Source organism: Propithecus coquereli, unplaced genomic scaffold (genome assembly GCF_000956105.1).
Source record: "Propithecus coquereli isolate 6110/MARCELLA unplaced genomic scaffold, Pcoq_1.0 Scaffold178, whole genome shotgun sequence".
NCBI lineage: Eukaryota > Metazoa > Chordata > Mammalia > Primates > Indriidae > Propithecus > Propithecus coquereli.
The window spans coordinates 3,819,805-3,887,196 of NW_012142523.1; the positions used below are offsets into that span (position 1 = coordinate 3,819,805).

The 67,392-nt window shown below is 49.1% G+C and overlaps 1 protein-coding gene across 2 annotated transcripts; it reads right to left on the reverse strand.

The window, feature by feature from the left end:
• Positions 1 to 657: 657 nt before the first annotated feature.
• Positions 658 to 58,976, reverse strand: DLGAP3 (discs, large (Drosophila) homolog-associated protein 3). Of its 2 annotated transcripts, XM_012642252.1 has the most exons (13): positions 55,236 to 55,383; positions 54,892 to 55,000; positions 37,914 to 37,995; positions 35,273 to 36,427; positions 31,008 to 31,213; positions 30,604 to 30,676; positions 18,556 to 18,769; positions 17,994 to 18,307; positions 17,509 to 17,594; positions 3,391 to 3,875; positions 2,614 to 2,705; positions 2,197 to 2,340; positions 658 to 1,506 (listed from the first exon to the last, which is right to left on the reverse strand). In XM_012642252.1, exons 4-13 carry the CDS (start codon positions 36,374 to 36,376, stop codon positions 1,288 to 1,290), a joined length of 2,937 nt encoding a protein of 978 aa, XP_012497706.1. In that variant the 5' UTR covers positions 36,377 to 36,427; positions 37,914 to 37,995; positions 54,892 to 55,000; positions 55,236 to 55,383; the 3' UTR covers positions 658 to 1,287. The 2 variants fall into 2 exon arrangements, with proteins under 2 accessions (XP_012497706.1, XP_012497705.1); XM_012642251.1 differs by lacking the exons at positions 54,892 to 55,000; positions 55,236 to 55,383 and adding an exon at positions 58,842 to 58,976.
• Positions 58,977 to 67,392: the final 8,416 nt, after the last annotated feature.

The window sequence follows — 67,392 nt, forward strand, 5'->3', positions numbered from 1 at the left end:
ACATTCGTGTAAAGCACTCACCCCTTGCCTGGCCCACATGAAGCATTCAGTAAATACCAGCCACCAATACTAGGTTTGGGTTGCCATTTAGCTTTCCTGGAGAGTTCTGTTCTTCATACCGCCTCTTCCCCCACCCCAGCCCCCACCAAGGTGCCCACCCACAGGAGGCATCAGAAAATGTGACAGCACTAAACTGAACAGACTTTTTCTGCTGCTGATGAGGAATGACTGGAGTGAAGGAACGCTGTGCCCTTAGGGGAAAGGAAACCAGTATTTGTCAATACCTAATAATAACCACACTCCCTGTTTATTGAGCACATGCTGTGTGCCAGGCGAGCTCCGTGCTTCCCTCTTGGGGAACCCTGGGAGGACTGGGAGCAGAATGGGAAGCAGGGAACTAGGCATAGTGGAGAGGTTCACACCCTCCCCTCTTCACCTCACCTGGACCCTTTCAGGAGGGTCCAGGTCTTTATTGCAGCCACCAGGGGTTCGAACCCCCTGTCCCCCAGCTGGCCCATTCCTGGGAGGAGCTCAGGCAATCCCTGCTGTCCCCAAACCAAGAGTGTGGGCTTCCCGGCCCCCTTCTCCCTCCACCCCCATCAACCCCACACACGGGGCAGAGGTGGCTTCTTCCGGAGAGAGCAGCTGGCTCGAGTGCAGTTCTGCGTTTTATTTTTCCTGGGATACTCACGGGGATGTGGGAACAGCCACAGGTGTGGTGAGGGGAAGCCCCCATCTCCCCTCCCCAGCCACTGGGAAAGGGGAGAGGCCCAGGCACCCTGGTCCTGGGTTGGTCCAGCCACTGTGGTCCCTGGGCCCGGTGGGCTGAGGGCGGAGCCCCGGGGAGGGTGGGACGGGCTCCTAGGCGGGGTTCGGGATTCTTCATAAAAAGCCACGAAGCTTGATCCCCACGAAGCCCAGCCCCGCGGGGTGGGGGGACGCAGAGCCCAGATGGGGGACCTGGCCCGGCCTGGCCCGTGGGGGGATATAATGGCAGAGATGGTGCCCAAGGGAGGAGGTGGGGACAAAGCGTCGGACCAGGTGGTAAGGGGTCCCGGTGGGGGTCGCAGGGCGGAGAGGCACGGCCCCCTGCCCAGCCCGGGCGCCTCCGCGTGGGGTCAGGAAGGTAAAAAACCCACGAGAGTGTGACGGGCAGCAGGAGCCGGGGCGTGCGGTGCCGGCGGGGCGGGCGCACGGGGCGGCCCGTGTTCACAGTGACCTCGACGCTGGGTGTACAGTACGGGTAGAAAACCGCGGGCCCGGGCCGGGCTGGGCGGGCCGGGCCGGTCACAGCCTGGTCTGGGCCTCGGGGATGTAGATCTCGATGCTGTCGGCGCTCTCGGTGGCCGAGCTGTGGCGGAAGGAGGCGGCGCGCTTGGCCGCCAGGAGCCGCTTGCGCGCTTCCTGCCGCTGCCGGTCCACGGAGTCCAGGGAGCGCTCCTTCACCGGCACGCCCCGTCCCCGCAAGGGCTTCTTTGGTATCGGCGGAGGGACCTTCTTCTCCTCCTGCCGGGAGAAAGCGGCGGCTGAGCTGGGGCGGAGAACCACCCCCGACACAGCGATTCACCCCGCTACGTCCCCCGCCCCAGGGGACAACGAGAATCGTGTGGCTCCGAACGTGGAAGCGCTCAGAATCGGCCCCGACCCCGTGACTTGCAGCCCCAGGTGCGCCTGTTTCGCCAAGGTCAAAACCCCGCGTTTTTCATCAAAGCAAGAAGAAATCGAGCGCCCCCTGGTGGAGCCGTTCTCCACAGCGCGCATCGGAACGCTGAGCTTTTCAGACCCGGCGAGGCAATGGGGGTCCACACACCAGGCCCCTGCGCCCCATCGCAGACATGGCCTAGTGAGCCGGGGGTTGACAAGATCCTCAAGGCTCTGCTCTCTATGCCTAGGCCCGAGGTGAAGACAGTCTGCCCCTGCTGAAAGGTCTGGTTCTGCTCCCTTAATCTGCACCTGGCCAGGGTCACCCCAAGGCAGCCACTGGGTTCTGGCAACTCAAGCACTGGGGCCAAGCAGACGGAAGTGACCAGGAGTGTGGTCATTCTGGAAGGGGATGGTCACCCATCACCTGCCCAAAGCTGCCCTTGCTGCCCGTGGGTCTCTTCTCCTGGCACTCCCCTCGACACCTCTTTGAGTAAGGGGACTTTTTTTTTTCCAGAGGCTAGGCTCTTGGCTTGAAGGGACACCCCCGCCAACCTTAGGCTCCAGGAGTTTCCAGCTGTTGGCCTTGAGTTGCTGTAGCTCCAGGAACTTGAGGGTCACATCCTCGATGGAGAGCTGCAGGAGGTCCCAGAAACCCGCCAGGTCCTGGAAGGTGGGCACGGGGAACGCAGTGGGGTCCTGTAGCGGAGGGAGACAGGGAAAACACAGTCAGGAAAGTCTGAGCCCCAGTCAGGGCCAGAGAAAGCCCTTTCCACCCTCACCATCAGGAAGTTCAACCTGGGAGAGTGGGGCAGGGGACAAGAAGGATCCCAGGCCTCTCCCTCTTGGGCACAAATCCCTGGCCCCAGCTCCAGGCATAATACTCAACAGCTACCCCTGCAGGCACACACACACACTGAGTCACCTGCCAGATACACACACCTGGCAGGCTCTACTCCTGTGGGTACTCACCATGCTTTGCTGACACAGCCGGAAGAACTGCTGAACCTTCTGGGACAGGAGCAGTTGTGTACTGCCCACGGCACTGCGGATCTTCTCCAGGACTGGAAAGCAGAAGGAAGTTCAGGAGGGGAATGATGCAGCTCCCTCCCCAGCCTCCAGGGTGTCTGCCCTCAGTTGTTTGGCACTGTCTATCCATCAGTCTCCTCCAGCCCCAGCCCCAGCCCATCCTCAAGTTCCCAACAAGCAGTTCCTGTTGCACTTCACCCAGGAGACTGCATCCCCGGACACTGATGCTCCTTCCTGCACACAACCTCCATTTGTCGAGTGCTCAGCCTCCTGCGTTCTTTCTCCCTGCCGTGTCTCCCTCCGAGATGCAGATCAGCCCCAGCCTCGCCCGGCAGCCTTAGCCAGGGCACTAGCTCTGACCGCCCAGTGGCTGAACTTTGTCACTCATCAGTGCGTGACTCCTTGGCTCATTAAGAATTACTTAGTAATTTCACGTCCACGACACTTGTCTTCCTAGTCACGATCCCATCAGCTTGGGGACTGTGGGGTAATACTGTGTCTCCCCTCAGACTGGACTCAAAGGGAAGGGCCATGACCTCCCTGGGGCCAGGACCATGTCTACTTAGCTGAATCTCCTTCATCTGCCTCAGATGTGATCTGACACTGTGAACTGCCTCCCCTCTGCCTTGAAGTCCTGGTCCCACCTCCTGGATCAGATGTAGATCCCCACACCAGTCCAGATTTGAACAGAGGCCCCTCGCGCCCACCGCGGGGACTCACTCTCCTCGGGCAGCTCATAGTCCTCCGCCTCACGCTCCATCTGCTGGCACCAGTGCTCCAGCTTCTCCACCTCTGCCCGCAGCATCTTGATGAACCACTCGCCGTCCCGCGGGCAGGGGGACGTGCGGCCTGAGTCGGGGAGGCTACGTGAACCGCGCTCCATCCAGGAGTCACGGCGGCCGGCCCCGGGGCCAGGGGTGGGGGCAGGGGCAGGGCCGGGCGACCCATCGGTGGCAGGTGGCTCGTACGGCAGTGGGTAGCCCTCGCGGTAGGCCCACTGGCCCTGCGTGTGGACGGTGCGGAAGACTGAGTAGGTGGGGGCCCGGGGTCCAGGCTGGGGCTCGGAGGCGTGCCTCTGGAAGGAGCGTCCAAACTGCAGGGCCTTGTCTTCTGTGGCCACCGTGGCCAGGCCTGCCAGGCCCTCCAGCTCCAAGTCTGCCTGAACGCCGGCCGTCACACTGTTGGAGCGCTTGAACCTCGCCCGCCTGGGGAGAGAGGTGGCTGTCATCTCTGCCCCTGCCCAGGCTCATCCCAGCCCTCACCCCCACCCCAGGCAAAGGGAAGGGAACAAAGAAGGGAATCTACGAAGCGATGGACATTACGCACTTTAAATATATTAGTTCTTCCAACAGATAGGTACATAATGTACCTACCTATTGCACTGCCTCTAGACAGCGGTGATATGCAAACCACTTAACAACCAGCACTCCATGGACAGAACAGATGCTGGAATATACCAGTCACAGCAGGCACAGACCAAAGTGCTGGAGCAGCACCCTGTAGAAGCTGGATTGTGGGGCAGACCAGAGGGGCCAGGGAGGTGGCTCTTTACCAAGAATGCAGCAGTAGTTCAGTATTTCAACAAATGTTATGTCCATGCTAGTTTACACCAGCTGTACTAGTTGTATCCTCAGCCCTACCTAGAGATGAGTAACCTAAGCCCAGAGAGGCCCACAGTCACCCAGCTTCAAAGGAGCAGAGCCACGGTTTGGACCCAGGGCTGCTGGGCTGCACAGTCTGACCACATTGCACTGTACCAGCTGCTGGAACATCACAGGAAGAAATGCCTTGGAGCAGCTGGGGCTGCAGCTGGGGGGACTTCTCCTCTAGGGACCCCAGCAGCTCAGCCTCAGAGCCTGGCCAGACACAGCAAGCCAGTGCCAGTGGAGCTGAATTAAGTTGTTGGCAGGAATGACATAGGGCCTGGAAATTTCTTGCCTTCGAGTTAATAATATGCAAATCCTATGCAAAAGAGAAAGTCTATTGACCTTGTTCATTTCCCTCCCCCACCTTGAGTTCAGAGTTCTTTTCTATAACGAAGTCAGTGGCCCCCCTGGGACGTGTGAGGTGGGGCCACACAATACTTTAAGAAGTGGGAGTCAGGAAATGCAGGAGGTGGGGGATGAACAGAAGTTCAAGGTCTGGAAATTCAAGGACCACAAAAGAAAGGCCCATGTATCCTGAGCTACCTCCACCCCTCCATGGTCAGGAGGGAGACGGGTTTGTGGAGCCAGCTCTAGGGGTCCCTCCAGCTTCCCAAGAGATTCTTCCAACCCCCGCAACTTCAGCCTTTCTCCTGCTGCCCAAGCCTGCTCTCCCTGCCTGCCTGCCTGCTTGCCTCCAGCTGGCAGGCTGCCTGCTGGGAGCCTGTTGCCATAGAAACCAGGCCCAGAAGGATGCTGCAGGACCCAGGAAAGAGAGATGCACTCGTGTGCAGTCTCCAACAAGCCCTATGTCCCAGCCCCCACCTGGAGAAAGAGGAGAGAGAACATATCCTCTTTGCCTCCCACATAGCCTCCCCCTTGGGGTCTGCCCTGTCCTGCCCTGGTCAAGACTTGCATCACCATCTGCCCTGATGATCCGTTTGGCCTCCTTTCAGATACCTCTGCCTTCACTCACACTGCAGAGGCAGAGCACCGGACAAGGAGTCAGAGCTGAGTCTTAACACTGGCTTTCTCGCTGTGTGCCTTTGGGAAGTCACTGACCCTCCATCCAGGCCACCCAATGTGTGTGTGTGTTTAAAATATATTACATATTATATATAAATATATACATATCTCTCTTAAAAAAAAAAACCACAAACATACACACATATATATATAATTATAGAGATAGATCAGTAATTGCCAACCAAGGTATCTCCTCTCCCTAAAATTATACCTTGCATATTTTAAGATCCAAGGCCCAACAATCCCTCCCCAGTCCACCCAAGACTGCAGTAGTCTTCCTGAAGCTGAGCTCTGCCAGGTCATTCTCCTGCTCAAAACCCTTCCATAGCTCCCCATTGCCAAAATGATAAAGTCCAAACTTCCAATGCTGCCATTTAGCGGAGGCCCTCATACCCTGGATGGTATATACATCCTCCTCTTCGACCTCATCTCCCCCACATTGTCCTCATTCCCCAGATTACACGTGATCCTGACTCTAAGCCTTTGCAGATGCTAGGCCCCTGCCTGAGATGGCCTTCCTCCTCCTCACGCCCTGTCCATTCCCTGCTCAAGTCCCGCTTCCTCTGTGAACCTCCTGACTGCCCCCAAGACCATTCCTCAGTGCCATACCCCCCACAGCAGTCCTGCCTTCAGAGGCAGTCTTGTCATGTGGTTAAGTTTTTCTGTCTTTCTGGTAAGAGTCTTGTGTGTCTAACTGAACTGATAGGATGCACCTTGGCTTGCTCTGAATATTTTTATGCCTTTGAGCTCCAGTTAGCCTGTGGCTCCTTCACAGCTTTAGCAGTTGCAGACCACAGAGGTAAAGGAGAGGTTTGCCCCAATAAATACGTTCCTGAATATGTGCCATGCCTGCTTGCTTTCCCGTTATCCCCGCTAAACAGGGGTCTGTCCTTCGGCACCACTGCATTCTCTGCCTTTCCCTGTGCTCTGAGAAATCCTGAGAAGCACACTCCATCTTGATGGAAACAGCCACACAGTCTGGGATAGAAGCACAAAGTGCCCCAGGCTCCGGGCTTCTCAAGTCACTGTCCCAGCAAGCTCTCCCATGGGTCTGCCTCAAGGAAGACCAAAGATGCTGAGGAGCTTATGGGACGAATGGAAGCAGAGTCCCCACCAACACTCCCAGCCAGGGGCCAGAGGTGTGTACAGCACAAGCAGGACTACGTCACCCTTGTGCAAGTGGCATTCAACACCAGCAGTGTGGGACAAGATCACCCCAGAAAAGAACAGTGCATCAAAGGTCAAAAGATCCAAGGCCCTGGGGAACATGGACATTTCAGGGACAGGAAGAGACACTGTGGCCCACAGAGGAGTCTAAGCCAGAGCAGAAGATGAAGAAAAGCATAAGAAAGTCACCTAAAGGCAGATAAGGGAGAAAAAGGTCTCGGGAAGGAATGAGCAGCGAGCATGGGAAACGCAGCTGGGAAGAATATAAGGTGCCCACTGACTTGGCAATGTGGCAGCTACTGGTGATCAGAGCAAGAGTGGGTTTGGTGGAACGTGGGGGCAGACACAGATACAGCAGGTTGTCAGGAGGGGGAGAAAACTTGTCAAGACAACTCTTTCAAAGAGCTTGGCTGAGAAGGGAGGAAGCACGAAGGGAATGTACTGTTAAAGGAGGGGTGTTGTGTTTGGGGTGGCTCTTGCGTGCCATGTCCTGCGGGGAAGGGACCTGTGGGGAAGGCAGAATAATGGCCACCCAAAAGAGGTCCACATCCTGATCCCCGGGACCTGTGTCTATGTTACCTTCATGGCAAAAGGGACTTTGCAGGTGTGACTGAGTTAAGGATCCTGAGATGGGGAGACTGCCTTGGAGTCCCCAGGTGTAGCCACACAGGTCCCTGTAAGTGACGGAGGGAGGCGGGAGAGTCAGAGGAGGAGCCAGCACGACAGAATCAAGGTTGGAGTGATGCAATGTGAGGACCCAGCCCGCTGTCGCTGGCTTCAAAGGTAGAAGCGGGCCACGGGCCAAGGCACGCAGACGGCCTTCATAAACTGTGAAAGGTGACAAAATGGATTCTTCCCAGAGCCTCCAGAAGGGACGCGGTCCTGCCAACACCTTGAGTTTAGCCCACTTTGAAACCCAGCTGGGCTTCTGACCTCCAGAAATGTTAAGACACTAAATCTGTATTGTTTTAGTTCACTAACCCCGTGCTAGTTTGTGTCGGCAGGAATAGGAAACTGAAACAACCTGCAAAGAGAAATTGATTGAAGACAGAGGCAGCAGCCTGAGGAACCAGATATAAGGGGGATTAAAAAAAAATAACCTTCTCTGAGCACTTAGTATGTGCCAGGCTCAGCGCTTTACATGAGTAAATATGCTCAATGCCCACAAATAGTCCCACAATAAGGGTGTCAGCATCATCCCTACTTACAGATGAGAAAACTGAGGCTTAGAGAGGTTAAATGACTTCCTAGGATGGAGACAGATGTCTCAACCTCTGAAGCAGGGCTGCTGGAGGAGGCAAGGGAAGAGATGCCAGCGAGTGGGAGGTGGGTCTGGATGGGGACAGAGGTGCCACCAGTTGACCTCAATCATCGCAATGACGGAGATTTGGGAGCGGGCTGGGGGAAGGAATGAGAATGAGCAGCCCATGTACTCTGGAGCCTTGCCCAGGTCCAAAACCCAGCTCTAGGGACGGTGCCTTGTTTCCCCATCTGTAAATGAGAATGATAATAGTACCCGCTCACAGGGTTGTTGTGAGATAATATATGGAAAGCACTTAGAACAGCACCTTGCCTTCCCATTGTGTCAGCTATTACAGACCAGCAGGACGGTCTGTGGTGCTCACTGAAAAGAGAGGGAGCGAGACAAACACAGCAATCCGAACGCAGCGCCGAGAGCCCAGCGAGGGCATTGTGGTTATTAATTACGATGATTGCGCTTGGTCATTTCCATCTGTTCTCCCACAGCACTCGGAACAAAACCTCTTTTATACTCCATATCACATCGTATTGTGGTTCATTATTTGCATATCCGCCTCCCGCACTAAATTGAACAGTTCCTCACACAGAAACATTGACCGGTGGTTGGATGGCTGGTTGGAAGGATGGCAGAGACCACTAATTATCCCCCAACATCCATTCTCCCTTTCTTCCTTAGTAACAGAATCCCACAATTTTAAGCTGGACCCATGTACACTTTGAACAAAGATTCTTTTCCCAATATCCCTTACAACTAGGTGTAACCATGTGGCTGAGTTCAAGCCCACAGGATATAAGCAGAAGTGGTATGTGCACCTTCCAGAAAGCGTTCTTAAAAGGAGGGGGTATGCCCTTCTTTTTGCCTTCCTCCTTCCTAATGAACAGAATGCAGACATGACGGCTGGACCTCAAGCAGCCACCTTGGAACATGAGTGGGAAGGCACAGGATAAGGGTGGGGGGACAATAAGGTAGAAGAAGCCTGGGTCCTAACACTGTGGGGCACCCACCAGACCTCATCTAACTCTCCCTGGACTTCCGCTAATCAAGAGAGAAATAAACTTCTATCGTATTTAACTCACAGTCAAACTTTATCCTAACTATAACAGATGAATTTTCAGAGTAGTGACGTTCAGGGCTTATGTCCCCATTCAGTTTTTGATTTGGCAATATTTGCTGTGGCCTTCACCGACAGCTGTAGGCATTGATAGAAACTGGCTTCAGCTGTGAGTTATCACTAATGTGTAACGATGCGTTCCCAGTATTTTCTCCCTGAGCCTTTAAACGAGGCTGTGGAAACCTCCTCCCCTCGAGTTCTTCAAGGTAACGATTACATTTCCTGATGATTCTGCCAAGTTGTTACTGTAGTTACTTCAGGGAGAGTGTCTACTGTGATTCTCTAGGCGATGACATAAAAGCCTCCGGGAAGAAACCGGACTGTCCCCAGAGACACGGTCTCCAAGGAATGCTCAATATCCAGAAGTTGTCAAGAGGTTTTTCCAGGAGTATTTGGCAGCAGGCTGGCAGAGTGGGAGGGGCACTGGGCAGGGAGGAGGAAGGGCAGTGACATTTCGGCAAGGCACAGCCACCATGTACTAGTTCCTACAGAGCTCCTCTCTGAGAAGGCATCTAAGAGCTTAAACACATGGTCAAGCAAAGCAGGAGTCCCTGCATCCACCCCCCACCCCCAGACTGGGCGCTGACAGTGACGCCAAGGTGGGGCGAGGGTGGGAGAGGTAAGAGGGGTGGCGAAGGCCAGTCAGGAACCATGCTGGAGTTAAAGGCTAAGGAACGAAGGCAGTATCTGCGCCCAGGCCTCCATTCGCAGTCAGCTCCTCGTCGCTTTCGCACGACTGTTCTTGGACTAGAACTTCATGAGGAAGGAAGCTTCCTTCCCAGGGCCTAAGGGGCCATTCTTTCAGCACATGCCCTTCCCAAGGTCCCGAAGCTAGAAAGGACCATAATGCTAAGGAAGGGATGGGCAGGCCTTGCTACACAGAGTCCTCTGGGTGGCCCTGGGTGGGCACAAGTGGGCGTAAGTAGGGTTATCAGATAAAATACAGAACTCCCAGTTAAATCTGAATTTCAGATAAATAACAGGTTTTTTTAGTATAAGTATGTCCCAAATATTGCATGGGACATGTTTCTACTATAATTTATTCCTTGTTTATCTGATAATCAAATTTAACCAGGCATCCTGGGGGTTTATGTTTGTTTATTTTGGTGGGTTTTGGTGGTGGTGGTGGTTTTGTTTTTGCTAAATCTGGAGTTTAAGGTAAGTTCTTACTGCGAGGGATCTAGGGATCAAAGATACAAGGGAACCTCATGGTTAGGGAGAGTTGGAAGCAAAAATCATATTTTCTATGAAGGCCCCAGAAGGCCCCAGAAACAGCCTTTTTCTTTATGATTTTTTTTGAGATGGGGGTCTCACTATGTTGCCCAGGCTGGTCTCAAACCCCTGAGCTCAGTCTCCTGCCTCAGCATCCTGAGTAGCTGGGATTGTAGTCATGCACCACCACACTCAGCAAGTCTTCCATTATAATAGTCAGCAAGGACATCTGATGCATTATTTTATTATGGCCCAGTGTGTTCCGGGTATGGGAAGACAGGTACAGTAAGGATGCCTTGAGACAGGGCTAGTAACTGTTTAAATATGTTTCCTCTCACCACAGGGCCTCAGCACATACTGATCCTTCTGCCTGGAACATACTTATGTCCCATTTTCACTTAGTTAATTTTTGTTCATCCTTCATATCTCCACCCAAATGTCACTTCCCCAGGGCAGCCATGCCTGACTCCTCTGACCTTCTATTGTACACACTCATGGCTCACATACCTCTCCTTTGTGGCACCTGTCACATTTGACATCATTTATGAGATTCCTAGGTTAACACGGTGGTAAGCTTTGCAAGGGCAGGGGCTGTGACAGGCTCTGCCCACCTTTGTCTCAGTGCCCAGCATAGTATTTGGAAAATAATAGGAATCCAATAAATACCTGTGGACAAATGAATCTTGGGTGGGGGTGCAGTAGAAATAGAACTGAAGGGGCACCAGCCCCTACCCCACACATACTAAGCCAAGCCATCGCTCATGATGGGCAACTGGAAGGACCCACAGAGAACTTCTAGATATAAGGGGCAATAAGTCCAAACTCCTCACCCAAGAGGTTAGCAGGGAACATCCTGAAAAGCAGAAAAGGAGAGACCTTTCCTGCTTAGTAATTTTTTTTTTTAAAAGACAGGGTCTCACCCTGTCACCCAGACTGGAGTGCAGTGGCACAATCATAGCTCAGTGCAACCTCGAACTCCTGGGTTCAAGTGATCTTCCTTCCTCAGCCTTCTGAGTAGCTGGGACTATAGGTGCACATCGCTGTACTCAGCTAATTTTTTATTTTTTTGTAGAGACAGGGTCTAGCTATGTTGCCAAGACTGGTCTTGAACTCCTGGCCTCAAGCAATCCTCCTGCCTCGGCTCTCAAAGTGCTGGGATTATAGGTGTGAGCCACTGCACCTGGCCCTGCCCAGCAATTTTTAAAACCAAAGTACAGAGACAGAGACAGATACTGGGATGAGCCAAACAGGAGTAAGGACAAGAGAGTCTGAGAAAATGGGGTGGCAATGGGCGGGCGGCTAGTCCTGGATGTTGGCCTAGCAAGGCTGCTGGAATTCATGGCTTGCTGTTATGCCCAGTTGGGTCATGGTGTGTGGTGAGTCAGACTTAAAGTGCCAGGGACATAAGGGACAGAAAGGACTGGGCACGTGGATAACGAAGGATGCCTGCAGCAGACAGGCGGGAGCTTGGCCAGAGAGATGGGCCAGATTCCCCCTCTCCCAACCTGTCACTCCTTCTGAACTCCCAGTGTGATCACCTGTCCTAGGCAATTCGGTTCTTTAGACACATATTCAACACCATCTCCCTCCTCAGCCCACCCCATCCAGACCTTACCAAACGCTTGCACAAGAGCGAGGAAGACCACACTCTCTGCCTGGCCCTGGCCTTCCCTTATATCCACTCCAAAATACTTGTCAAATGGGTCCACTTCTCTCTGCATCCACTGCTATTAGCCCAGTCTAGTCCACTGATCAATACAGCATGCTGAACCAACTTAGGAAGCCCCCACCCATGCCCCAAACACATAGAAATGCTGGATGAAATAAAATCAAGAAGGTGTTTTTGCTACTATGCCAAGCTTGAAAATAGGAAAGAGAAATCTTCAGATACCAAAGCAAAAAGGAAATTCAAAATCTGAGTAGTGAGAGAGGGTTCTAAGCCAAGTGAGCCACAGGGACATCGGGCCAGACATATGCTAGAGGCTAGAAGGAAATGCTGAGGGAGGATGAGAGGAGAGACCCCAAACCTGTGCACCATGAGGAGTTGGAAGGAGACCCCGTGCAGAAAGCCAGCAGCCAAGAAGGTCTGTTTCGTTTACAAACCTGAACTAGAAAACTCATGCTAGTGATTTGGGAATGTGGCCTGGAAGTAGGATGCTGGGAAATCAGAACATTAAGGCAGCTTTGTGGGGAGGTGTGGGGTTCACAAGAAACCTCAGGCTGAGATACTAACTTTAAAACCGGTCCCAAGCTCAAGCAGTACATCAGCATTTAGGAAACTGAACCCATGAGGAAGGAGTGGGTTGTAACAAACAATAGTGAACATTAAATGCCTAAAACATGTTCATAAATCTAAACGACTAACCCATAAGAGCAGCAACAACAGCTGATTTAGCAGAGACTTTGAAAGAGGTGTAATCAAAATACCCAACAAATGTAACATGGAAGATGGGAGGAGAAAGTTAAGGAAATTGAAATGTTCCACTGTTTTTATTTTGTGCCCAAGAGGGATAGAAATACTAACAATTTTAGATTTTATTAGAAAAATATGAAATTAAGTAAATCTGTGAAATTTGTAAGGGAAATCACTACCAAAATGTAAATTTCCCAACCAGTGGAGGGAAGAAGAGAAATAAACTCAAGCAGCTCAACAGAAAATAGAAAGCAGGAGAGGGGGAAGCAAAGAAGAAGCATGTCGACTAGAACATTTTTAAAGTGATGATAGAAATGAGTCCAAATAAATCAGTAATCAAAATATATCTAAATGGATTAAATATGTCTACTAAACTCCAGCTACATATCACTTCTAAGCAACACATCTAAAACATAAGGATAGAGGAAGGTTGGAAAGGAAAGGATGGAAAAATATATTAATAAATCAGAAAATTAACCAAAAGAAAGCATTCATAGCAATAAAATCAGGCAAAAAATGACTTCAAGGCAAAAATCTTTAGTAAGGATATAAAACACTCTATTTAATGATACAGGAGCCAGCTCACAGAGAAAATACAATAAGCTTGAATGCTTATAAACTGCACACTCTCAAAAATTAAGAAAGTTACCAGAGAAAATAATACACCTACGCTCCATCACCCAGGCTGGAGAGCAGCGTGCAATCATAGCTCACTACAGCCTCCAACTCCTAGGCTAAGGTGATCCTCCCATCTCAGCCTCCTGAGTAGCTGAAACTATAGGCGTGCATCACCATGACCAGCTAATATTTTTTTTTCACTTTTCATAGAGATGGGTCTTGCTATGTTGCCCAGGCTGGTCTCAAACTCCTGGCCTCAAGCAGTCCTCCTGCCTCAGCCTCCCAAAGTGTTGAGATTACAGGAGTGAGCCACTGTGCCCAGCTGACGGTGAGACCTTTTTTCAACATAACTCTCTCAGAACTAGCAGATCAAACATACCCAAAAAAAAGAAGCATAAACATTTGAAAAATATAATTTATAAGTCTGACCATATATATGATATATAATATATATGATATATGTTTCTCTGATGGAGGAAACTTCAAAAAATTCTAAGGAATAAATATAGTACAGACATATGCTATGACCACAATGTTGCAAATTCAGAAATCGATAATGAGTCCAGGCATGGACTCTGTCTCAAAAAAAAATAAAGTAGTAGAAAAAAGGAAATATTAAAGGTTGCTCACCAAAACCAAAAACTACTACTTTAAAAGACTAATAAAATACAATTTACAAAATATATTTAAATGATAAAATATGCAAACCTCAGGCAAGGCTGATCGAGGAATAGAGGTAAGGCATAACTACATGGTATTAGGAACAAAAAGGGAGCTCTAACCTAGAGATACAATAAACATTTATAACATTATAATACTATGAGAAAAAATATTTTTTGCCAAAAGTTTTGAAAACTGTCAATTTTTGTAAAATGGTCCATTTTAAAAAAATACAGAAATCACCGAAATTGACTCGAGAAAAATATAACCAGAATAGATCAATAACCACTAAAGAAACTCAAGCTATAGTTTTAAAAGTTTCTCCTATCCCAAAAAGGCATCAGGCCTAGATAGTTTTATAGGCAAACTTTACCAAATCTTGAAGAACAGATCATTCCTACTTTACACAAATTATTGAAAAGAACAGAAACATAGAGAAAGCTACCAAATTCATTTTGAGTCTAGCATAACCTTAATACCTGAACTGAACAACAGTAATAAAAACAAAATTATAGGCCAATAGCACTTGTGAACATAGATATAAAAATCTTAAAGTAACAACTATTCAAAAATCTAGCAGTATATGTAAAAATAATATAGCAAGACTGTGACAAAAACTGCTAGAGCTTTGTATATCCATTCTTGTCTTTGTCTTTAACCACACGAACTCTGATTTTTAGCTATGTACTTCACGCCTTGCATGCTGCTTCCCAGCTAAAAGACTATGCCTCACAGCCTCACTTGCAGCCAGGTGCCACCCTGTGATGAGGTTTTAGCTGATGTGATGTAGGTTAAAATGTGTAACTTTCGGGAAGTCTTTTTTAAAAGGAAGGACTGCATCCCTCTTCCTCCTTCCCAATGCTCAGAATGCAGATTTGACTGATGGAGCTTGAACTTCAGTTCCTTGGACACAAGGTGATGTACAACATAGAAGTGCCTGGGGTCCTAACACTGCCCTTCTTACCTCCAGGCTGTTTTTTTTGTTTAAGTGAGAAAGAAATACACTTAAGACACTATTGCGGCTCTGCTATTCACAGCCAAATTTAATCCAAACTGGTAACGGGATCAAGCAGGATTTATCCCAGGAATGGAAAATGTATTGATATAATTCACCACATTACACATGGAAGGAGAAAACCTATGACCATCTAAGTAGATTCTGAGAGAGCATACAATAATGTTACATTTGCATTTTCTATTTAAAAAAAATAAAAATAAAAACTCTTAGCCAACTAGGAATAGAAGTGAATTTCTCTAACCTGACAAATGGTATCCATCAAAATTTGCAGCGAACATCATCTTGAGAAGCATATCCACTAAAGTCGGGAATGGAATAAGCATGCTACTACTCAGCAGTGAACTAACTGGATGTCCTATTTAATGCATTATTACAAGAAAAATAAATTTAAAATACAGATTTAAAAGAGATATCCTTATTTATATCCTCATATAACTGACTCTATAGGAAACCCATCATGATTTTCAGATAACCTATGAGACCTAGTAAGAGAAAGCAGGAAGGTCGCTGAATACAAAATCCATACACAAAACATAAGTGTTGCCATATACTAGCAGTGCCCAATTATAAACTACAATACAAAAAAAATATACCAATCACAATAGCTACCATAGTGTAAAACATCACCACCTTCTTCTGAATCATGAAAAATCCGCCTTTCTCATTTCTACTATTGTGTTCTTCAAATTCATTCAGCAGCTAGTGATCTTTTGTAAACATAAATCAGATCATGTCGCATTCCTTTAAAATGTAATGGCTACTCATTACTTGCAATTAGCTTCCAGTTCCTTATCATGCCCATGCTCCGCATGACCTGGCCCCTGCCCATTCTCCCATTCCCTCCCTCACCACTCTCCCGCCCCACTCCACACCAGCCACAAGAACCTTCTGTCAAAGTCTTTTCCTGCCCTAGCACATCTGCATATGCTATTCCCTCTCCCTGGACCACTTTCCCCCCAAATCATCACCTGAGTGTTCCTAGTCAATCCTCAAGTCTCGGCTTAAAGGTCACCTGCTTAATCTAAGTAAGGTTCCTTCTCTTTTATCTCCTCCTTTTTTCTTTCACATTTCCACCATAATGTGCAATAATATCCATTATACCATAATGCATAACATATTTTTATTCATAGATAATTTATTCATTGCCTCGATTTCCCTCCAGACCATAACTTTTATGAGGGTAAGACTCATGTCTTTGATGCTTCCCCAAGCATTTAACACATTGCCCAGGAGCTATCATATAACAAATGCTTAATAAGTATTTGATGAATGAATGAATCAATGAATGAATGACAGAGTGTGCTGATTTAGCAGGAGTGTCAGCTAGAATTTCTACTGCACTCTTCCCAGGATTGAGGCTTGTTAGGAGGAATGGGGGACCACCCAGGGACCTATCTGGATAAGGGGGCAAAAAGCCTCTCAAGGGAGTGAGTAGGGACACATGGACTTGGTTTATGGTCCATGGGGTAGGATTCAGAGCATAGAGTCGCACCCATCCATGAACCCTACCCCATCTCTCAAGAACTCAAGTCATGGATTTGCAAATTGAGTAATCTTTATGGCATAGTAATCTGTAATCTTTACGGCATAGTAAGAGTTTGTGGGATGGCACCTTTAGGAGTGATGGAGGCAACAGCTTTTTGCCACCCTTGATGAAGGCATTTACAGCCTCAGGAGCACAAGGAACTTCAGGGAACTAAGGCAAAAGTGGAGAAAAATGGTGAGTCCCATAGGAACCCCAAGAAGATTTGATCAGGCACACACACAAGCCATCCCCAGGGGTTCCCAGAAATAGTTGAGGGAGCTTTGGGGAAAGTCTGAAGGCTCAACAATGGCCACTAGTAACACAGCTTCGAGGGGCTGCTGCTACTGGCACGCTCCAGTGGGTGTGGCCTGGGCAACTCAGATTACCATGAAACCCTACAGCCAGCTCCAGGAAAGTTCCCAGACACCATACCTAGAGCCACTGGACTGATAGCATAGCAGCCTGGAGGGCAGATGGGCCACTGTGGCACTGCCGCATGGTAATTAGAGAAAGTGTCTCCCCACAGGCACCCAACAATGAGAGGACACTCTCCACTATTCCCTCCAGAGCTCGCAATACTAATTCTTCAGTTGGAAATTAAGGAAGCAATGTTTCTGAGGCCACCTAATGCCAGAATTAGGCACTGGTAATTCTACTATATCAGGTACACCACAGACTCAGGCATATAACAGGTACCCCCCCCCACTGGTTAAATGCTTGTGTGAGCCAAGTGAGGAGGAGTGTTGTATCTGCCAGGGGCCCCTGAGAGGCAATCTTCCTGTTTATTTCTTTTTGAGCTCACATGCTTGTACATCACAGGATATAATGAGGGATTGGAAGAATCCTGTTATCCCCTAGAAAGGACAATTGTTGGAGCCTTGCTCAGCACCTACTTATTACCTTTCCCTACCTCTCCTTCCCCTTAACCACTGTATAGCCCCTGTCTGCCTCTAAGCACCTGGGATGGGCATGGGTACAAGGAGAATTCATGTTAGATCTGATGACTACTCTGGTGACATCTCTGCAGACACCCTCTGTGGCTGCTCTGACTCCTCCCCAATGAAAAGTCCTGGTCTCACCTCCAGGAAGAGAGGGTGCACAGGGAGACTGGGCCAGTGAGGACATTATGCAGCCCTCTCTTCCCATACCCCAAGGAAGCCTGAGATGTCCCCACTGTGACCTACCTCTTGTCCTCTTCCACCTGCACGCCTATGGAGTGGAACTCTCTTCGGCTCCTGTTCTCGGTGTCCGAGTCTGAGATAGTCTCCACCTGGAGGCAGGGAGGAGGGGTCAGTGACTGGGACCAGCCAAGGGACGAAAGCCCTTCCCAGGGAGAATGGGCAGCAATGGCTGTGTCCCACGCCAGCTGGCAGATCCTGACAATCTGCCTGAACAAGATGCGAGACCCTGTAGGTCAGAGGCCTCAAGGTGGCAACCCCTGGGCACTGCTCTCCACTGGCCAGTAAGAGCCACGGCACCAAGACGAGAGACGGGAGAGAGGGCTGGGGCTGGCCGGAGCAGCCCTGTCGATGACCAGGCGCGGGGTCTACTTGCAGCTCAAAGCACGCCAAGAAAAAAGGTCTACGTATCCAGAAGGCCCCTTCCATCCCCTCAACCCATCCCCCACCGGCCTGGGCATGGGCCTTCGTCGGCGCCTCCCCTTGCCTACCTGCACCCCAATGGACGGCCGCCACTTCCGCTGCCGCGCCAGGCTCCGCAGCTCCTCCCTGCCAGGGATGGTCTTGATGATGAGTGTGGGGGGCTTGGGGCCGGCCCGGGGCGGCACCGGCGCCAGCTCCAGGGTGCGCGCGCCCATGGCGGGGCCGTCCAGCCCGTCGGCGGAGCTGCAGCGCCGGGCGGGGCCCTCGGCAGCCGTGAAGCTCTCGTGGGCGGAGTCGGTGCTGCTCTGGGCGGTGATGGAGATGCGGGGCGGGGCCTGGCTTCCCGGCGGGATGGGGGGCGGGGCCTTTCTGAAGTTGAAGGCTGCAGCGGGCGAACGCAGAGACCGGCGGGTGAGCAACGCGTGCGGCCTCGCGGCCCCACAGGACCCGGCAGCCACGCGTACCCCACGTGTGCTACACAGAGGGCCAAGGATTGTTCTCCCCGTCGTCCGGCCCGGGCAGGTGAGCGATCTGCCCAGCGCCACACAGCACAGCCGAGGCGGGGCCAGATCCCGACCCCACGCGCGCCCTCCAACCTAGGGCCCGGCCACGGGCAGCGGGCGTACTCACAGGAGCCGGGCCTCCCTGAGACAGAGGCAGGGGCAGCAAGAAGGGGCAGGCAGTCGTCGTCTTGAGAGCAGCCGGCCTGGATGGCCCGGAGGTAGCTGTGGCTCCGCATGCGGAAACAGCCAGGCAGGTCCAGGGCGTCCACGGCCTGGGACTCAAGCTCCCCAAACACGGACCCGCACACGGCCTCCAGCTGCTGGTTCAACTCGTCGCTGAGCTGGGGGTAGGGGGTGGGGAGGACAGTTAGGAGGTGCTGGGATGGGGCGGGGGTCGCTGAGGCGCTTTGCCTTAGGAATCCATCTAGATCTGTAGCGGCTGTGCCTCTGAGTGACTTTCTCCTGCATTTTTGGACTAAAAGAATCCCTCACTCTGCAAGGTAAGATGGGGGCATCTATGCCCTGTGTTGCTTCCCAGGCTCTAAACACCCCCACCTCCACCCCACTATGCCTCTCCCTGGTGTCCACCTGTACCCCAGGCTCCAGACCACCACATTTCCTCTCTACCTAGTCCCTGCCCCTCACGTTTCTCTCTCCTGGCCCTGACAGAAAGGACCAGGGACCTGACGTCCACCCTCCTGTCCAGTATGGGGGTGGGGACTGCAGGAGAGGACACCTTTTAGTTTATTATTTATAATCCACTACATTACAAAACTGATAGAAAGCAGCCTACAGAGATATATACCAGGTGGCAGGACAGAAATCAATGGGTATGTGAAGGAGCAAAAGTTATTAACCTACAAATGTTCCAAGCCTTCCTCCACCTGCCCACAAACTACGGTTCTGACTTGACTGGCAGGTTCCTTCCTTGTCCTCATCCTCTGAGGAAAGCTCGGCCATTGCTGGATAAGGTTCTTGTTTTTGTTTTTGTGGTGGTGCAGAATCCATAGTGTTAAAACAATTAAAGAAAAAAGCAAACAAAAATTTTGTTCATGGACCCATGCTGCACACCACCACACTAAGACTAAATACTCAACTTACATGAGAAAACTGGCACAGAGAAAAAATAAAGGTAGGAAAAAGTGGTGCCAGAGGTAAGCTCTACACCCAAAACACGGGGGACAAAGTCCCGAACATTGCCTAGGATGCGTACATATCTGACACTGAGCTTCCAAGTAGCCGAAGCATCGAGGAGCATGGCCTGAGCGTTGCCTGCGTGGGCTATGCAGCGAGACCCACCTGGATTCAAGTGCTGGCTCTGCCACTTCCTAGCAGTGTGGCCGGGGGAAGTTAAAGTTTTGGGGCCTCAGTTTGCTGACCTGTCAAATGAAAGTGATAGGGGCACCATCTTCACAGGGCTACTGGAGGACTCAAAGAAAAACATGTGAGGCACTTGGTGCGGCAACTGGCACACAGTAAACCCTCAGTTAGTGGCGTGTGAAGGTCTCAGGGCCTTCCTGGTAAGCGCGGGGCAGGTTTCCATGAGAACCACAACTATTCCTGTCACTAAGCCTAAGAGAAAGTCCCCTGTGGATGGTTATGTAGAGGCCACTGGATAAAGTCACGGACAAGGTCCTCTATAGCAACCCACAGTGAACGTAACAGCAAATATCCTACAGCTGCATCTTGTAACATCTCCCTGGAAAGACTCATGGCACCATATTTATGTGCAGTCAGCAGAGGGTCAAAGGAGTGGCTTGATCCACATGTAAAATGCAGCTCCATATTTCCATAACTCAGCCTCCAAAACATGATTTCACTAGATTCTACCTCAAAGAGAGCAGAAATTTCCATTCCATTCTACTAATGAGCAAACTAAGACACATGAATTGTCCAAGGTAAAGCTGAAATTAAATGCCGTGTTTCCTGGCTCACATGTAAGGCTGATTGAGCATCAGAATCTCCTGGGGAGCTTAGTAAACCCACATTAACTCAGGCCCCATCCCCAGAATCTGAACCCAGGGCTCTCTAACTATATGCCTTTTTTCTTTCTTTCTTTTTTTTTTTTTTTTTTTTTTGCTTTGGCTGCTTAGAAGCTCAGAGCCAAATTTGCTGGAAATTTAGATTCAGTAGTTCCAATGTGGGCCCAGTAATTAAGAAGAAAAACTGTCGGGTCTTCTTTCTGCAGCTTTTTCTGAAGGAACTTCACTGCAAATGTATAGAAATCACAGGGCATGGAAAAATCAATCCAAGTTGCTTTGGATTTATCTTATAGACACTGAGGTTTGAAACTTAATCACATTTCATTTTTTTTTTGCTTTGGCTGCTTGGAAGCTCAGAGCCAAATTTGCTGGAAATTTAGATTCAGTAGTTCCAATGTGGGCCCGGTAATTAAGAAGAAAAACTGTCTGGTCTTCTTTCTGCAGCTTTTTCTGAAGGAACTTCACTGCAAATGTATAGAAATCACAGGGCATGGAAAAATCAATCCAAGATCCTGTAGAATTTAACTTTGACTGGCACGAGCCACACTTGCGTGGCAGCTGTGGCGCTCACCATGACTCCTTGGAGTCTACCTCTCAGTCTTTCTATTTCTGGACTCTGGGGCACCAAGGACAACAGTTGCTAGGGTATTTCCTGAAACTCAGGAACTGAACTAACTCCTGCTATTTCTGGGTTAGGTTCAAGACACTCCCCAACTAGAATAAATCCAGCCCAGAGAGTCCTTCCTGGAGCACAGGAGAGCTGATCTAACCCCAGCAGAGAGCATTCTGGTCTCAAGTCTGGATACCAGGGCTGGAAGGAATCTCGCTCTGTAATATATTTCCTTATCTGCAGCCCTCTTCTGTGTGTAAAGCAATAGGCATACTATCTGCACTGCATATAGTTGATGCTCAATAAACATTAGCTACTACTATTAGTGGCAATAGGTCCTTAAATCACAGTGACAATGCCACTAAGAATGAGAGGCCTCTCTTTCCCAGGGGTCTGAAGCTCTTGAAATCCCACCCATAGGCTATACCCACAATCAACTCTATCCAAGGCAGATAGAGGGAGGGTGAGCAACTCCCTGGGGCCAAACACCTTCCAGCTCAACAGGCCAAGAGGATCTTCTGGGGTTCAAAGAAGGGACCAGGACCCAAAGGAAACACAGAGAGTCATACAGACTCTCTGATGAATATTACACCCAAATTGATCTTTACTATATTACAAGTATAAAATTTTAACATCATACTGTGAATATTCCCATTATCCCTGCACTGACTTCCACCCTGCTTCCCCCAACCCCCACTTGCAGGAGAGTCAAAGTCAAAGAATCCTCTCGGGATGAGATTCTTAGCCTTTCTCCAAATCAGACGCAGCATCAGCAGCCATTTCCAAGCTCATGGAATATTTAGAGAAAAATACTTTGTGTCTAATTGAATACTGTCCATTCTAGAGTTAGTGGGTCCAGCTGGGGCCAGGCCACATCCCACATACTTTGCATGTGTTATTTAGTTTAGATAACCTTTGGAAAACTCTCCCATTTCAAAACACTGGATAAAATATAACAAACGTCGTTTTATATGCATAGCTGAGCTCACAAGAAAGCAAGATAAGTCCCCAGGGAACAAAAGCAAAGAGGAGACTGGAAAATCAGAATATTAACTGTGTGAGCCAATGCTGCAAACAGCCCAGGAGGCAGGAGGTGCGGACAGGGATTGCTGGTCTCAGTAAGCAAAAGGCTTAGGTTTTAACACCCACTCGGGCACAGGAGGAAGGCTTTGGGCCCACATGAAGCGTGGAATTGGAAATGAGAACCTGCACGAAGCAAGGGAAGAGGAAACCTTTGAAGAAAATGTAGACTAGAAAGAAAAATCAATCATCACCATGGGCTGATGACAGGAAGCTGATCTGTGGTACAGGGACTGGGGGATGGGAAAGGAGGCAACTCCCCTGAGAATTTGTGCCACAAGCTGGTGCTCACACAGACACAGGACTGTGGATCTGCATGAACCCACAAGGGCCAAACCCCCCAAATTAAAAGTTAACATAAAATAGTACCAGACCAGAGATGTTCTAACAGAAGCAATTGCAAAATATTTCCTGGGGGACCCACTCCTAACCGAGGCTGTGCAGGCTTCCCACATGTAAAGGAGGATGAGTGAGCTATGTGGTAGACAACCTCTAACCCAACCCCTAATGACCTCCACCTCCTGCCACTCACACCCTGTGTAATGCCTTCCTCATGAGTGCAGGCTGGACTTACCGGCCCACTTCTAATAAGCAGAATATGGCAGATACAAGCGATCTCACTTCTGAGATTAGGGTACAAACAGACTGTGGTTTCCATCTTAGATGCCTTCTTTCTGTCTCTCTCTCTCAGAGCCTTTGCTCTGAGAGAGGCGAGCTGCTATGTTGTGAGTAGCCTGTGGTGAGTCTCACTGGCTACTAGCCAGCGAGGATCTGAGACCTGCCGACAGCCACGTGAGTGAGCATGGCAGCAGATCTTCCCCCAGTCAAACTTCGAGAAGGCTGAAGCCCTGGCCCACCCTTGAGTGCAGCTTTGTGAGACACCTGACCCAGGTGGCACCCAGCCAAGCTGCACTCAGATTCTGGATGCACAGAAACCGTGAGCTAATAAACATTTGTTGTTTTAAGACCCTACAATTGAGGATAACTTATTACACAGCAACAGATAACGAATTCAAACTGTGACATAAACGAGGACTGAATTTTATTGAGTTAAGCCATTGAAGATTCAAAGTTTCTCTGTTACAGCAGTTAATGTTGCCTCAACTAAAACAAAATAGCTTTTAAACTATGTTTAAAAGTTCTAAGACTTTACTTTTTTATTTCTTTGCAAATTCAGCAGACAGGAAAAAATTTCTAAGACTGTAAAGGTAAAACTGAAAACATAAGAGAATAAAAGCTTAGAAAAAAAGACTAGAAAGATTTGAAAAGAAATCAAATCAGATTTCTAGAAATGAAAAAAAAGTCAGTGAAATTAAAAACACAATCCATGAGTTAATAGTGGATGAGACACAGCTGAAGAGAAAATTGATGAACTGGAAGATACACCTGAAGAACTTACCCAGAAGGCAGCATAGAGAGGAAGAGACAGAAGCTATAAAGAAGTTAAGAAACACAGGAAAGAATAAGAAGGTCCCACATACAACTAATAGAAGTTCCAGAAGGAGAGACTAGATGGAATGTGGAAAAGGCAATATTTAAAGAGATAATTATAGTGGTTGAGAATTTTCCAGACTTTTGACTTCAGACATGACAAAGTGAGAAAGATGTCAAATCCTATAGCCCAAACCAACTACAAAGCTGGACAAAACTGTCAAAAACAACCATTTCATCACTCTAAAAATCAATCAAATGCATAAGACAACAACAACGAAAACATTTATTCATAAAAATTACTGACCTTTTTGTAAGAATAGCATGACCCTGTGGTATCCTTGCCTGAGGCTGCTCCCATTCCCCAAGCCCCCAGCTCTATCAGTTGCAATAGTTCAATAACGGTGGTGCAGGCTGTGAAAATTAGTTGCTTTACTGCCACTGCCAGAGGGCTCCACTGAATTTGGAGCATTGTCAATTACAGTATCAAGAACAGAGAGGGCCAGCAGCACTACTAGGCTGAGGTTTTGGCACTGTTCAGAGCAAGCAATAGACTGGCAGACGAGCCAGAGACTGGACAGGAATTCTAGGGGAATGAAACAGGCATAAGGGGTTTGATACGCTCTCCACATAGCTTAGGTTAACTAGAGGTTGGGTGAATGCACAGTAGAGACCAGAGAGGCTCTGAGCCTCTCTTGCCTCAGAATCTGTATTCATGCACAGAAGAAACACAAAAGAGCCTGGTGAAGAGTAAAAGCCAGGCCAGTCTTGAAAACAACCTGAAATTTGCCCTCCCCAGCCCATACATAGAACAGCAGACAAAGAAAGGAAGCCTTACTGGCCTGAGGTTTTTGAGCACAATCTCTGACAAATCTTTGGCTAAACACTAAGCTATGCACATACAGGAGTAACCCCTAGGAAGCAAAGCTGGAAAAGAAAAAGGAAAAAACCTGAGTGAATTCATCAGATGCTGCATTTTGCAGGGAAGACAGATTTCACAGATTTATTCCAGGAATTAGCAAACAAATAAATAAAGCAATAACAATCTTCAAGAGGGAAAAGCAAGAATCCAGAGTTGCTGTAATATATTACCTAAAATGTTCAGTAGTCAACAAAAAATTATGAGACGTGCAAATAAATAAGAAAATGTTAATATCCTTAAATGTTGGATTTATCAAAGACTACAAAGCAGCTATTAGAAATATATTCAAAGAACTAAAGGAAACCATATTTAAAGATTTAAAGGAAAGGATGACAACAATGACGTCGTGAATACAAATCCCAACAAAGACATAGAGTTGTTGTTTTTTTTTTTTAAAGGAACAAATGGAAATTCTGGAGCTGAAAAGTACAATAACTAAAACAAAAAGTTTACTGGGGGGCTTAACATAAGAAATGATCAGTAAACTTGAAGATAGATCAGTATAAATTACCCAATGTGAAGAATGGAGAAAAAAAAGATTGAATAGAAATGAACAGAGAGGCTCAGAGACCTATGGGACAACTTCATGCATACCGACATGTGTAATGGAAGTTCCAGAAGAAGGAGAAAAAAAAGTAAGAGAGAGATAGGGGAAGAAAAAAATGTTTAAAGAAATAATAGCCAAAAACTTTCCAAATTTGATTTTTTTAAAAAATATTAATCTATAGATCAAAGAAGCTCAATGAACCTAAAGTAGGTTAAACACTAAATGATCCATATTTAGACACATTACAATCAAAATGTTGACAGCTGAAGACAAAGAAAATCTTTTTCTTTCTGTCTGTCTTTTTTTTTTTTTTTTTGAGACAGAGTCTTGCTCTGTTGCTGAGGCTGGAGTGCAGTGGCACAACTTAGCTCACTGCAGCTTCAAACACCTGGGCTTAAGTGATCCTCCTGCCTCAGCCTCCTGAGTAGCTGTACACATTACCACATCTGGCTAATTTTTAAAATTATTTTTAGAGACAGGGTCTTGCTATGTTGCCCAAGCTGGTTTCAAACTCCTAGCCTCAAGCAATCCTCCCACCTCAGCCTAATCCCAGTACATGGGATTACAGGTATTAGTACCACAACTGCATAAATAACTGGCTTTTCATCAGAACAGCATAACACCAGAAGGCAGTGGAATAGTATATTCAAACTGCCGAAAGAAAAAAAAAAAACTGTCAACCAGGAATTCTATATCCAGCAAACTATCCTTCAAAAATGAAGTAAAAATAAAGACATTTCCAGATAAATATAGACTGAGGAATTTATTGCCAGAAGACCTATCTTATAAGAAATACTAATAGTATTTCTTACCTTAGATTCAAAATACAAATAGGTTGAAGGGAAAAGAAGGGAAAAAAGATGCACCATGCTAATAGCAACCATGAGAGAATTTTCCAGAATTGATGAAAGATATGAATCCTGAGATTTAGGGAGAACACACTCAAAAATATCACAGTGAAACTGCAGAATACTGAAATCAAAACAAGATCTTAACAGCAACCAGAGAGAAACGAAAATTACCTACAAAGACAACCAGGTTGACAGCAGGCTTCTTAATAGCAACAATAGAAAACAAAAGAATATCTTCAAAACACTGAAAGAAAATGAATCTTGACCTAGAATCCCCACAATAAGCTAAACAATATCAAACAGTGAAGGTAAAATATATTTTTTATTAAAGACAGAGTTTGCTACTTAGAAACAGTCACTAAAAACTTACTAAAGAATATACTTTAGGAGGAAGAAATAAGATCCAAGACAGGTATAGTGAGGAGGAAAAAAAGTAAAGATGTGAGCACATATAATCAAGTACTAATAACATAAAAATAACAGCAATAATAAAGACGAATTTGAGAGGTTTAAAGGTGAAATTAAAATACTAGGCAACAAGTACATATAAGAGGGGAAAAGACCATCAAATTTAAAGTACCCTAAGAGCACTTAAGTATTTGTGGTGATGGATATGTTAATTAGCTTGATTTAATTACTTCACATTTTATTTATAAATCCTAACATCACTTTGTACCCCATAAATATACATAACTACAATTTGTCAAATTACAATAAAAATAAAAAGTAAAAGAAATGCTGAAAGAAATCAAAGAAGAACTAAATAAGTGGAAAGACATCCAATGTTCAAGTTAGTAATACTTAATATTGTTAAGCGCACAACGGACTGGGCAACATAGTAATGAGACCCCCACCTCTACAAACAATTAAAAAATTAGCAGGGCATGGTGGCCTGCACCCATAGTTCCACTACTGGGAAGACTGAGACAGGAGGATTGCTTGAGCACAGAAGTTCGAGGCTGCAGTAAGCTATGATAGGCTGGGCGCAGTGGTTCACACCTGTAATCCTAACACTCTGGGAGGTCGAGGCGGGAAGATTGCTTGAGCTCAGGAGTTTAAGATCAGCCTGAGCAAGAATGAGACCCCGACTCTACTAAAAATAGAAAAATTAGCCAGGTGTGGTGGTGTGTGACAGTAGTCCCAGCTACTCAGGAGGCTGAGGTAGAAGGATCCCTTGAGCCCAGGAGTTTGAGGTTGCAGTGAGCTACGATGACACCACTGCACTCTACCCAGGGCAACAGAGTAAGACTCTATCTCAAGAAAAAAAAAAAAAGAATATGATACCTCATAAATTGATCTACAGATTCAGTGCGATCTCTCAAATTCACAAATATATTTTTTATATATATCAACAAGCTTCCCCCAAATCCATATGTATATGCAAAGGAAACACAAATCACAAAGCAATCTTTTAAGGAGTAACAAAATCCTATGATTTAAACTTACTGAAGTCAATCATCACTACAAATTTACAGTAATCAAAGCATAAGGTAATAGCAGAAGGGCAAATTCACGCAGACTAATGGAATAGATTTGAAGGTTCAGTAATAAACACATGCATTTATGATAAGCTGATTTTGATAAAGGGTTCAAGAAATTCTAATGAGAAAAGAAAAGTCTTTCCAACAAATGATGCTGGGAAAATTGGATATCCACATGCAAAAGGATTAAGTTGGACCCCTAACTCAAATTACACACGAATAAAACAAAAATACTCAAACTGAATCATACACCAAAATGTAGGTGTTAAAGCTACAAAATTCTTAAGAAAGACATTAGACTAATTTTTTATGATCTTGGATTAGGCAACATTTTCTTAAATTCTACACCAAAAGCACAATCAAGAAGAGAAAAATTGATGAATTAACTTTGCCAAATTTAAAATGTTTTGTTCTTCAGGCAAAAATGAAAAATCTGAAATACAGTTCACTGAATGGGACAAACCACCCCTACTGACAGCTCGATATCAGATTTCTAGCCTCCAGAATTGTGAGAAAATAAATTTTTATTTCTAAAAAAAGGAAAGAAGAAGGGAAGAGGTCATCAAAATTAAAGTGTCCTAAGGTCTTTTCATTGTTTAGGATAAGGTAGAAAAAATTGTCAGCTTCAGACTTTAAATATGCACATTAAAACTATAAGGATAACCACAAAAAATAAAATAGAATATATAACTGCCAAACCAGTGTGGGATCTGGCAAGGAGAAGAATAAGTAAAACTCAATCAAACCAAAAGAAGGCAGCAAAAGAGTATTACCCAAAAGGCAGGATAAAGAGAAGGCACAAATAAGATGACAGAAATAAATCCAAGCATATCCGTAATCACAATAAATATAAATGTACTAAACTCTCTAGCAATTATCAGAATGGATACAAGGCAAAATCTAGCTGTAAACTATTGACATAAAACATACCGGAACACAGGAGACAAAAAGCTTTAAAGTAAAAGACGGAAAAAGATGTTCTAGGCAAATACTAAACAAAAAATAGACTTAGGAGAAAAAAAGCACTATTAGAGATAATAATAGGGTGACATCTCTGGTACTTTAAACCTATTTCCTCTTCTGTAAAGCAGGGATAATAAGCCACACCTCCAGGCTAAATATGTCAAGTACATGTGAAGTTGGATAGTGAAAAGTGCTATAGGGAGGAGGAGGAGGAGAAGGAGGAAGATGACAACAGCACAGAGAAGAGCAAAAGGAAATGTTGGGAGGGAGGGTTAAATTAAAATTTTAGAACATTCAGAAAAAGACCTGAAAGAAGTGAGGACGTGATCCATGGACATGCCTGGGAAGACGTCCCCGCAGAGGTAATGGCAAACGCACAGGCCCTAAGGCTGGAGCACACCTGTGGGGTCAGGAGCAGCAGGGGGCCTGGTGCCGCTGGAGTGGGAGGGAGGGGGACAGTGTTAGGAGAGGAACTCAGAGGTAGCTCTGGTCAGGTCACTCACAGTCAAGGGCCTTGTAACTCATAGTCAAGACCTTGACATTTGCTCTGAGCAAGGTGAGGGTTTTGAGCAGAAGAGTGAGCAAATGCGATTATGTATTTTAACGACCACTCTGGCTGTAGTGAGAGGATGAAGTAGGGCAAGGGCAAATACAGGAGACCAACTAGAAGGCAGCGCCACAGTCCAAGCAAAAGGACACGGTGACCGGACTGGACTGGTGGCAGTGGGGGTGGTGAGGAGTGGTTGCATCCTGGATGTATTTTGAAGGTGGGACTAATAGGATTTGTTGAAGGACCGGCTGTGGTTTGTAAGCTTGTAAGCGAGAGAGAAAGGACTGACTGAAGACTAACTTCAGGCCTTTAGACCAGAGCTCCTGGAAGGATAAAGTTGCCCTTATCGGAAATGGAGAAGACAGTCGGCAGTGCAGCAATGGTCGGTGGGAGGGGGAGTGGGTAATCAGCAGTTAAGTTTTGTACATCTTGAGTTCAAGATGTGTACTGGGCATCCAAGTGAGATTTCAGTACACACCTACATACACATGCCTGGCATTTTATGGGAGGGTTTGGGCTGGAGACATGCCTTTGGGAGTCACCAGGCTCTGAGAAATACTCAAAGCCATGAGCCAGGATGAGATCGCCTAAGAAGTAGGTGGAGAGAGAAGTCTGGGGCCTGAGCCCCTGGACAACTCCAGTGTTTCAATCCTGGGGAGTTGTAGAGGCACCCGAGACACACTGGGAATAAGCAGCATAGGAGAAGAATCTAGGAGAGTCTAGAGGGGGTGGTGTCCCCAAAGCCAGCTGAGTAGTGTTTCAGGAAGGAGAGAACCATCAGCTGTGTTAGATGTTGCTGATGGCCCAAGTAAAATGAGGACTGAGCATTAACTAGTGGGGTTAGCAACGCAGGCTGATCTGGTATGAAAAGAGCCGTGCCAACCCAATTGCCTGGTCCAGGCAATGCAACAAAGGAACACCCAGAGACCGCAGCAGCGAACAATGGGAGCCGGTGTGGACAGTCTTTTGCGTTGCTCTTTCCCCCCAGCAAACAGTAAAAATAGCTAACCTTTACTGAGTGCTGGCCATGTGCCAAGAACACTATTAGGATGCCTATTTTTAAATAGGGAAAGTGGGGCTCAAAAAAGTCAAGTAACTCGCCCCAGGTCACCCGGCTGGTAAGGAGCTGAGGAGGAATTCAAACCCATCTCATGAGTTTAATTATTAAACTGCACTGCCTCCGTTTAATTAAGGGGAAAGTCTACAGTTAAGTATGGAACTCACATTTATAAAATATCAATTTTGGACCAAGTATTTTGTGTGTGCATACATTTTCTCACTGAACTCTCGCAAACCCTTGTAAAATAACTATTGCTACTACTGCCATTTCACAGATGGGACACGGGGTATCTTGCTGGTGGTCCTGCGGGATAGAGGGGGTGGGGGCAGAACTCGGGCCCAGATCGGCTCTGAGACCGCAGCGTGGCCCGTGCCCTGTCTGCACGAATCAATCCTACCTTCCACGTGGGGTGGGGGTGGGGGAACACTCAGGCCTGGAAAGGGCTGGGGAGCCTCAGAGAACTGGTGTTGTCCTTAAGAGCTCAGCACTTTGAAGACACTTGGTGGGTTTCCAGGGTGTGATTCTCTGAGGTCCCCAGTCTGAGTCAGCTCCAGGGGTCCCAAGCAGGTTTCCCAGTTCCCCCAGAGCCACACCTGAGCTCTGTCCATAGGCAGAGCCTCTGGTTTTAAGGCCTAAGCTGAGCATGGGACTGAATCCCCCTCCTGCCCCTTCCTCCAGGTCTACCGGCCTCTCCCTACCTGTCCAGTGGTGAGGGAACGGGTGTAGCCAGGGATGGAGCTCCGGGGGTGGATCCGGGGTGGGACACAGCAGCTGGAAAAGTTCAAAATTCCAGAGTGAGAAAAGGGGACTGCTAGGCAGTGCGGGGTGGAGGGGGATGACAACAATGGGGCCCCTGAGCAGGTTCTATTCCCCAGAACCCCCAAACAGAGATTTCCCCAGGAGACTCTGGGAAATGAGACTCCCCCCAAGAGGCACTCGGACAGGGACCATTGCCAGGGACCTCCCCTTTATATGGGGCAGAGAGACACCCCAGTTGAACCCTAAGCAGGGCCACCCAGCAGGGACGCAATCTATACACATCTGCAAGAGCCCAGGATCAGCTCCCAGAACCACCCTCCACCCCAGCCCTCCCAGTCCTTACTTGATCCTGGCCTGGTCCACGCTGGAGGAGCGGCGGGTGGTGAAGCGGCGGGCGACTGCTTTGGGAGATGTCTTGGGGCTGCCGTCGGAGTCTCCGCTCTCCTCATCCCCCATGGCTTTGATGTAGCTGCCGCTCCGCATCCGGCGGCAGGGGATCTCCCCATCCTTGCCACCAGTGGGGTAACCCCCCCAGTCATCTTGCGGCACCTGCAGGGACAGCGGCCTCTGTCTCTGAGACACGTCCCTAGCAAATCTAGAGGCCAGGACTCTCTTCCCCACTGTCAGTGGGGGGCGTTCCGCCTAGGTTGAGCAGGCCTCACTCAGGAGCATGCAAGGGTGGAGCAGAAGGTGGGGGTCTCAGGCCATCCCCCTCTCTCACAAAGAGATGCCTCATCATCCTCCATGGCCCCTTTGCCACTAGATTGAGGGCCACCTAGAGAGTCTTAGGGAGTGACATGCCAGGCACCAAGAGGTTGAAGATCAGGGCCAAAGTGACCTGTGTTGCTCCCACCCCCAGCCATAAGGCATCCTCTGACCTCAGTCACCTTTTACCCTCCTTCTCAGTCATCCTGTTAACACGACTGCCCCCCTCCCCCGTGAGGAGCTGCAGAGGTTTGATGCAGGGGAGTGACATCGGATCTGAGTTTCAGAGCGAGCACTCCAGCAGTCCAAACAGAGGCTGCACTGTGGAGGGCCAGAGCAGGGCAGGGGCTCAAGTGGTGGGAGGAAGACCAATTAGGAGGCTGATGCTGTTATCCAGGCAAGAGATGATGAGGCCTAAATTAAGACGATGACAATGAGGGGGAAGAGGAGATGGAAATGAGAGGTGTTGAGGAGCATCAGTGAGCCTGATTAGACGTGGGGGATGAGGGGGCGGGAGGATGCCTGCCAGGCTGCTGGCTGAGGACCTGGGGGGTGGTGCTGCCGCTCACTGAGCCCCAGGGCCCCAGAGAAACAGGCCTGGGGAAAGGCGATGGGTTCAGGGTTGAGCACCTTGAGTTTGGCATTGGACTGTGGAGCAGGTGGCTGGATGTTTGGTTCTGTGGTTCAGCGGGGATTCGGGGCCGGAAGCAGACGTGTGGGAGTCATGGGGTGCAGCTGGACCCATAGGAGTGAATGAGGCAGCCCAGGGGAAAGAAGAAACAGAGCTGAGAGATCCGCTGACATTTAAAAAGGGACTGCAAAGAAAGGAAGAGGAGCCTGTGGAGTCACCTGAGAAGGAGTGGGCAGAGGGTAGGAGGGAAGTCAGGAAAATGCCATGTCATAGAAACAGGAGACATTTCAAGAATAAAAGGAGTCGATTATGTCAAATGCCACAGTGCGTTCAGAGGTTAGTAACTCAGGCTCAGGAGTTAGAAGATCCATGTGCAAATTCTGGCCCCATCTCTTGCGAGCTAGGTGAACTGGAGCAAAACCCATTAACCGCTAAGCGTCAGTTTCCTTGACTGTGAGTTGGCAATGATAATTATGCTTACACCAGAGGGGTAGTGAGCAAGACAAAGGAGCAGGACATAGGAAGTGCTCAATGAATGTTAACTACTATTGTAAGCATTGAAAGGTACCTTTTGAGGACAGCTCTCAAAAGACCATTGGTGACCACTGCCAGGGCACTTCAGTGACAGGGGTGTGGAAGTCAGAGCACAGTGAGGACTGAAGGGAAGTGAAGAAGAGCTTGGATGTGCAGGGAAGACGGGACATGTGGAAGGGGGACAGGGTGGAGGAAAGACTTTTTAGGATGAAAGCGACTTCGGGCATGTTTTCAGGATGCGGGAAAGAGCCAGTAAAGATAGTCTTTAAGCATGGGGAGGAGGGGGACAGTCCAGGGATGGAGGGGTCCCGAGGAGATGGGCTCAAGCCCTGGGTGGGGGATCAGCCTGGGATGGGTGGCCACGGCTTTTCCTCTGAGCCAGGGAAGAGGAAGAGGGTGGCTGGGACCCAGATGAGTCTAGAGGGGCAGAGACAGGGAGCTGGGGGACCCCTGGTATCGGCCACACTGTGAAGAATGAGGTGTAGGCAAAGGCATGGGGGAGTGTGTGGGGGGAGGTGGGGAGGATTTAAAACACTCGTGGGGAAGAATGGGTTAAATGGGGTAGGGAGGGGAGCTCCAAGGGGGCCAAGCCTTGGGGACAGCATAGGGTTCAGGGGAGGAGGGGACACTCTGAGGGTGGGGCTAGGCGAGGAGACAGAGATCAGTGTGAGAACGGGGACCCAGGGACGGGATGGGGCCCCGAGAAGGAACCCACAGGGAGGAACAGGGCTCAGCAAGGGCCTGGGGCTCAATGGGAAGATCGGAACCCAGAACGGCGAGGCTCCATAAGGGAACAAGGGCTCAGAGTGGAAAGAGGGATTCTGGAAGAGGGTAAAGGAGAGAAACAGGGCCTCAACATGGGATTGAGAGTCCCAACAAAGACACACAGTTGGATGGGGCCAGTCTCTGCTGCTCTGGTGCCAGGGGAGCAGGAGGCTATCTGGAGGGTCCCTGCAGCCCTTTGGTTCTCCCCACATGGGCTCAGATTTCTCAGTCCTAAGATGCCCTGGAGCCCCAGACCCTGAGGGATCATTCCCCTTGCCCATATGCCACAGAGAGAGCAGCAGGCAGGTGGAGCGAGGCCGGCCAGCAGATGGGACAGCCAGGGCACGTTCTGCCACGCTGTAGGCTCCCACTCTGTAGCCACCGCAGAGCTCCTCGCTCCTTTGCAGAGCACTGTGAGATGCATGTTAAAAAGGAAGCCCCCAGGGAGGTCAGGGCAGCCCTGGAGAAGCAACAAGGAGCAGTAGAATGGTGGCACATCTTTAGGGATGGCAAGGGCTCAGTCGCGGGGGAAGAGGTGGGTGTTCCTCCCTGGACCCTTCAATTCTCAGCTGAGAGCACCTCCCTACCCAGGGAGGGGGCAATCCAAGGCCAACCCACAAGTCCTGAATCCCAGAAGTCTCTCCTGTTTCCACTGTGGCCCTGTGCGCTCCCTTGGGCTTTTGTGGGTTCCCCAAGAGAGCCCTAACTTGTGCATAACTTACCCAACAAGGCCAATGACACCCCAAAGACACACGCCATCTCAATTTTCCTTATCTTTGGACATGCTGTAGTCTCTTCCTGACACCTTTAATCAGCACTCAGCTAACTCCAACTCCTCCACTGAGTTTGAGCTCAGAGGACACTCCTCCCAGAAGGTGTTCCTTCCAAGCCACCCCTGGCCACCATCACCCCAGAGGGGTGAGGTTCCTCCTCTGTGTCCCCATAGTGCCCAGGGCTCTCTCCTATCACAGCCTCATCACACTCTATTCTACCCACTCCCTTTTCTACCCTCTAAGCTGTGAGCTCCTGACAAGCAGCATCTGTGTCTTCATCTTTGTACCCCAGGAAATGCCCATTGAATGAATGAATGTGTGTTAACTATATGGAATGTGGGTTTGGGGGATAATCCAAAATCTGCTGGACCTCCAGAACTCAAACTTATTTTTCCTCCCAAAACTACAGCAGAGCTCAAGAACACAGCATAGGCTGGAAAAGGGTGGGAGGGAGGCTTCGTAATTAGGGGTTAAAGCTCCTAGCTTCACCTGCAGAGACTACAGAGGTGGTAAGACAGGACAAGAACAGCATGCCAGCTGTCACCTGCACCATCCCTCCCAGGAGGCCTTGCCTGGAGTTATACCAAGGCTCAGCCTGCAGTGTGCCCCCCAGCCTAGGAAAACCCACCGGCCAGGCCCCCAGGACTCCTCCACAGCTTCATGGGCTCACCCCACCACAGGTCTCCCAGAACCACAAACCCTAGCAGAGGCACATTCTGGAAGCAGCTGACTTTCGTATTCAAGCAACATCTGTACCACCCAGATTTGAGCAGAAAAGAAGTCTGGAGAAGGCCTTGGGGCAGGAGAACTGCTTTTCAACTGCTGCCCTCCAATCTTGAGGGCAGCTACAGCCAGGGAGCACCGCACTATCCCGTCTACTGCCCACCCTCAACTTCATGCTGCCTCCAGCCTCGTAAGACAGAGAGAAACACAGCTTGTCCAAAACAGTAGGTCAAAGGGAAGCCTTCCTGACACTGACCTACATCATCAGAATAGAAAGGCCCCCTCATTGCACAACAGGGAAACTGAGGCCCCCCAAAGGAGCTCAGGGTGACAAAGCGAGGCAAGACAGAGCCTCCCTGCATCCAAGCCCTCCATCACAGGGACAGATGGCTCCCATCCATCCCTTTACATTGCTCCCTGGGTGACAAGACTGGTGAGGACTGAGGACCCTGTTTCCCACCCCCACCAAAGCCTCACCTGCAGATAGTGATAAGTCCTGGCTTTGGCCTTGGCCTCTGGACCCAGGAGCCCCTTGCTTGGCCCGGCCCCTGGGTATCCATCCCGGCCCTGGCCGACCATCATGGTATGCCAGGCACTTCGCTTGACCGATTGTCCATCCAGTGACATGGACATGCCAGTGCAGGCAAGGCAGCGGCCTTCTGACCCGCCTGAGCGCCCCTTGAAGCTCAAGTCCCGGTAGGACCCATCCGGAGCCTCCAGGCAGAAGGGACCACCAGCCTCCCCAGGGGGCCTCCCACCCGCCAGGAAGCCGCTGTCACTGTCCAAGTTGTCATCGGAGCTCCACCAGCCTGTGGACTTGGCCTGGTGCCGCCCGTCCCCCTTGCGGTCCTTGCTCTTGCTCCTCTTGCCGTGCCGGGACTGGTGGTGGTGATGGTGGTGGTGATGGTGGTGGTGGGAGGTGTGGGGGCCTCCAGAGCCTGGGCCAGGGTAGCTGTCTCCTCCAGAGCCGCCTCTTCCCTCAGCCTTGGGCCCGTTATAGTCCCGCTTCCCGGGCGCCTCCAGAGAGTGGGACTTGGCAAAGAGCTTCTGAACAGAGTGAACCAGGTGCCGGATGCGGCTCGGGCTCTCGCTGCGGGGCTCTGGGGCAGTGCCAGACCCCGGCCCTGGCCCGGGCCCAGCCCCTGCTGGACCTCGCTGGTATGGTAGCGTGTGGAAGCCATCTTGCTGAACTGGCAACTGCTTTTCAAACTGATCCAGGAGTGTAGGAGGCAGGCGGGGGGCACCCTTGCCCTGTGGGTGGCCCACACAGTCTTCACAGGTGTCAAACGGGCCCTGGCCGGGGTACATCCTGGGGAAGGTGCTGGAACCCCCCCCAACCCCGGCCCCCCCTGGTCCTCCCTCAGGGCCTACCGACGGCCCTTCACTCAGGCTCAGAGGCCCTTCGGGAGAAAGCTGTCCCAGGCCAGCTCTCGGGGCACAGAAGCGGGGCTCAGTGGAGAAGGCCTCCCTGGAGCCCAGCAGGTACGGGGCCCTGGCAGCTGGGCCCACGTCCATATGCTGTTGGTCAGCAAAGCGGGCTGGGCGGGGATGGCTGCCTCGGTCGCCATGGTAACCCCTCATGGCCTCAGCAAAGGCTCTTCATAGTGTTGGGGGCCAGGCCCCAGGAACCTCCTGGAAAAACAGGGAGAAAAGAGATTCGAATTGAACAACAAACCACTTCACCTAAAACCATCTTTCATTAGCCATTCTCGTATTGCTTTAGGTAATGCATATCAATTTATTGTGAGTAATTGTACTATCTTTCCACAAATGGGCTAAAAAAAGTCCTTAAAACAGTCGTAATAGACAAAGACACTCACAAGGGCACCAAATGATCCCATCATTCATCAAATGCTGCAAAATTGATAAACACTTACTCGCAAGAGGAAATGCCCTCAGCTGACTGGGTTTTTAAATATCCTTAGATTATCAAAAACAAAAAGATACCCAAGCAGACATACAAAATATTCAAAGAAACCTGTCATTAGGTGAACTAGATTTTCACGAGCTGGCTCTAGGCAAGCAGATCCAGAGCCACACCTCTGCCCAACCCTACCCCACAACCCACAGCTCCAGGAGCCAGGCCTCGGGGTCACAGCTCCCGGCCTCAGTGACCAAAGAGAACACTGGACTCAAATCTACATACATATCCAGCACCATTCCGCAGAAAAAATCCCTCCCCTTCCTTCCACACCTGGTTCCTTCCATCTGGCTGCAGGCTCATTCTCCCTCCCCTCAGGACTGAGATAGGAAGAAAAACCTGAGATGACTTCTCCTCCTTCCCCTTTGGGGTTCCAGATTTTCCCCAGTGGACTCTCCCCTTTTGCCTTTTACCCCCCAGTACACACACACCCACCACTCACATTCCACTGGCGGGGGGGTAGCCATGGAGGGAAGAAAAGCCACAACGAGGAACAACAGTGGCAATACAAGGTAGTATCTGAATCCTGAACTGGGACTGGAACCCAGAAGTTCCTCCTCCCAGGAGCAGTGGGCTGGCAAGGCAGGAAAGTGTTGGAGAAAAAGATCTGAAACCAGTGCCCCTGGCCCCCATCCCAGGCTTGCCAAGACTACAGGACAGAGAGGTCAGCTCTCAGCAAGAGCTGCCTCCAATCAGGACTCCAGGAGCTGCCAGGACAGGAGCTACGGCAGGAGGGGGTGACAGCAGGAGGGACAGGGACAGAGGAGCTGGCAGACGGCGCCCTCGCTCATCCCAGACCAGGCTCCTGGGCCATCTGCTGACTAGGAGGGGATGACAGCCTCAAAGACTCCAGACAGCAGCACCTCCAAGACTCATCCTCCCTTTCTCCCCACCGCCACCTCCCCACACCCACCCTGCTTCAGCCTTCTTCCAGATCCTGCTCACAGCTCGTCTCCTACTATTTCCCGAGCACTTGCTCTGTACCAGATACCATGCATACCTAATATTCTCTAATCTCACTGAAATCCTGTAAGGTAGATATTATCCACACTTACCCATGAGAAAATTGAGCTCCAAATGGTGAGGTCACAAAGCCGGTAAGTGGATGAGTCACTTTGAATCAAGATTCAAACCCAAGTTATTCTGATTTGAGAACCTGAGTCTAATCCCCATCTCTTAGACTCTCCCATCACTCACCATCCGGGGTGTCCCATCCTTGATGTCGGGATCCCCACCGCCGGCAGAATCCTAACTTCAGAAGGCTCAGGACCACTGGCTCCTGACAGAAAAGAAAAGGATGGTAAGGAAAGGGGGAAAGAGATTCTCTCAGAGTCCTCAGAGGTCTCAGGGTCTCTGGCCTTGACAGTTTCCCTTCTCAACCCCCTAAACCAGGACTGACTGGATCCCCCATGATGCAGAGCCTCTGGACCCCCAGGGAAATGAAGTTGGCTTCATTATGCAAATGCATGCAAATGAGCTTACAGGTTGGACTACCTCCAACTGCAGGTATCTGTGTGATCTGTCCATGGTGCTGAGCCACTGCATTTTCATTGCCCTCAAATATGATTCCATTCCACAAATATTTGTTGAGCAGCTACCATAAGCAAGACTCTGAGTGAGAAGTGTATAGAGGTGATTTAAGTGTGGTCCCTGTCCTCAAGGGGTTTGTAGTCTAATAGGGGAACAACTTCTCACGTGACAGAGTTATTTCAGGCTGCTGTATTTTTGCACAAGCTGTTCCCTCCACCTAGAATCTCCTTTCATCCACCCCCAAGCCCTCCCCCTGGCTAACACTTACTCATACTAAGCCCCACCTTCCCTTGAAGACTTTCTGTACTCTTATTCTGGGTAATGCCTCTCTACTGGGCTTTTATAACACCCTGGATGTCCCCTTGAAAGCAGCTATCACACGGCATTGAAATGGTCTGTTTTAGTTTCTGTTGACCCAACTAGAATGTGATCTCCTGCAGGATAGGGACCAAGTCCTGTTCACCTCTGAATCTCCAGCACCTAACTCAGAGCTTTGCCCAAAGCTGGTCCTTAATAAATGTTCACTAAGTAGGTGAATAAATGACTGTGCTGGATGAGATCAGATTCGATAGCGGGAAATCAAGGAGGACTTCCCAGAGAAGATGGTGTTTGAGACAAAGTACAAGATGGCTGTGTGTTCCACAGACGAAGGTGGTGGGGAAGAGGAAAGAGCAAGCACAAGGCAGAAGGGAATTCTGAGGGGTGGGCTGGGAGAGATCCAGCAGAAAGTTGGGGTTTGGCAAACAGTGGGAAGAGGAGAGAGAGAGCCAGAAAGAAAGACGACTCTGAAGTTTGCAGCAGCCGTGACTAGAAGACTAATGACGCCATTATGAGACACAGGGATGTCAGGAAGAAGCGCTAGCTTTGCAAGCATGATTAATAGTAGTGGAAGAGACACAGTCGGACATCAGGAAGAACTTCCTGACCCTAAAGGATATGAGACAATGAAGAAAATCGTGGAGTCTCCTGGGAATCTTCCATAGAGGAGCAGGTGAGATGTGCCCACCCCCGGGCCAACCCTGGCCTGAACAGAAGAAGCTATTGGTTATCTTGTCTGGAAAGAGAATGGGATGACCTCACAGATAGCAACTGCCTGGCTCTAGGTGACAATTCTTCTCCTTCATTGCCCTTCTCTCGGGAAAGAGGGTACTTTAGACCAAGATGGCCTCTCCAGCAGTTGTTGGAAAAGCACGTAGAAGCATCTCCCCACCTTGGAAAGAAGCTTTGATGACCTGGCCTATCATCCATGGCATGCTCCTCTTCCTGTCCCAGGGAGGACCTGTGTCTGAGGCTCACAGCACAAAATACCACTTTGGCAGAAGCCCAGACCATCCTATTTGCTTTGTTTGTGGTCACATCAAGCTGGAACCTCACTGGACTTCCCAGCAGTGGACATTCCCAGGTGACCTTCTATCCCCTGCTTCACACAGGTACTGCTTGCTGCCAAGCCACTGAGCTTTCACCAAGATCTTCTCAAACTTGAGTCTCTTTGATGTCAATCAATCCATGTTCTCCCAGCTCTAGTCTCAGAGGAGATGGGCCCCCATCATTGCTGATCTCCAGGCACCCCACCCCCGACCACCCCCGACTCCCTTAGGGCAGCGCTGTCTAGTGGAAAAGCAGAGGCTCTGAGACCAGAAGGGACATGACACCAGACAGGCACCCTACCCTAAGCCCAATGATACCTGCTCACATATCTCCCAGGACCTCGATGAATACTGAATAATAAAATCCATATGAAACCACTTTTATAAACTCCAAAAGATTACACAATGGATATAATCTCTCAAGTGAAGGCTTTCTTTTGGATTTACAAAATCCCTAGTATCCAAATAATAAGCAAAATAAGAAAATCCAAATTACTGGAGGCAAAGGATATCTGATTTACGGATTTCCTAAAGAAAAGGTTTAGTTAATGACTGGCTTCCTCCTATATGTTATGCTTCCCAATCCCATTTCTCCACCCCCCTTCTCCCACCTCACAACTACACACAATCAATGGGGAGGAAAAACAGGTGAGGAGGGGACTAATAATCCCATCCATCGCCAAATTTCTATGGATTTTGCTCCCTAAAGAATAGATGTGCCCACTTATTTCCATATCCACCAAATCATTGGTGACTCACTAAAACTCATTCCCAACCTCCTTTTCCCTTTCCCAGCATCCCTTGTAAACAGAGGCCACATGATTCAGTTTTGGCTAAAGACATATACATAAAAATATGATGAAGGTTTCTGGGAAAGAGTTTGCCTTTGTGACCAAAGGGGTGAAGCTTGTTAGTGCCACCCTTTCTCCACTTCCTTTTGGCTTGAATACAATCATGATGGCCGGAGCTAGGGCAGCTGCATGGCCACCATGAGGGAAAGGCCTAGAGAACTGCAGAGATGTTAGTCCTGCCTGGCATCATTGAGCCACAGAGCCAAACAAGCAGTTGCCTTTCTTCAGGCCTAAACGTGATGAGGAATGAACTTCTCATTTAAACCACTGTTGGCCAGATTTTCTGTGGTATTTGCAGCAGAAAGCACCGCTAATGAATCCAACTGTCCCTCAGAACATCGTCTCCTGCCTGTTTGTCTGCAACAGTCTCCTAACTGGTCTCGCTGTTTCCGTTCTCCCCCTGCTCCAACCCAGATGATCATTTGGAAATGCAAATCTGATCATGTCACTTCTCTGCTTAAAACTCTTCACTGGTTCATTGATGTTCTTAGGATAAAATGCCTTAACCAGTCCAACAAGGCCCGTGGGGTCTGGCCCTTCCTACTTCTCCAACATCCTCTCACAACATGCTCCCCTTGCCTTCTCTGCCGCAGCCAGGCCAGTCTTTTGTCAGTCCCATGATCCCTCGCATCACGGGGCCTATTCCCCCTGTTGGGACAGCTTTTCCCAGCCACCTCTGCCTTGCTAACTCCTACACACCCTTCAGATCTCGGCCCAGTTGGTTCTTCCTCCAGGAAGCTTTCTCTGGCCTCCCCGACTAGGTCAGATGCCCCTGCTGTTTGCTCTCAAGGCACCATGTACCTGGCTCTTAAATCATTACCATTTTAAATTTATGTGATTCCAAGACTGTGTGTCTCTCCCACTAGAATGGAAGCTCCACGTAAGTGCAGGGATTTTATCCATCTTATTCACTGCATTCTCCCCAGTCCCTAGAACGATACTTAGCATATGGCAGGTGTTTGCTGAGTGAATGTGATCCTACAAAGAACAAGATCCTTTCACCTATGATATTCCAAAGTATAGATAATATTAGCTCCTTCCAGCTTACAGAAGAAGAAACTGAGGCTTGGAGAGGCTAAGTGACCTGCCCAAGGTCACACTGAGCTGGTGTCAAAGCCAGAAGTCAAATCCAGTGTTGCCTGACTCCGAAGCCTTTGCTTTTCTCCTATCTGCACTGCCAGCCCAGTGAAGTCAAACTTATTAAACGCCATTCTGAAATGAACACAGTCATGAAAGTGAATCTGGTTTCTTTTTTAAGCAAAAACAAAAAAGCAAACAAATAAAAACATCTCACACATATCACAGCCTCCAGAGCTAACTAGAATGTGGTTTAACCTTTTCCTCCGTGCAGTGAGCACTGAGTTTACACCAAGTCCAAGGTCAGATAAGTACAGAACAAAGGATGCTCCCAGAAGCCTTGTGACAGCTCTGGGTGCTGGTGTTATTTTCCCCTTTTTTACTGCATTAAGTCATCTACCTACTACTCCAGGACATAGAGGGCTGCCCAGATGGTGAACCTCTGGGCCAAGGGAAGCAGCCACTTTTGCAATTGCCTGTGGATTGGCTGGGAAGTGGGGAGTGAAGGAGTCTGGGAGGGTGCTGTGTGTGACAAATTCTTCTCTGATGCAGCTCAAATCTATCTGGGAATGGAAGAAGTGGCACAGATGCCGTCACCAAGAAATTACCCAATTTAGCACCAACTACACAATCCAGCAATTAGTTTCTTAAACCGGAACTTGCTGGGGGCTGCCAGGCTGGCGGGGTTGTTGTTACAAATCTCACTGGGAAACCAGCTGTGTAATTCGCCAGGAGGTTGTCACTGCCCCAAGCAATTACCTTCCAGAAAAAGAATGGAAAATGGGGGAAGGAAAAGGGCTGCCGAGGAAGGAGTCAGAGTGTTTTCTCTCCCTCTCCCCAGGGCCCTGCCCAGCCAAATCCACTGGTTTTCCTTTCGTGAGACCTAGGCAACCCCCTGGATCAAAGCGGTTAACGGTGTGGTCTCTTACATCGGACTATCTGGACTCAAACCGCTTTCCACTCACTTACTAGATATGCATACTTGGGCAGGTGATTCTCCTCTCTTAACCTGTTTTCTCATCTGTGAAGTGGGGATAATATTAGAGCCATCAAAAAGGGTCTAATGATGTGATGGTTACAAGGTAAAGCATATAAATCCCTTAGCACTGTACCTGGCACACGGTAAATAATAAAGGTAGCTATCATTATTTGTACTTTCATTTTTATTATTTCCTCCATCGGTTTACAGTGTAACCTTGGGGAGGTCACTTAATCTCTCCAGACAACCATCTAAGACCAGAGGTACTCAGCTGGGGAAAAGATAAGTAGTTCTTTCTCAAGACTGTCCACATCTGGGCACCCAGGGATCCAGGTGTGTTTGACAAAGGCCAGTGTCTCAGTGGTTGACACAAAGTGATGCCTTGGGCAAAGATAAAGATTTCAAAAATCAAATATTAGCTGATTCACTCCTTCCCCAGGAAGCTGTCTGGGAGAGCTACAAGCTGGACATGATGGTCTAGATAACAGAAAAAGGGTACAGCTGCCCTCTTGCTCGGGGTCGGCCCTGTCCAGTCTCTTTATGGAGCCTATGAGGTCGCACCCCCACCGGTTCCAACACAGCAGAACTTACGGCAAGTGAGGCCTAGAATTCATCTTGCTGCTGTCAGCCTGAGCTCCTCTAAGCCATGTGCATCCTTAGGATCCCAAAGTTTCAGGCTTTGCCTACCCACCCCCTCTCCCTGTGTTGTCCGAACCAGCAGAGCCAGGATTCTATCTCAGTTTCTCTGTCCAGTCCTGCACCACCCCCTGACCTGCCAGCAGCTTGGGTGGCTGAGGCTGCGCGTGCACTGTGAACGGAGGAGACGATGGGAGCCCTATGCAGGGCCTCTGACCTGCAGCTCACACTCCTGACTATTCACCTTGACCCACGGATAGACATTCCTCCCCCACCCTCTCCCCTCTTCCTGCCTCCGGTTCTGCCTGAGCCCCCTGACCAATTTGACACCGGCTTTGCCCAGATGCCCTTGGCAGAATCTCTGTAGCTGGGCTGATGCCCTAGTCCCTGGCCTGCCTCCACTCCACTGCCCAGCCCTGTAGCTGAAGACTCAGCATGCCTTGTGCCCAGCCCCAGCCCATAGGACCCCAGGAAAATCCTCCTTTTCCTACCCTCACTGCCCCAGAAAATACAGAAAAAAGAGGAACCGAATAGAAGGAAGGGGGTTTGCCATCTTATTCATTCACCTTTATTACTTTATTTAATCAACTCTTCCAAGGGCTTAGGGCAGGAATTTTACAGAAAATGGGCTTATAGCTCCAAAACACTCGTGACATTTAGGCAGATACAAGTCTAAATCCATCTCCTGACCCATTGGACAGTGCTCAGCCTGTGAATAACCCACACTACCTATAATCTCTTTGAAAATCCCACCTCAGGGGGCTTTGCACTTGATGTTCTCGCTGCTGGAACACTCTGCCCCAGATATTCCCATGGCTTCCTCTGGCTCATCTTTTGGGGCTCAGCTCAGAGACGCCTCCCCTGACCACTCACTTTAACTAAAGTTGAGCCTCAACCCTGGGTACGCTCTACATCATCCTGTTTTGTTGCACTCATAGCATTTATTGCCCTTTGAAATTATTTTCTTTGTCTATTACATGTGTATAGTATATCTCCCTCAGTAGAACGTAAGCTTCAAAAGGGCAGGGGCTGTGTCTGTCTTGTGAGCTGCAGTATTTAGAGTGTCTAAAACAATGCCTGGAACTAACAGGTGCTGGAAAAATATATATTGCATGAATGGATGCCTTCCCTTGCTGCCCCCATCCACTCTGCTCCTGTGCGCAACAGCCCACAGAAAGCCCGCCCCTTTCCCCCTAAATGCTCTGGAGAGCTCTGGAGGACTTGGTATTAGAAATCCAGCCTCCAAACCCAGCCTTGGTCATCATGCTCGTCTAGCCTCTCCGACTGGCAGGTAAAGACGGCTTTGTCCCAGCCACATCTGGTTCTCCCCCAGATGTCCCTCTCTGCATAGGAAAGGTAGTGAAGGGGGAAGGGGGAGGAAAAAGGGAAAAGGTGACCCTCCCCATGCTGCAGAGAGAAAGAAGGAGGCTGAGAGGAGGGGTCTCAAGGCTGAGCTGTAGGAGCAGGGCTCGGGGTCCGCCACCACCCAAGTAGGTTTCTTCACTCAGACTTGCTGGGCCCCAGTCCTTTCCCAGGGGCCCATGTACCCCACAGGCACTGGAAGCAAAGTTTGGACTTCCTCCTTCTCCAGGGCTGCCAAAGGCCCTTTGAGACACGATTCAGCCTGATCAGCCTCACCGCCTCCTACCCCCTAATTGCAGCCATGGCCAGCTGCTTCCGGCTCATTCTCTGCTCTCTCTTCCCTTTCTGTCAACTGGGCCAGTCCTCAGGCTGTGCTGCCTTGTCATGTCCACTCTCCCCTCTCCCCCTCCTGAAGGTCCCCAGGAGCCTTCTTTGGGGAAGGCTGTCTCCCGCTGAGAGGGAGGACGCCCAGACCAGAATTTCCACAGGACCCCACTTAGGGGCAGGTGGTGACACAGACTGTGGCTTCCGGGTCTTGAGCTAAACTGAGTTCATAACCCAGGTCCACCACTCACTAGACGTGTGGCCTTAAGGAAGTCCCTTCATCTCGCTCAAGTTCAGTTTCCCCATTTTCAAACCGGGGCAAGAATGGTCCCTTTCTCATGGTGATGTCATGAGGATTGCGATAATGCAGGTAAAATGCCGGGCACAGTGCTGAGTGTTAGCTTTTGCTAACGAGGGAGAAACCACTTACATGCATGAGACCTAGAAACAGGGCCACCAAGGGGATTTCTCAGACAGCTTTGGGCAGAGGCTGTAGCCATACCAGAATTCAGTCTGGATCAGAAATGAGTAGTCTGAAATGCATTTGTTCAAGCACCTGGAAATTTCTGTTTGCCTGGGCTCCTTGTGAAGACCCCCCATACCTTGAGCATACAGAAGACTGTAGACCAGCCCTGGTGACCAAGGATGGTGGCATCTGAGAGGACCAGAGACCCTTGATTCACAGACCCCCACGAACCCCAGCAGCTAGGGCTTGGTCTCTTGCCCAAGTCCACGGATCTAGAAGGGAAATCCCAGAGACCTCACAGCTGGGTATTGGAGAGACAGTCATCCACCTCCATCCATTATATCACAACCTCCCTGCAAGACCACGAACAACTTGTTTTATCTCTCTGAGCCTCAATATTCTCATCTATAAAATAGGGATAACAAAACCTACCTCCTGAGGTTGTGGCAATGAGTGATTGAGCTGATCTATCCAGGGCAACCGCACTTATGTCTCCATATGTTGGCTTCTTCTGACTTTAGCACCCTAGCGCCTTCTTCAATCTATATGTGAGTTGGGCTGGTACTGCCCTGGCCTCCAGGGTGCTGCCACATCTGAGCTTGCCACCAGAAAACAAGAGGTGGAAGTTCAAGCCCATGGCAGGGGACCGTTGGATAGAAGCTGCTCAGCCAGGCCAGGCCCATGGCCTTTCCTACCCTCTGGCCTAGATGTCTGGTCCCCTTATGGGGTCCAGAGTTTAGGACTGCCTCCTGGGTTAGCACACTGTCCCGCAAGCTGTCTGTGTGAGCTGGGACAGAAGCTTCCAGCACCTTTTGGGCCCCTCCCACAGGGGAGTCAAGCACAGAGCTGGGCCCCACAGGGCCCGATGAAGGCTGGTTGGTTGGCTGACTGCTGGGTTCACGTGGTGGTGCCTCCCACCCCTCAGCTCTGCCGGCCCCTGTCCCAGACTCAGGGATATCTAAGCCTCTGCTCTGGTCTCTGGATTTCTGGGCTCAGCAGGAGAAAAGAGAGCTGGGAGCTGGGGACAGAGCAGGAGAGCACGTGGGAAGAGGAGGCTGCACGGACTTCAAGATCCCTTCATATGGATGACACGTGCTCCCAGCTTTACCCTCCGATGCAGCTCAGGTGTACTCTCTCCAAGAAGCCTTCCCTAAGAGTGCCCTCCCCATCCATGCCAGGACACAGCAGCTGCTACCTCCTTTGGGGTCCCATATCTGCATTTAGCACAGTGGGGTCAATACTTGTTTGCAGGCTGTGAGATCCTTGAAGGCCAGGATTCACATGATCTATCTCCGTATGGCCAAACATGGCGCAGAGCAGGTGTTCAATGAGCTCAGAGTCAACGACTGAGCCCTCAAGTAGTAACCCACAGCTGAGGCATGGGGAAAGGGGGAGAAACAGGAAAAGGCAGGAGGGCAATGACTCCCTGCAGCTGGACCGGAACTCCCCAGCAGGCAGAGCTAGTCCAGAGGGATATGGTTTCCCTAAAAAGTGTCCTGTCCAGGGAGGCATGCAATCAGAGGCTGGAAGACCACATAGAGCAGATTCAAGCACTGAACACATTTCAGACCAGACAACCTGTGGGGCTTTCAACTCTGAAGTCTGAGGTTTGGCTCTTTGAAAGCCTACAACTGCACAGGCCCAGTGGTAAGCACTTTAGACGCATTTCCTCGTGTAACCCTCAAAACCATCCTTTGCAGTAGGTACTATTGTGACTCCCATTTTACAGATGAGGAAATTGAGGCTTAGAAAGATAAAGAACATTGCCCAAGGTCACACAGGTAGTGAAAGAAGGATTTGAATCCGGGTCTGAGTCCAGGCCTGACACTCTCAACCTCCAGGAGATCAAGTCCCAGCTGAACAGAGTATGTCTAAAGTGGCACGCCCCCCTGACCACACTGGTCTGAGGACGCAAGCAGGGGGAGTCCAGTGTGCCCTACTGATTTCTCAGCCTCTGGAAACCTCCATCTCTGCTACCTCTCCCTCACACTTCCCATACGTGTTCCCAAGACTGCTCATTCACAAAATAACACACACGTTCATCCAGAGACAAATTACGTAGCCACTCAGTCATCCACACACAACTTAGGTGTCATCTGTCCTCACACACACAGTCATTGTCACATGATACACACAAACTTATCCCCACGGTGTTCAAACACATGTGCATTGTTATCCAATAGACATCGATACTCGTGGGCATAGATGCTGCGCAGATACAAGAGCTTAAATACATGTTCCTCCCCACATGACAGACATACATGTTCATTTCACAGCACTTAGGCACCCACATCTGCTCAGTGTCATACACCACATCCTCCCCCAATAAGGACTTTATCCATTGTTCCCAGATCCAATACTAGGCCCAGGTGAGCAATGATGCTCCATTTCTCTGGGGTTGGCCAGGCAGTCCAGGGAGGGAAGGAAGGCTCGGCTTGCCTGTGATGGATGGAATTAATCTACTGAGCTGGAGAAACTAAATAATTAAATCCCTAATCACCCCCCAAGCCAGCCCAGGCCAATATAGCTGAGGGAGGGAGGGGGCTCTGAGGCCCAGACCAATATCCTAGATAGGGGGAGGGGCTTGGAAAGAGAGGCACAGACAGAACCCTCTAGGAGGGTGCTCTGGGAAGAACTCTGGCCAGCAGGCAGGCAGACAGACAGACAGACACGGCTCTCCAATCCCACAGACTCTCCTCTTCCACATGAAATACTGCGGCCTGGGAAGACGACCACTACCCACTGGAACAGGGCTAGAGGAGGGGTACAATCCTCCTCCCACTCCCAGAGCTCCCCCTGCCCCTCCTCGAGGTGCATCCTGGGAGTGTATGGAGACACTCAAAGTGCCCAGGACTGGGGCAGACAACAGGGTCTGCTCAAAGCAGAGCAGACATGGGACCAGTCGGGCCTCAGCCCACCCCTGCCCCACAGAGAACAGGCTGCTCCCCCAGCCAGGCACGACGGCAGGGGAGGGCCCCTCCACTCAGGTTCACCTGCTGCCCTTTAGGAAGTGGGTCCAGCACGTGGCTAACAGGCTGAGGATGGGGCAGAGGCCTGGGCAGGGGGGCTCAGGGAATCAGCCTGGGAACAGGCCCCAGTCCTATTGGCTGAAAAGTGGGTCATTTTCCTTTTGAAAAATAGTGAGAAAATGGAGAAGTAGGTCGGGCTCTTATCCCCTCAGCCCCAGGCACCATCCCCGACTTGCAGGGTGGGGAAAGAGAGGCCTGCACATGCCAAAGCCCCATGTCCCCCAGGACCCTAGCCAGGGCCCTGCAGAGCAGGAGGCCAAGGTCATCATTACTCAGGACACCCAAGGACATGCACACTCTGAGGCCAGGGCTGGAACACCAGCCCCACCCTGCCCCGGGGGGCCTTGGGATGAACCAAGCTGGGGTGAGGCCAAGCTAGAGGGTGGGGTCCGGCACGCAGGACCCTGAGGAGCCCCCTCCCATCCTCACGTCTGCTGTGATGCCTCCTCTCCTCTCTTCTCCTCCCTTTCCTCATCGTCCACGTGGGCAGAGTCGTTGCCATGACACCGCGGGCAGGTGGGCGGCTCTGGCGGCTGTTCTGGCCCAACCCCCACGCTCACAGCCCAGGTGGGAGGGGAGCAGCAGCAGCACCCCGGCCCCTAGCCCAGATGAGCGAGAGGAGAGAGGCAAATGGGCCCCCTACACCCTAGAACCTGAAAGAGGCTCTATCACTGGCCTCAGGAATAAAGCAGCCCAGCCCCAGGCTTGGAGGTCCAGGGAGGAGCCCTCAAAGAGGCCAGCAGGCCTTGACCTCTCCCCGCCACCAGAGGTCAGGGAGTGGCATGGGATGGGGGGAACCCACAACCCCTACTCCCTCCTCCTTTTATCCCCCGCTCTCCTCCCAGCTTTCCCACATTGTCAGTCCCTTCGCACCAGCAGCTGATTGGTCCTGCCTGAGGTTTAACCTCAGTTTCTCACAGTGCAACACACGCTCGATTCTCCATGCTCTCTTGGGAGAACGGAAAACAACCAAAGTGGACACTCTCAGAGAAATTCCTTCCCTATTACCAAACCCCAACCTATCTTATAGGAACCCCTTTCCCTGGGTCTCCCCACATACCTGAATTCACACGACAGCCTGGGGCGACCAGTAACTCCTAAGCTCAAGCTTGGCTAAGCCACCTACAGCACCAGGGGACAGGAGAGAGGACCCGGAGTGGAGCAGGAGGGGAAGGGAGGGAGGGAAGAGGTGGGCAGACAGCAGAAGCTGCCCAAGGTGCTGTCCTGTCCCACCACATCTGGCTTCAGGAAGTCTGGGCCATGCCTGAGCTCCCCGGCTCTGAGCTCTCCGCTGTCCTTCCCCTTCTCCCTCTGCTCTCTCGGTCCACGTGCCTCTCTCCGAGAGTCTCTAAGTCTCTGTTTGTGGCTCAGACTTCCTAAGACCGTTCCCACTGTTCAGGACGCTGTTCCCAACTCCTGTTCCCTAAAGCAGGTACCCTGCATCACTGACGGAATGGGATCACAGAGACCCCTGGCTGGCAGGGATGGGCATACGTGGCATGGTGGTGAGAAGACACAACAGGGAGAAGAGCGGCCAGGGTTAGCTGGAGGGTGTCCAGCTTGTCGTGGGCTGTTCATGACTTATATACCACATGTGCACACAGAGACACTTTTGCTTTCCTCCTTAGCCTTCCCCTACCAAGACAGCAAATCTGATTGAAATATATACATGCACATGCGTGTGTGTGTGTGTGTGTGTGTGTGTGTGTGTGTATGTACATGCATGTGTTTGTACACTGTATCTCCTTTCTCCATCTCCACTGCTGGTGTTCTAAGTCATCCTAATTTCTCACCAGAGCTATTACAACAGGTCTCCCGGCCCTGCATCTTGTTCCACCTTGATCCTTTCTCCTCACGGGCTGCCAGCTATCTAGAATGTGTTCATTCGTCAAATACGTGTGGAGTGCCTACTCCAAGCCAGAGAGAGACAGCAATGAACGAAACAGATGAAGCCTCTCGTTCTCATGAAGTCGATATTCTAGTGCAGAAAGAGGCATGATAAACAAATATATGAAATAATGGCAGTGGCAAGTACTGAAATAAAAATAATGAAATGGGGTGAGGAGATAGGATGACAAGGGGATATTTAAGATAGGCTACTGGGGAGCCCTCTCCAAAAAAGTGACTTTTGAGCAAAGACCTGAATACGGTGAGGGAGCGAGTTGCCTGGGTGTCTGGGAGAAGAGCATTTCAGGCTGAAGGAAAACGCAAGTGCAACAGCCTCAAGGTGGGACTGTGCTCTTCATGGAACAGAAAGGAAGCCCGTGCAGGAGTGGTCCCTGAGACCAGGAGGGAAATCAGGGGCTATTTCACACACAGCACTCACGTCGCTCAGGCCCCTCTGAGCACCTTGGATTTCACGCCAAGTGAAATGGAAAGCCAAGGGAAAGGCAAGACCGCATCTTACTCTGGCTGCTTTTCAGGGGAGCGTCTAAGGAGGTGGGAGTGGCAAGGGTGCAAGTAGGAAGACCAGTTAGGACATTTCCAGTCATTGAAATACCTTTTACCGCAGTTGCCCACCAGGTAAACACCCGTTCAATATTTAAGGCTCAGCTCAAAGGCCTCCCCTTCTATGGATCAAACCTCTCCCTTGCCCACTCCAGAACGAACCTCCCCCTCTTCAGGTCCCCACTGCCCGCCATGAACACTTATACGCATCTACCTTCCTCAACACCCTCCTTACTTGGCTCCGTGTCTTTTGCCCTCTCTGGAGTGTAAGTTGCCTGAGGTCAAGGACCATCCCTAGTGTCTAGCAGAGCACATGGCACATTACAGGCATAAAACAAACAAGGGCTGAATGAATGGATGCATTGGATGAAGCACAGTGATGGGGAAGGGATTGTTTGCAGGCTGTTGTTAACCTGGGCGAGTGAGGTGCACATGTCTATGGCCACGGGGTGCAGTCAGGCCAGTGTTAGCATACGCCCACATGTTTCTGTATACTCAGTTCACGTATACATGTATATTAGCATGTATGTGCATGCTGTTGGTATATACACTTCCATAGATTTTTTTCATGTATGTACATGTTAGTAAGTGCACCTATGTTGAGATATGCATATTATGGCATAGACAGGTAATATATACATATACATGTATATATGTATTGCCACATGTCCCGTATGTGTGAAGCTTATGCACACATCTGGGTCTTCCTTATATCCACTACCACTTTCATCCACTAAGCCCAACTTCTTCTTGATTTTTGAAACTTCTTTAGTAACGCCAGTGTTTCAGTCCCCACTCTCTCCCCACATACACACTGAGCACCACAGCATCCAAACAGCCTTGAGCCTGAATCTCTTACTCAGCTGCCCCTGAGGCCTGTATAGGTTTTCCCTCAGCTAACTCCCTTCACATCGATGGTGGTGGGAACAGTTGGCTCCCGAGGACATGAGAATTTGAGAGACCTCAGACAGCCTACTTTCTGGAGAAGAGCCACAGGCATTGGGGTGGATCAAGTTCAAGCTAGTGAAGGAAACAACTTTTGGGTAGCCCAACATTCATCAGAATCAGAATCATCAGAATCTCTCTCTTTCTCTCTCTCTTACATGTATTCACATGTATGATTCAATTTACATACATATAGTCATAGGTTGTCAATTCATGTGTGTATATGTGCACGCCACATACACGCTCACATGCATGCTTACATTCACACATATGCATCACTTGGTAAGCACATCACACACACAGCTTTAATTAATCACCTTCATAGTCACATATGTACATGGATTCATACCTAGTCATACATACGTACACACACATATATATTTTTCCACACTTCTACAAATAAATGTGCTTATACACACACATATGACATATTCACACATAATTATGTACATATACACAGTCATATGCACACACACAGGAAGAAATATACATGCATGTGCACTGGAGTCACAGGTCCTGCAGAGATATCCAGGCCATCCCACGGCTTCTATCCTGTCCACAAAGCCAGGAGTCCATATTCTCTCCGAGTATATCACAAGTTTGCATTTTCTCTCTCTTCCTGCTAGTCTCCCACTTCTCCACTTGAAAAGTTGTTCCTGATATCAATAGGATATGTCCCAGTCCTGGACACATCCTATGCCCACCCACTCTCAGAAAGAAAAAAAAAATCCATTTTTAAAAAGGGCTCTATAATTTCCTTGTCCCATGCCTGGAGAAACCAAGATTTCTTCAGGCAACCTGGGTGGGAGTAACAATGAACAGGTGCACCTTGGAGTAGGTGCATCTCTTCCTGCCCAAGAGGCAGCTCCCCCATATATACAACACCTTAATTCTAAAAAAAGGAAATACAGGGGAAATATCAAAGCCAGAGTCTTTCCTCCCAGTACCTCTGGGTATAGTCCACCACTCTCAAACCCCAGAACAGTTATTGGGGCAGGGGAAGAAACAGTAAGGAAATTATCTCTGGGCCCTAAAATCTTCTAGGATGTCCCTCTTCTTCCCTAGAGGGCAGCTTCATGATGTTCAGTGAACCCCTCCCTTCCTAGCCTGAGGGCCCTGCCTAGGGAGAGGGTAGACCATGAGGCTTAAAAATATAAAGAGGGTGACCTGGGCTCAAAATAACAAAAGAAGTAAGTATTTAAAAACAGGAGCTGGGTAGAGAGCAGGGAGGCAAGCTGCAGACACCTCCTGGCAGGGAAGCAGCTGCTAGAACACTGGATCATGAATAGCAGGACTCTCCAAGGGGCCAGGGAGAAGGGGGTGGACATCCAGCATTCCATGTGGGGGTGGAGGGGTGACTGCTTCAGGCAGTAGCAGCAGCTCCAAAGTAAAGTCTTATCAAAGCTGTTATGTAACCAAGGGAGCTGAGTAGAGCACAAACACCTCCCCTCCCCAAACAGGCACCCACACCCACACCCACCACCTCCCAGCACCCACAGCATAGGAAAACTCAGCTCCTCCCAAGCAGCTAGAGAAGAGAGAAATCATCTTGATGAGTTACATCAAAAACATGACGGGTGAGGGGCTCCTTATTAACTAGAAGTCACATCTGGCAAGGGATGAACTGGTTCAGTTTGGAGTCCTCAGTTACCTCTCCCTTTTCTTGAACTCCCTGCCACACCCAGTTTTTGTCCAGCATTATCTGGAAACCCTCCCCTTCCTCTCCCTCCAGAAGGATCCCATTTGAATATTTGATTGTGCTCTTGGGGATCGGAGGTGAAGCTGCCATCAATCCCTCCTGCCTGTTGTTCCCCCAGTCTCATCTGCATGTCCTGACATTTGGCTTTCATCCCCCTGGGATGACAAGGGAAGGGACCTGGAGAAATAATTCCTATGTCTATTCCCTTCACAGTTACAAAGACAGTGCATAAGAACCCAGATAACTGATATGACCCTGACCCTATGCCAGTAGGAAAAAGATATCCAAGGGAACTGATGATTGAAATACAGACCTCACTCCCCAGTTTGAATATTTTTTTTTACTCCCCCAGTTCTTCTTCTTTTCCCACTGCCCTGTCTCCAGTAGCCTCCTCCTTCTCTTCTCCATGGCACTGAACAACCCCACCCACTCCTTGAATCCTTTGCTTGGAAATGTTCCTCCCCAACAAAAGTCTCTCCCAAATGCTGCTCTGAGCTAGGGTTGGGAATGGGCAGAGCACAAGACAGGCTTGCAGAATATTTCAGTGTCCCCTGTCCTAAATTCCAAAGTATGGTGGACAGGGGGATATTAAGTGGTCAATCAAGTTCAATTCTGACCTCCTGAGCTCCATCCACCCCAGGCCTAACCAGCAAGACCCAACCTCTCTTAATCCAGAACCACCTTGAACCTGAATTTCTGGGACCCCATAGGATAAAGGTTGCTGCCAGTACCTCTGAGCTTGTTGCGCTAAAAACCGTCCCAGGAGAAGAGAGCTCACAGCCACAATATCATGCTCCATCTCTACCCCTACACTAACAGTAGGATAGTTTTGGAAAGGAGAGGGGGAACCAAAACAGGAAAATGAGAGAGGGACTCCTTTGGGAAAGGGTTCCCAAATACCATTAATAACTGTGAGGCCTAAAACCAGAGGGAGGACCCCAGACTCTATATTTCCATCCAAGGACTCTGCCCTTGGAAAGTGGGTCATCTGGGAGAATTTTTCTAGTGAGCTCTCCCCACTGCCCTGCTGCCTTTCCACCATCTGGCCCGAAAGAAGCCTCATTCAGCACTCGGGACAGCTCCGAAGGAGCAAATCCCCACAGACTCCAGTTCAGCACCCGGGACAGTTCCCAGAGATCCTCCCGGTCCGGTTGCCAGAAACCCAGGACGCCAGGAAGGAGCAGGCTTACCCCACCACACACCTCTGTAGAACAGAAGCCCCTCTCCCCCTGCCCCTCCCACTATCTCTCTCATCCACCGGGGGCACCTGATACCCCCTCCCCATTTCCCTCTCTGTCCCAAGAGAGAAAAGAAACCCAGACACGGGGCTTCCCTGAGGAAGCCTAGAGAGAGGACCCCACCCACCTCCTTTCAGCCCAGAGCCTCTCAACGCCACTCACAGCTGGTTCTAAAAACCACTTTTCTTCTTAACCACCACCCCGAAAATAAAAGAAATACTCACCTGGGGGCTCCCAGCCCTGTAGGCAGATGTGGTGGGGGGAGGCAGAAAGAGGTAGCTCCCCACACCCTGTTCTGAGCCCCCTTTCTGAAGGAGCCAGCTCCCATCTGGACTGGGGGGAGGAGAGACATGTGGAAGCACTGAGTGAGGGGAGGGGTGAGGGGAGAGGGGAGGAAGCAGGAGCGGGGGACTGCAGGGCGGGGGTGTAGGGATGGGGGCGAGGGAATCCTTTTTAATTTCACTCTCTCCCCATGTCTACATCAGCCCTGCAGGCTCAGCTCTTTAATATTTACACACAGGAAGAAGAGAGGATGAGAAAGAACAGAGAGTGAGGGGGCAGGGGCTACCTGAGCTCAAAGGGCACAGAGGCAGGCGCCTTTGGGAGCTGGGAGCTTGGACCCCCAACACCATCCCCAGCCCACTCCCACTTTGAGCTCTTGACTGGAAGGAAGAAGAAGGAACCCTGGGACCATTCTGTCCCTTTGTTAACAAGACACTTTGAAGCTGCATCAGAAAAAGATCAGATCCCCACCCACATACCTGGACACCCCCACAAACCCAGATTTCTTGGGTGCCTTATGTACAGATGGTAGAGGCAGTATTCATGCACAAGCATGTTCTGATGCTTGGAAGCATGTTTGCCTGTGTACATGTCAGCTGGCACGTACAAGTTTACACAAGCATATTCTATGTGTATTCACATGTCAACAGCCCATGCAATCATATGCAAACCTGTATAACCATATGCGTAAACCAGCCCCCAAGCCAGCTCCCAGCCAAGCTCTCCAGCTACAGTCCCAGTGACAAGACCACCCACCTCCCCGGACTCCCTTGTTCCCAGGCCCCTCCCTCACAGCCTCACTTTTTCTCTCTGTGACATGGGAAGAAAGGCTGTGGGAAGGGACGCTGCCCTGAGCCCAGGGGCCTGACAAGTTATTAGCAACGATGAGCTGGCAGCTCGTTACCATAACGATGGTGCCACCACCTCACCCCAACTCAAACCCAGACTCCCCAGACGGCAGGAGGCCCGCTGAGCCAGCAGCCTTCAGACTGGTAAGGGGGGTGGATGAAGAGGGATCCAAGACATAATGCTTGCATAGTGGAGGGTACGCAGCTGTTCTTCCAACCCCCACTGAGAGACAAACAAAGCTTTGACTCTACCAAGTGGGAATAAAATCAGAATCTGGGAAGATTTCCTGACCGTGGGGATGGTAAGACACTGAAAGAGGTCTTTGGAAGCCTCTCTAGAAAAAAGCCTTCGTTGACATTTGCTCCCTTCATTACCTCACTTCAAGAACCTAAAAACCAACCAAATAGGAGGCCCCTCACTTAATTCAATCTCCCACCTGTAAAATAGGGACAATCATTTTATCATTTGCCTTAGACTCCTGGAAGATTTCATTAGAAAGGATTTAGGGGTAACCACAGACCCTTCCAAAATCAGACAAGCCCCAGAAGTTTCTCTACCCATCAGGAATCCAATAAGGTAAGGAATTGTCAGTCCAGCTAGAGGCGAAATGCATCAGAAACTGGGTGGGATGAAGGAAAATGAGCTCTGCCAGCTCAAGCCTCAACATCAGCTGGAAGAGATGATGTTAGGTGCCAGGCAGCCGCTGAAAGCAAGCACCGACACAGAAGAAAGTCTGGGAAAGTCTGCAGCAGCTCCAGCCCCTCACCAGCTGGAATTGAGACAAGCCCATAGCCTTCTCCAGAAACATCTCTCTTTGGAAAGGGGTTTCAGGTTGAAGGATTTATAGCCTTAGGCTTACTGAGTCTTCATTTCTTCTCTCCAAATCCCTTATGCTCAGCTCTGATGGGGTTGGGGGAGTTCAAGAATAGAAGGTAACATGGAGGGTTGGAAAGTTCCTTGGCTAGACCCACAAATTTGCTGTGTGACCTTGGGCAAGTCCCCTCCCTTCTCTGGGCTTCAGAGGCCCCAATCTGTAATTAAGAGGTTGGACCAAGTCAACTCTAAAGTTCCTCCCCTGGCCATCATTCTATAACTACATACAAGCTTACTCCTTGGACGTGAGCCCCCTGGCACAAAATGCAGTGGGCACTGCCTGCCAGATCAATGGGGCAGTGGGGGCTGGGGGTGCGGGGGCTGTATCTGAGGCTGTTCATCCAATGTTCATGTTCCTTTTAGAAACACCTGCCACCCTAGCCCTCCCAGCTCCCTTTTTAGACCCTGATTCACTGCCAGCTCACGAAGCTTCTCCCTCCCCTCCCTCCGCTCTTCTCCCCCCCACCCTGAGGCATTGGCAGCTAGGTGCAGAAGTAGCCCCAGCATTCAGGGAAGGCAGAGGTGGAGGGCAGTGCCCCAGGGTCAGAAAGAGCACACCGGGGAGTACCACTCTCTAACCTTGGTCTAGCCAAGTTCTTTAAGTCACCAAAAGACCTGGGTTATAGTCTTTCTATACCACTGACTAGCAGTGTGTGGTTGTGGGAAATGCAATTCATCTCTCGAGCCTTAACATTCTCATCTGTAAATTGGCATTATATTAGGTTGAACCATGTGAAACCGCTGGTTTTATAGGTTTAAAAAAAAAAGTTGAATATTAACAATTTCATACGGCTTAACCTGATACCTGCCCTGCCTGCTTCCCAGGACTGTTGGGGAAATAAGAAGAAAGAGTTGAGAGGGGAGCATTTTCAAAAGCCCTGGGCTAATATAAAGGCATGGTTTAATTATTATTACTTCAAAGAGTTTAGCGCAAACCCACCCAGAGCCAGTGGGCTGAACCAATGACCCAGAACTTGGAGATCTGGGGCTTGGAAGTCTGGGAGAGAGCCACCTGCTCGGATGACTAACAACAGGGCAGACACTTCCACCTGGCCTCCTCAGCTCCTGGCTCTAAAGGGCCCTCGGTGAAACATTACTGAGATGACACAAGTTCCCAGGCCCCAAGCAGCAGCAGCACACACAGGCGAACACTCTCTAGCTCACTCCAGACCCTGCCACCACCAGGGGCCTCGGCATGCAGGAAGGACACGACCCCTAGCATCACACAGGGTACCCCTGAGGTAGGTGAGGTGGAGACCAAGGTGGGGAGGGCCATGAAGCTCTTGCCTGAGTCAGAGGTGAGGAGTCCCTGGGGAGGGGGGAGATGATCTGACCTCTGAAAAGTCTGATCTCCTTGTCCCATGTCCCACCAGGAATTGAGGGGTGTGGGGAGACAAAGCACAGGTGTGGGTGATTCAGAGTGAACTCTGCTCAGACATGTTCTCACACAGCCAACACACACACAAGCACACACTCAGTCAGAGAAAGCACAGATACTGGGACCCACTCACAGAGACCCAGTCGCACGGACACGCATACATCCATTCACACACACACTCACAGAGGCATGCACAGGCACACTCATGCACTCACATGCCCACGGATACATGCACAGGGACCCCTCCACGCTCACACTGCACACACTCACACTCGCCCACAGTGACACGCGCACACACACTGCATACAGTCACTGGCACGCACAATCACCCACAGACTCACGCGCTGACACACACACACACTCATCACGGGCACACAGTGACACGCACTCACATTCACACACCTGCAGAGGAAACTTCTCTCCGGATCTCCCCAACACCACGACTTCCCCCCACAGCCAGCTGGCTACTCCCTCCCAGACCCAAGCCTCCAGCCGGGCAAGGGCTGGGCCGGGGCGGGCCGACCCCGCGGCCGTGGCCGGGAGAGTGAGTCCTCGGCACCTCGGTCCGCGTGGTCCCCCGCCCGCCCCTCGGGTCAGGCCCACGGGCAGCCAGGCCGGGGCGAGGGCGGGGGCGCCCGAAGAGGCCCAGCCCCTCCCCCCTCCCGGGGCCAGAGCCGAGGCCGCCGGAGCCCGGGGCGTGGGCGGCGCCGGGCCGCAGCCTGGCCGAGCCTGGGGGGCGCTGCAGAGGGCGCAGCAAGCGCGGCCCGGTCCCCACCCCTCCACGCGGCTTACCTGGCCCGGCTCGGGCTCCAGCCGGGTTACATGGTGCCGGCGGCCCGGGCCGGGGGCGCTGCGGCGGCCGGCAGGCGGGCAGGGACCGGGGCCCGGCACTGCGGAGCCCCCAGCGGAGGGGCCGCGCCGGCTGCGGAGCCCCGAGCGAGCGCCGAGCGGCAGCGGGCGCGGGAGCGGGAGGCGGCCAAGCCACGGAGGCTGGATTTCCCGGGGACCAGGAAGGGGAGGCGGGGGGATCCCGCCCGCGCGCTCCGCCCCCGCCCCCGCCCCCGCGCAGGGCGGCCGAGCCGGGAGCCGGGGAGAGGGAGGGGGGCCGAGCTCCCCGCCCCCGCACCGGACCCAGGAGGGACGAGGGCGCAGCCGGCGGACGGCTGCCGGGGTCCCCGAGGAGCACCCACCTCGCTGAGCGACAGCGTTGGGGAGGCCCAGCCTGGGGGTGCGAATAAGATTCCCCTGCCCGGGGACCACCGGGTCAGAGTCTGCCGGGGACCCAGGACGAGGCACACAAAGTGTCACGGCTACGCACGGCCGACCTAGGCACAGGGACCCATGCCCAGAGGCGGGCGGTTGGGGACCAGTCACACAGCCTCACAAACAAGGTCTCGCGCCCCACCGAGGCACAGTCACACCCTGAATGTCACACACAACCCCCCAGGCACGTCCCTTTAGGAGACTTTCCTTTGGATTTTCCCGGTCTGCTCCCGGACTTCAGCTCCTGGCCTCGGTTCAAGGAGCACCCCCCTTCTGCCCCAGCCCCTGCCAGGGTGGGGCGCTGTGCCCGGACTCAGACCCACTGACAGGCGTCCCCCACCCACAGTCCGCACAGCCGAGGCATCCCCAGTGTGGAGGGAGAACCCTGCTCTACCTGCCGCCTTGGCTGGGGCCCCCACCCGTGCCCACTGTGCCCGCCCACCTCTGGGCCCTAAGCATGGGGTCGTGACATGCGGGGGCAGGGTGGGGGAGGGATAAAAGACTGTCCAAAGCACAGCCGGAGGCTGCAGAGCCTGGACATAAGCTGCAGGAGCCCAGAAAGGCGGAGAGCTGACTGCAGCAGTCCCTGGCTTGAATCCGTCCTGGCGCCCAGAGCAATGCTGTAATAGGGGGAGGGGGCCTAGTTGGGGAAGCCGCAGGGGGAGAGGCTGAAGATGTGGGGGAGGGGTTGGTTCTGGATTCCGAGTTTCCAGGGTGGGTAAGAGGGAACACTGCCTTAGGCGCTAAAAGTTAGGGTTGGAGGATAGTGGGCATCCTTAAAGCCCTCTTCCTCTATCTTTTCTGGTCTTAAAAGCTTGGGGTGGTGAGATGGGGGCTTGGGAGGCTTGGGAGGCTTGGGAGTTGATCGATCTCTCTAGGAACAGACCCTGGAGTTGTTCTGATTCAATACCCCCCAACAACTCCCTTCTCTGTATCCCTTTGGGGCCACTCGCTCTCCTCCTTGTATAAAGGGGAAACTGAGGCACAGAAAGTAGAAGCCACAGGTCTAAATGAGCTAGAACTGGGAGCTGAACCCTCCTTTCTCCAGGGAGATGTTTAAATATGCCACATGACATAAATGACATAAAGGAGCTTGGAGAGCACTTCTCCCAAGGGAAACCCAGAAGTCTGGTGGGAGATTAGCAGATTGACCAACTATCCTGCTGCCCACAAGACGACTTCATTACTCCTTCTTCAGTCATGACCTAAGATTGCAGACCATTCCCAGCCCAGGGTTCAGCCAAGAGCAACTGTCAGAGAAAATAAGAGAGAAAGATGACCCCAGGAACCCACTTTAGAACTGAAAGAAACATCACACTTTCCACAGTGCATAAGAACAGCCATCATATAGGATGCTAAAAGACAACATCATGTTTTCTCAGTTCTAAGATGTATATGTTGTGAACTATTCTGAAACTAGAAAGCATGTTACAATGAATGGGGACATTTGATATGGTTTTTCTGCTTTTCTCTTAAAGCTGGTATCAAAGTTTTGGTGTGTTTTAGAATTGAGAACATTATGTAGTTTTCATTTGTTCATTCAATAACCATTTACTGATTGTACGTGGCACCTTGCTAGCCTCTTGGGGGCATACAGACTAATCAGACAGGCTTACCTTAGACAGTGTTCTCTCATACCTATCCGGTAATTAAAAAGGGAGATGGAAATGTAAACCAGTAATTACTACCAGAGCTAGTTTCATGGGAATGTGAACTGTGCAGCTGTACAGAGCCCCACATATAGAATGGAGTCACTCTTGGTTTAATGCTCTGCTATCACTGTCTTGACATTTTTAATAGTTTTTGAACAAAGGGACTCTGTAAATTATGACTGCTGTATTCCATGCCTTAATAGAAGTGGACATAGGACACTTTTAGAGTCTAGAGGCAATAGCCAGCTCTCCTTAGGTGAAGAAGGCAGTCAAAGAAGCACAAAGGAGACATTTGAGCAGAGTTTCAAAGATTGGGAGAGAGAATTTCAGGTAGAGAGTCATACATATGCAAAGACAGAGACTCATCAAAGTGTCAATCAAGCAATATGGCAAGCTAGGTGCCTTGGTTGATCCTCCTGCTGAAAACATAATAAATGACAAAAAATGGTAGATAAAATATTTTTTAATCTTCTTAAATGTATCAATGTGCAAGAAAATAAGAATCATTCCACCCAAAATCTAAGTAAAGACAGAACCAGAGAAGTAAGCAGAGCCCTGAAACTAACTTTAGCCTTGGGAGCTGTGATAGATTTGTTGCAAAAAGGGCACCAATTCTCCACTTCTCCTTGAATCCATGTCCTTTTCCTTGTGACATGGGTTTGTCACAAGGAAAAGGACACAGAGATTCTGTAACTCCCTGCATCAACAGGTGGACTCTATTTTCCCACCCCTTGAATCTGGCTGGCCTTGCTTTGGCCAATAGAATGTGGAAGAAGTCATGGTGTGCCAGTTCCAAGCCTAGGCCTTAAGAGACATGCATACTTCTACTCTTTCTCTTGGTCTCCTCCCTCCACTATGAGAACAAGCCTGAGATAGCCTGCTGGAGGATGAGTGACAAGGTGGAAGAGAGCCATGCCACCCAGATCATCCCAGCTAAGAGCATCCTAGACCAGCCGATAGCCAGCTGACCTCAAACATGTGAGAGAGTCCAGCCACCTCAAACATGTGAGAGAGTCCAGCCAAGAACAACAGAGATTTCTACCTAACCACAGCTGACTGCAGACACATGAATGAGAAAAACCATTAAGCCAATTTGATGACTCTTAAGCAATAATAAGTGCTTATTAACTTAAGCCAGAGTTTTGGTATGGTGTGTTATGCCACAATATTGTGGCAATTAATAACGGATACAGGGGCATTTGCTGACAGATGAAATTTAACTTTGGTTTTCATGATCTCTTAGGGCATGAGAGAAAGAAGATAAAACCCAGAGTCTGCTCAAGATGGTCAGATACTCCCCTGCATAAACTTAGAACCACAAAGGGCTATACTTTCAATGTACAGGAGAACTAGGGAAAAAAAACTCACCCATCCCCACCCCAAGGAAATTTCAACAAAATCACATGTTTTAAACCTGGGCAACAGTAATGAGTGTAGGGGGAAAGAGTCACCTCCTGAGTATCCATAACTACAAGTTAGACCTCGCATGATATGCAGCCAAATCCACTCTCCCTAGGCAATCTGGAAAAACGCAAACCAAGAATTTAGTATAAAATTGTCCCAGACTGGTAGTGCCCCGGGTACCTGGCAGAAGTAAATGTAAGTCTTTGTTAGAGGATTTCATCTCAGGCCTCGAATAATTTCTACAGATATAGTCCCAAAGAAAATTAGTAACTCATAGTTAATATCACTGAACACACAAGGAAACACAGCACCATTAACAACAACCAGCATGATTTGGTTAAATTTATGTGTCAACTTGACTGGGTTAAAGGATACCCAGATAGTGGTAAAACATTATTTCTGGGTATGTCTGTGAGGGTGTTTCCAAAAGAGATGAGCATTTGAGTGAGTAGATGGAGCAAAGATTTGCCCTCACCAATGCGGGCAGGCATCATCCAATCCACTGAGGTCCTAGATAGAACAAAAATGGCAGAGGAAGGGCAGATTTGCTCTTCTCCTTGAGCTGAAACATCCGTCTCCTGCCCTCGGACATCAGAGCTCCCAGTTTTCAGGCCTTTGGACTCAAACTGAATAACACCCCGGCTTTCCTGGTTTTCCAGCTTTCAGACAGCATATTGTGGGACTTCTCAGCCTCCATAACTGTGTGAGCCAATTCCCATAATAAATCCTCTCCTGTATATAATACCTATATAGAGACTATTGGTTCTGTTTCTCCAGTGAACCCTAATTGATACAACCAGTAAATACAACAAAAAAGCAGAAACACATGTGGAAAGAAGTCACTATTAGAATTAGGAGACACAGAATATAAAATAACTATGATTAGAGAAAAAAATAATCTTGCTGCCTTTGGCTTATTTTTCTTGTCTTGTGCTGGAGGGGTTCTGAGTACAATGTTAGAAGCGGTGATGGTGGGTATAGTTGTCATGTTCGTAACTTTAATGCTTCTGACATTTCTTCTTTAGGATGATATTTATTGTAGGATTTATGAAGACCGCTCTTGATTAGGTAAAGGAAGTTCCCCTTTATTTCTAATTTACTAAGAATTTTAATCAAATGTATGTTGAATTTTATCAAAGACTGTTTCTTCATCTTTGGACATGGTCATATTATGTGATCAGTTACATTTAGAGCTTTTCCGGACATTATATTTTACTTTCCAGGGATAAACCCAACTTAATCATGGAGTATTATGGTTTATTTTATACATATCATCAGATTCAATCTGCTAATATTTTGTTTTGGATTTTTGCGTCTATATTTATATGTAAAATGAGCCTGTCATTTTCCTCTCTTTGTTAGCTAGGATTTGGTATCTAGAGTGTTCTAGCCTCATATAATGAGTTGGGGGAGTATTACCTCTTTTCCTTGCTCTGAAAAAGTTTGTGTAAGATTGGAAGGATCTGATATTTGCAAGTTTGGTGAAACACATCTGTACAACTAGTGTTTTCTTTCTGAAATGATTTTTTTTTTTTTACAATTGCTTCTATCTCCTTAACAAGACTATTTAAAGGGCTAGTTCAGGCTATTTTTTTTTTGAGCCACTTCTAATAAGTTATATTTTTAAAGGATATGTCTATTTTATCTAAGTTTTCAAATGTATTGCCATAAAGTTGTTGATAAAAATTCCCTTATCGCTTAAATCTCTGCTTCATCTGTAATTATGTCATCTTTATAATATTGATTTGTACCTTCTCTCATTTTTCTTGATTCACATTGCCAGAGGTTTGTCCATATTTTATCATTTTAAAGAATCAAATGTAAGTAAGAAAATATTGACAAAATGAATTTTGTTAAAATTAAAGACTTATATTCATCAAAAGACACCATTAAGAGTGTGAAAAAGCACACTCTGGAAGAATATATTTGCATAATACATATCCAACAAAGAATTCATATCCAGAATATCTAAAGAATCCCTACAAATAGTAAGAAACAAGGCAAAAATGTTTTTAAAATTTTTATTTGTATAAATTTAAGGGATACAAATGCAGTTTTGTTACATGGATAAATTACATACTGGTGAAGTCTAGGGTCTTAGTGTATCCATCACTCGAATGATGAGCATTGTACCCATTAATAAGCCAAAATTTTTTTTGGGCAAAAAACTGGCCAATAAGCAAATGAAAAGGTGTTCAACTTTATTATTCATGAAGGAAATTAAATCTAAAACTTCAACAGGATACCATCACACACTCAACAAAATGCTACGATTAAAAAAGATCAACAGCTGGTGTGATAGCTTATGCCTGTAATTCCAGCTACTCAGGAGGCTGAAGTAGGAGGATCACATTTGAGGCCAGGAGTTTGAGACCAGCCTGGTCAACATAGGGAGATTCCCGTCTCTTTAAAAAAAGAAAAACAAAAAACAAACAAACAAAAAAACAATACCAAGAGTTGGTGAAATGTGGAACAATGGATACATTGCTGGTAAAAGTGTAATGATGGTACAACCATTTTGGAAAATTGTTTGGCAGTATCTGCTAAAGCTAAGCATATGCCTACCCCATGACCCAGAAATTCTATTCCTAGATATGTATTCCCCCAAATAAGTTCATATGTCCACCAAAAGACATGTACAAGAATTTCCATAGCAACTTAATTCATAATAACCCCAAACTAAAACAACAAAATGTTCATCAATGGGGAAAATAAGTAAATAAATTGTGAAATATTGATACAATGGAAAATCATGAAATGATAAAAAAGAACAAGCTACTGCCGCATGCTACAACATAAAAGAATTCTATACCCTTGCCTCTCAAAGGATGTGGTCCATAGACCGACAACATCAGCATAACCTGGGAGCTCGTTAGAAATACAGAATCCGGCCGGGCGCGGTGGCTCACGCCTGTAATCCTAGCACTCTGGGAGGCCGAGGCGCGTGGATTGTTTGAGCTCAGGAGTTCGAAACTGGCCTGAGCAAGAGCGAGACCCCGTCTCTACTAAAAATAGAAAATAGAAAAAAATTAGCCGGGCGTGGTGGCGCATGCCCGTAGTCCCAGCTACTCGGGAGGCTGAGGCAGAAGGATTGCTTGAGCCCAGGAGTGTGAGATTGCTGTGAGCTAGGCTGATGCCATGGCACTCACTCTAGCCCAGGCAAAAGAGTGAGACTCTGTCTCAAAAAAAAAAAAAAAAAAGAAATACAGAATCTGAGGTTCCACCATAGATCTACTAAATCGGAATCTGCATTTTAACAAATTCACCAAGTAATTCACGTGCACATTAAGGTTTGAGAAACACTGTTCTACGTATTCTTTTGAGTGATGGTTACATAGATGTATATAAGTGCAAATTTTCATCAATCAATAGATTTAAGATTGTACTTTAGGTTATATACATTAAGATCTATACATTTAAGATGTACTATACTATGTGTCTTTTTTAACTCAATAAAAAATAAAAGTAATGATTTGGTTCCCTAGCATATCCCAAAGGTGACTAATAAAGGGCTTTCTTTGGTATCAGTATGAACTCATGGATTTAAACATATTTGCTATATTTTAATCCATTGAAGCTATTATTCTACTATGCTCTATCTTTCCCAACTTTAGGCAATGGTAATCTCTTCAAGTTGGCCGCTGGGTACTTCATAAACCCAGAGATATTTGGTAATTTCCTTGCTTTTTAGTAAAAGAAATTATTTCAATTCATTTTGTACATTTTCTGTACCAGACCTGATAATAGCCATTTTTCAATGATTCGGGGTGCTTTTAATTTGAAATGGTATTAAAAGCTCCAAACTGGGTACCAAGAAACCTCATTAATTAACCTAAACACTTCTGAAGAAGAAGAATAAAGAGGTGTGATTTGCCCTATTAGTATCAGGACTTATTAAGAAGATAAAGCATCAAGACCATGTGGCACTGGCTCAGAGAGACAAAAAATGATCAGTACAATAGACAGAGCTCAAAAACAGATTTATATGGGAGCTTGGATGTATAACAGAGGTGACATGACAGATAAGCGGAAAAAGGAGGAAAAATGATCATCCATCTGGAAAAATAATTAATTATATTCCTACTTCACACAACACACAATTCAACATCACTTGGGTCGGGTTAATGATTTAAATGTCAAATGTGAAACTCTTAATAGAAGTTGTAGTTGTCTGGGTTCTTTAGAGAAACAGAACCAATAGGGTATGTGTGTGTGTGTGTGTATAGATAGATAGATAAATTTATTATAAGGCATTGGCTCACATGGTTATGAAAGCCAAGAAGTCCCAAGATCTGCAACAAGGAAGCTGGAGACCCAGGAGAGCTGATAATATAGTTCCAGTTCAAGTTCAAAGGTAGGAGAAGAACAATGTCCCAGCTCAAAGAAAGGCAGAGAAAAAGAATTCTTTCTTACTCAGACTTTTTATTTAATCAGGCCTTCAATGGATTGGATGAGGCCTATCCACACTGGGGAGGCAGCCTGCTCTACACAGTCTATCAATTCAAATGTTAATCTCATTCAGAAACACTCACACACACACACACACACACACACACACACACACACACACACCCAGAAATAATATTTAACCAACTATGTGGTCATTCCATGACCCAGTCAAGTTGACACATAAAATTAACCATCACAGAAGTATAAGTAAATATCTTTTGGACCTTGGCTTAGGCAGATTTTCTTGAACAAGGCATAAAAAAGCACTGGCTAGGAAAGAAAAGACTATTTTAAAGGTTGACTATTTTAAAGTTAAGAACCTCTGTTCATAAATCATCTTAAACAAAGTGAAAAGAGGTCGGATGTGGTGGTTCACACCTGTAATCCTAGCATTTTGGGAAGCCAAAGTGGGAGGATTGCTTGAGGCCAGGAGTTCAAGACCAGCCTAGGCAACATAGCAAGAACCAATCTCTTAAAAAAAAAATTAGCCAGGTGTAGTGGTGCATGCTTGTAGTCCCAGCTACTCAGAAGGCTGAGGCAGGAGGATCACTTGAGCCCCAGGAGTTTGAGATTGC

What these genes read in the sequence shown, in the direction of transcription:
- DLGAP3 (XM_012642251.1), bottom strand. Translation starts at nt 36,376, where the DNA reads ATGAGGGGTTACCATGGCGACCGAGGCAGCCATCCCCGCCCAGCCCGC. An exon ending in GGCCGTCCATTGGGGTGCAG is followed by an intron (nt 17,595 to 17,993) that starts GTAGGCAAGGGG and finishes CCCTGCCTCCAG; the next exon opens with GTGGAGACTATCTCAGACTC. An exon ending in CAGGTGGAAGAGGACAAGAG is followed by an intron (nt 3,876 to 17,508) that starts GTAGGTCACAGT and finishes CTCTCTCCCCAG; the next exon opens with GCGGGCGAGGTTCAAGCGCT.